This window comes from Vipera berus, assembly GCF_964194415.1.
Source record: "Vipera berus genome assembly, chromosome: 16".
NCBI lineage: Eukaryota > Metazoa > Chordata > Lepidosauria > Squamata > Viperidae > Vipera > Vipera berus.
The window spans coordinates 1,408,225-1,464,136 of NC_138219.1; the positions used below are offsets into that span (position 1 = coordinate 1,408,225).

A 55,912-nucleotide genomic window follows, 5' to 3' on the forward strand; every position below is an offset into this window, starting at 1 on the left:
CCTCTGATTCTTCCAGGATTCCGTTTCATTGGGTGACCTTTGCTTCTGGCCTTTTGGGAAGGGGAGAATAGCTCCTCCGCGTCCCCTTGGTCTACATCAGGGATAATTTTATACACCTGAATCGTGTCCCCCTCCTTCCTCACCTTTCTGGAATAAAAAGCCCCAAAGCCACAGACTTTGCACTCAGGAAACTGCTGCAGCCTCTGGATCGTCTTAGTGAGTGCAAGGAAAGGGACTTTTGCCTGGAGTGGCGGTTCTCTGCCCTGAAACGCTGGCCTTGGGGCGCCCCTCTCCCCCCCCCCCGCCCCCGGAGGCTCTCATTAGCTCTCATGGCCAGTCGGAAGCGCAGCAGTGGCCTTGGCGCACCAGAGGCCAGACTGGTCTAATCCAGAATCCTCCTTGCAACCAGGTCTAGCCGGATGCTGTGATCTGGATGCTCCCCTGAAAGATGAGATCCCCTGGCCAATAGCGTCTTGCAGAGTCTTCTCGTCCACAGTTTCAAAGCTATCTTGTAGTAGGGAGTTCCATAGGTTCGACACAGAGAAGAATGGACTTTTCTTAGTCCAGGGGCCTTTCATCAAGGACAGCTTTGTAATTATCCCGGATCCTTCGCCTTCAGCATGGCCCGATCCCTTTGTAGACCAAGAAAGTTGATCAACTGATTGACAAGAAGGAGGAGGGCTCCCCCCTCCACCCACGGCAGTTGGCACCTTGGCACTTAATGCACACGATGAATCCCGATTCACTGAATCTGAACCCAGGCCCCGGGGCGGTTCTGAATGCCCAGATGCTGCCATCAAAGGTGGAGGGTTGCAAAGGCCTCATTCTGCAATACAGTTTGACCAGTTGCTTAGCAACCATCCAAAGTCATGACGGATCTCCTCCAGGTGCTTATGGCCTGAAGTTCTGACAGCCTTCCCCCGGGGTCACGTGATCACATGCTGGGCCCTCAGCAGCTGCCCCACGGTCAGGGCTGTTTGCAGTGTCCCGTGTTCGTGGGACTGCGTTCTGTGGTTTTTGCCAAAAAACAGCGTTTACCTCTGGTTTCCAGCAAAACCAGCCCAAAGCGAGCAATGGTGTTCGCTTTATGACTGCTGAGAAACGGTTGTAAAATCTTTTGTAACCCGCTTTAGAACAGTCACATCTTATGACTGTAATGGGTAGGCTCCATTACGGTCGTAAGTCCAGGACTCCCTGTATCACCACCCAGTTCCCGGCACGGCTTCTTCCGAATCCTTGTGCCCAAAGCAGAAGGATTAGCTGAGGTCTGCAGGGAACAGAAATGCACTTTTGGCAAGGTCAGGTTGAGACAGGCTGGCCAGTTGCATTGTGCCCCTCTGGATGCCACAGGTGGGAAAGATGGGCAGAAACAAGGCCAGGAGCCTCTGGCCCTGGGTTCAAAGCAAAAACAGGCCCAGGGCGAAAGAGATTGAGAGAGAGAGATTGACGAAGGGAGCGCTTGTTTGCATTCAGCTGTTGCGTCCCCCAAATTGGGGAGGGGTTGGGAGAAAAGTGCTGCTCCAGGTGCTGCTCACCTGAGGTTGGGGAGGAAGAGAGCCAGAGGTGAACCAAGGTGCAGAAATTAGAGGTAGGGGGAGAGTCTCGTCTCAGAGAAGTGGAGCCCCCGGGATGTTGGACCAGCCCATTGTCTTCCACTGGGAAGAATTAGATGGTTTGCAGAAATTCTGGGGCCAAAGCGAATCCACCTCTGGGAAGGGAGAGCTGTGGGGGAAGTTGCAAAATGTGGAGCAGAGACATCTGGGCTTAGGCTCTCGCCTGGCCCGGGTTCTTGTTGGCAGCAGCCGGGTTTTCCCTCCTCCCGCTCCTTCCCCCACAACGCCCCATCTCCACATCTGCTCCCCTCTGCCCCTCCCCCCTCTTCTCCTCCAATGAGACTTCCAAGCTGGCGGCCTCCACAGAAGGAAGGCAGAGGACAGGCCCACCTAGGGTTCCTGCACCCCAAGGGGGTCCTGAAGGATTGGGGGGGGGAGACTAGCCTTCCCTTCTTGGGCTTTCCAGGAAATGGCACTTGGCAAGAAGTGACAGATTTACAGTGTTTCCCCCTAAGCTTCCCCCTGTTAGACTTCAGGGATGAGCAGGAAGTAAGCATTATTTTTTTATTTTTTTATTTTAATTCCATTTATATGGAATAGACTCAGGGCGGCTTACAAGCTTAGCAGTAGCCTTCATTCTATGTATATGCCTGCTTATTAGGGCTTTCACACACCCCCAAGCGGCATTATTACAAAGTCAACTTATTGCCCCCAACAATCTGGGTCCTCATTTTACCTACCTCGGAAGGATGGAAGGCTGAGTCAACCTTGAGCCTGGTGGGATGAGGAAACAAATAGTGGGAAGAGGAAACAAATAGTTCAGAACTGGGGGGGGGGGAGTTTCCTGGGGTTGCATCTTGCCTGCTGATTTATTTGACATAATATGCACAATGAATAATCAGAAATGCTGGACTGGAAGAAGAAGTAGGAGTTGGAATTAAAATTGCTAGGAAATCCATCAACCATCTCAGATGGGAGAATGGTCCCATTTTGAGGGCTGGAAGTGAAGAATTACAGAATAATGGAGCTGGAAGGGACCTTGGAGGTCTTCTAGTCCAACCGCCTGCTCAGGCAGGAGACCCTACACCATTTCAGACAAATGGTTGTCCAATCTCTTATTAAAAACTTGCAGTGTTGGAGCATTCACATCTTCTGGAGGAAAAGCGTTCCGCTCATTTTAATTGTTCTGTCAGGAAATTTCTCCTTCGTTTTAGATTGCTTCTCTCTTTATTTTCCATCTGTTGCTACTTCTCCTGCCCTCAGGTGCACGTAAGAAAGACTTAAGTAAACTGGTTAGAGGTGAAAGAACTCAGACAGACAGAGCGAGCGAGCAACAGGAGAAGTTGAAGCAGTTTCAGCCCAGAGATGCAACCGAAGGGAACCACATCTGCTCCTTGGCAGAAGACCTAAACCAGGGGTAGGCAACCTTGGCTCTTTTATGACTCGTGGACTTCAGCTCCCAGAATTCCTGAGCCAGCTGGCTCAGGAATTCTGGGAGCTGAAGTCCACGAGTCATAAAAGAGCCAAGGTTGCCTACCCCTGACCTAAACTGACTGACTGACTGGCAGAGCAGAGACCTCGCTCTGCTCTGGTGATCCGTCTCCTCCAGACCCTGTAAGCTTTCCATTTGCAATTTGTGAGCTGAAAGATGGGCTGTGGGAAAGGCAGAAGGAATGGAGGCTTCCGAATTGGGGTGCCAAAGAACTTGGTGGAGAATTGCCTGGAGCTCTGAAACAGGAACTCCTCCAAGGGCAGAAGTCCAAGAAGGAAGCCCGGGTTTGGGGGTTCTGGGGAGGGATGCCGAGGCTGGAGAGGAGCAAGGAGGGCAGACGGAGGGCAAGGTGGCCGGTTCCTCACCCAGGACTTGCCAGAACTTAGGCAGTGCGACTGAGAGACCATCCAGGAAGGGATCCCCTCCGACAGGTCACAAAGACTTTGAAATCACCGAATTTGTTTCCCATGTGGAATTAATTTGCTTGCGTAAGAGAATTAATCCATCGCAGGAACCTTGCCATGCAGCCCAAAGTGGTGTAACTGAGACGCAGGCTGCTGTTCTCCGGAATCAGCCGGGCCTAAGAATCGACAGCCCCTTTCTTTGGGATCTCCTCTTTCCAGCTCAGATTCTTCTTTCCTGCATTTGCTCCCCAACTTTTCTGGAGGGAAATGAAGCAGGCAGCGAGATGGGGGTCGAGAGGAAAGTGGGAGGCTGGGCTGAACTGGATGGTTGCCAGGCTGAGAGACTCCTGGTGAAGAAGAAGCGGGGGGGGGGGGGCTTAGGGAGGAAAATCGCCCCTGCGCCATTCTTGGGGAGGGGTGGGTGGGGAACATCCTCCTTCCTTCCAGATGCCCCTGAAGAAAAAAACCCGTCTTTGTGCATAGGAGCCAGCCAGGAGGGGGAGGGGGGTGCAGCATGGCCTCATCCCGGAGAAAGACTTTGATTTTTCTTTGCAAAGAATCTTTTGGAAGCTTTTCTTTCCTCGCCCAAGAAGGGGGCGAGAAGGAGGAAGGGATTTCTTGTTTTCCTGCAGTTGGCGTCTGCCTCTGGATGGGAAAGAGAAGCAAGTAATCAACAGATCACTTGCAGTGGGATTCCTGCTTAACCCAAGCAGTTGATGTGGCCGTGCAGCTTCCCTCTTTGTGCATCGCCTGAAAAGCACAAATGTTATGCGGCTGGTGTGACATGTTGCTGAGTGAATATTTTTGGGTCCACTTGCAGGTGCTCTGCAGGTTGAAGCGATGCCCCCCCCCCCGCGGTTGGGGGGAAACTGACCCATCATGACTGAATTGAAAGGATTTGGCTCCTTGCTTGCTCTGGGTTGTGCTTGTGGGTATTTTCCTATCTGCCTTGTGAATTCAGGCCTCACAGTTTACTATTTGGCTTTCATCTGGCTACAACCAAGGCCACATTTACATAGATAATTAGGTTAATTATCCTTGCCCTGAAGGTTTCTGCTTTTCTCCATAATTCGCAGTTTGCTAATGAATCTCTCGAGTTGTGCTGTTGACGGAGGAGGAGACTTTTTCCTTGTGAAAATTAGGAAATGTTCGCACTATTTCCTTTTCTTTGTTTTTGATCTTGGGCCTGTGTTTTCTTTGCATTTTTGTTTTGCGCTCCTTCAGTGAAGGTTGCTTCATCAAAAAAAAAGGGAAGAATATAGTGAAGATAAACAGCCCACAGGAGGTTGTGGTGCCTGGAGGCGCTCCCAGGCTGAACGAAAGGTTGTGCACAATGGGGACAGGCATATTTGTATGTGCACTAAACACCTCAGTGGCTTTTTCACTAGGGGCCACCCGTGAAAATATCTCTGAAATTCTCTTCTCTTTGGAAAGCCGCTTAGAAAGTTTTCAAAATTAATTTTTAGAATTGGTTTTCAAAACTAGACTGGACAACCTTTTGACCAGGATGGTGTAAGGTCTCTTGCCTTGAGCAGGGGTTGGACTAGAAGACCTCAGGGTCCCTTCTAGCCATAGGATCCTGTGTTCCAAAGTGTTCACTTTTGTCCGACTGAAAGAAAATTTCTTCGGGGTGCTGAAGAACTTGCTGCTGGCTGTAGGACCCCCACCCCCACCAGAATGGCAGACCCCAAAAAACTACATAAGCAAAGACAGAAATAATATGCAAACAAATACATTGGGGGGAGGTATCTGACAGAAAACGGTTAGGAACAAAAAATGGGATTTTTTTTTCTTGTGGCACATAATTCTGTGAAATAATCACCAATTAGAGCTAGCCAGCACTCCATACTGTACTGCCAAGGATCACAGATTGGGATGTGATTAGGGCAGTGTTTGTCAATCTTGGCTAATTGGACTTCTGGGAGTGTGGACTTCAACTCCCAGAATTCCCCAGCCTGCATAGCCTGCCCCCATTCCCCAGGCTGGCTGGGGAATTCTGGGAGTTGAAGTCCACACAATGCAAAGTGGCTGGGATTGAGAAACACCATGTTAGGGTTTACCTAACCGTGGTTAATTGTGATTAGCTAAGAGCAGAGGCTTCCTGACCTCCCTGCTCTGCTCATTGGCCAGACAGGCCACTGTAGGAGGGCTGCTGTGACTAATCAGAGTTTGGGAGGTGTCCTCTGCTGCTCCCTTCATTCTGCGGGGGCCTCTCTTTCTCTTCATCTCTTTTTCTTGGAAGACTGAAGAGGCAAAAACCTGTTTGTCCCATGCAGTTAAGTGGATCCATTTTAACTATTTTAGCCAGTTATGGGTTGCACGTAATCCTTGTTCTCGTGACATATGAACGTCTTCGTTGCCCCAAGCTTCTTGCTTGGACTCCGAGCCAGTAAAGGGCTTCCTGACACTTCTCCAGTGGGTATTGGGTATTGTAGTCCAGATTGTCTGTCCAGAGTCTCATTGCAGTAATCAAAACGTACAGGTAATTCTTAGCATACAACCATTTGTTTAGTGACCATTTGTAGTTATGTCACTGAAGCAAGTGGTTTACCACCAGTCTTTGCACTTATGACCGTCACAATCACGGCCAAAATCTAGGCGTTTGGCAACCAGCAAGATTATTTATTTATTTATAACAGTTGCCGCATCCCCGAGACCCTTGATGGCCTTCCGACAAGCAAAGTCAGTGGGGGAAGCTGGATTTGCTTAATGACCATGTGATTCGTTTGGCGGCTGCAGTAATTTGCTTAGCAACCACGGTATCAAAGGCCATGAAATCAGGCACAACTCGTTTAGCAACCACCTTGCTTAGCAAATGGAAATTTTAGTCCCGATTGTGGTCGTAAGCCGAGGACTCCTGTACCAGGCTTGCATTACTCTGTTCTGTGAAGAACCAGGCAGCCATTTTCACCCCAAACCCAGCAGAATATTAGCAGCTGGGAGGGAAGCCGAGATCCGCCCTGAGACAGTTTTCTTTGCCCTGGGCTGCCCAGAGTCGGGTGGATGCCACGAGGGGGGGACGGGGCCTTCGAGGTGCATAGAATTCAGGGGACATCGATCTGGGTAGCTAGTAAACTAGCATGCATTTATCCAGGATTTATAGAAGAAACCATCGTGGCTGGATCGGGGTGTGTTCGGTTCTGCTGGGCCTGCAATTTCTCTCCGTGGCTGGTCAGTCCCTGATCTGAGTGACGTTTCTTTTACCCTCATTTTGATATTACTGATTTTTAAAAGGGACCTGAAATATATTGCCAAGAGGTGAAATGGGTAATTGGAATGATGGCTGTACGCATAGAATTTGAGGGTCCCCGTGTCTCCCCTCCAGATGCAAACGGTCTGTTTTGGGGGGTCCTGAGTGCTCTCTGAGCTGGGTTGTTTTCTTGCGGATGTTTCATTACCTAAAGTAGGTAACATCATTAGTGCAAAACAACCCAGCTCATTGGGCACCAAGAACCCCTCATTTCTACCTTGAGCTGTGAATATTCTCCCTTATTGGCCTTTGCTCATGCCCGGCCCAGCGCAGTGGGGGCCGGAGTTTCCTCTGGGAGACGCTGCCTGGAAGAACATCTGGCTGCCAGCCGACGTGGCGTGGGGCGGGTGAAGAATTAATGAGGTGCGTGCCGTGTCTTCCTAGGGGCGAGGAGGCCCCTCGTGGGAGGAGGACGGCACCTCCCTGTCGTCCTGCCGGATGCCACATCTGGGCAGGAGCCAGGTGATCCCCAGCCCGGATCCCCGGGATGATCTGGAAGGCAGAGGCTGGACCACTGCTGGAGGTAAAGCGTCGCCATGGCAACCCCCGGATGTTCCCTCGGCATAACTAGCAGGGATGGGCTCCTCGGACAACGGAGGGAGTTTCCTTTGCAGGGCTGTCAGAGCCGGCTGGCTTCCCCCGCGTCCCCGGGAGACGGCGGTGGCCACCGGCCAGAAACCCCTGCCGCCCCTGCCGTCTCATCCCCCCCACCCTATCAGCCCGGATCCGCATCCCACCCAGCTGCCAGGTACAGGTTCTCTCTCTGCTTTTTAAGTAGTTGTAATGAACAATGAAAGGAATTTGGCTGGTTGTGTTTTAAGACATGCGCCAGAGGCAGACAGAATTTTATTTTGTTGTTGTTGTTTTGAAGGGGTTTCTCAGCCATGAAGTGTATCTTTGAGAGCACAAATGCGGGCTTTTTTCTTTTGGGGGGGCATATCTGGAGCTTTAGAAATGAGTTACAATAGCCCGATGAGCAGGAATTCAAATGCACGTGTTTCTTTCCCACACCAGGGAGTTCCCCCACACATTAGTTTGGTTGTTAATTAAGACTGAGGCTCGTGTGTCTTTTTGGGATCGATCCTAGGTGAGATAGCCAGAGCTGAATCTGGAATTGGGGGATAAAGGAAGATGAGGAGCCACTGAATTTGGTAAAAATTCAGGGAGTGGGGTGGGATTGTGTGTGTGTGTGTGTGTGTGTTGGAGGACAGAGACGGTTAATGAAATGCAGTGATGCAACAGGGCGCCTCTCCCCAAATTCGGAGACAGGTATGTGGTCTTTTGCTTGATCCCAGCAGCCTCCTCCTCGCTAAGAGCCGGAGGGTAGAGGGGGAATTGTGGGGAAGGGGCAGTCCTGGCTGAGCCAGAGGCTTTGTCCAGTTGGGAATGGAGGAGTCCAGCTGTTGCGCGGGGGGGGGGAGGCAGGGAAAGGCTGCTGCCTTAATGTATTGAGAAGCCACTGTGCTTAGGTTGGGGGAGGGGGCAAGGAGGCAGAGGAGGGGGGCTGGCCTAGAGGCAGTCCGAAGTGGGCAGGGGCCATTAATAGGGGCCTGGGGTCAAGGGGTCAAGTGGTCTTGAGCCCAAGTAGTCAGATGATCAAGGGAGGGAGGGAAGAAGAAAGGAGAAATGGAAGGAAGGAAGCAAGGAAGGAAGGAAGGAAGGAAGGAAGGAAGGTAGGTGGGGGTCCATGGGGTCAGTGGTCAGTCCCTAGAGTTGCATCCACCCTTGATGCAGCTGCTGCCGCTCAGCCTTTGGCTGCCTCTGGTTAGGGACTGTCTGGTGCTGCTTCTGGGATTCAGAGGGGAGGGCTGGAGAAATGAGGTCTGTCAGCAGTTTCAGGCGCCCCCCCCCGCCCCAAGGCTTCCCCCTTCCTCTACTGTCATGTGTGCCAGAAGAGGCAGCCTTTGCTTCCTCAATTTCATTTTTCAGCTTTGACAGTTTGAATTCTCATCTGTCCCTTGTGCCAGTTCTCTCTCTACATGCGTTGATCAGGAGATTTCCTTCTCACCATGATGGCCATATATTGTACACAACTTAGGTATGATACAAAGAGCACATGTGTCAAAATGTCAGATACACAAAGCAGTCCCCAGCCAGGCACTTCCTAGAAGGGCCGGACTACAAATCCCGTCATAGAATGTCAGCAATTGTGAGTCTGTTAAACCTCACCCGGTGCATTGGTATTTTCCCTGCAATACTCAGGTTTTTGAAATAACGTTTGCAGATTTACCTTAAATGCCAGGCATATTTATTCGTGTTTCGCACAATTTTATCCTTTACTCTCTTTTTTAAGCCAGTTTTTCTAGCATCAGTCTCTCTAGTTAAAGCGTCTCTCTCCATTTTCAGACTGCAGAAAACTGTTCAAAGTTACGACAGCACTGGAAAAAGTCCTCAGACTTACAACTGCTGCAGCATCCCCAGAGTCACGTGATCACCACTTGTGACCTTCCCACCCGGGAATGTTGCAATGTTGGAATCTGGTATCGCTTAATAACCGCAGTGATTCACTTAACAACTATGGCAGTACTCCTAAAATGAAGCCTGACTCACTTAACAACTGCTTTACTTAGCAACGGAAATTCTGTCCCAGCTTCATCACTTCTTCAGGATGGCTTCAGGGGCCGAGAGGAGGCGCGGCAGTGGCCACTTCCTGGTCTGCACAGCATGCAGTGCGCTGATAAAACGGCTTTGGGTTATTTGAGGTCTTACACCTTAAGACCCCGAGTCAGAAAAGGTGGGGGGTCTTGGCAGGCAGCATGGAATGGGAATGCAACCGTCGTGTTTCACTAACCCAGGTTTGGGGGTTTTAATGTGAGGACACCTACAGGTAGACCTTGACTTACAGCCACAAAATTTCAGTTGCTAAGCAAGACAGGTGTTAAGTCAGTTTTGCCCCATTTTACGACCTTTCTTGCTGCAGTTGTTGAGCAAATCACGCAGTTGTTTAGTTAGTCACACGGTTGTTAAGTGAATCCGGCTTCCCCATTGACTTTGCTTGTCAGAAGGCTGCAAAAGGAGATCGCGTGACCCCTGGGAACACTGCAACCGTCATAAATGTGAGCCAGTTGCCTCTGAATTTGGATCACATGATCACGGGGATGCTGCAAGGGTCGTAAGTGTGAGAAACGGTCACAAGTCACTCTTCCCAGTACTATTGTAACTTCGAACGGTCACTAAATGAACTGTTGTAAATTGAGGGCTGCCCGTACTGTTTCAGTAAACCCAGGTTTTGGAGACTAGCATGTTGTGTGAACCCAGGTCCCATCGGCCTAGTTGTCTAGAGGGCTGGTATTTGCAAAAACATCTCCAGGATCCTGAAGTCAGAAGGCCGAAGCTGTGAAGGGATGGTCTTCCTTAGCCAGAGAGGTGACCGGGGGGGGGGGAAGGGGGGGCTTAATTCCGTTGTGGCAAAGTTCCAAGAGGCAACAATGGCTGCCTTTGTGCAGACACCGTTTCTCAGCCAACGGCAAACAGCAGACTGTGAAATCTGCCTGGGATAACCTACTTTCCTGCACCGCCACAAGGAACATTCTGTCTGTTCTGGGGCTCCTCAAAGCCCCCCCCTGCCCCCCCCCAGCCTGGTGTTCCCTCTTGGGACAAGGCGCTCAGCCAGGCAGATCCGTGTGGAGGAAAGCCGAGAGGGGCCGAGCGGATGGATCCACTCCAGAGCAGAATATCTGCTGTCTTTCTTTTCCCTTTTCCCTTATTTCTCCCCCCCGCGCCCCCACTTTTCCCTGGATGACCAGAATCTTTCCTGTAACTTTTATTTAAAGACTTTTTCCCCCCGAAGGAAGATTAAAAACTATGACAAACTAATGCAAAATAAGAAAAAGAAAAGCAAAGAAATCAAAAGAGGAAGCTAAAAATGCAACAAAGGAAAAACCACAAAGATCTTCTTCACAGCAGTTATAATTACAATTACACATTTACCACTTACTCTGTAGTTATAACATACCTCTTTTCTAATTTAGCCTGTCTAATCACCAGAACCATAAATTATAATTTCATTTTTTCCTGTTTCTCGCTAAAATTCTGTAAGTGGTTGCCAGTCAGCAATAAACGTAGATAATGTCTTTTCTCTGATCAAATAAGTCAATTTAGTCACCTCAGCAGGTCCCGTTTTCTTCTTTAGCCATCCCTCCATTGTGGATCAATGCCGAATCTTTCTATTTTTGTGCATACAATAATCTTGCTGCAGTAACCATGTACAGAAACAATCTTTCACAAATCTTCTCAAGCTGACTATCCATAACTCCCAAGAACAACAAAAATCCAGGGATTGGAAATTGGAATAGAGACAGTCCTCAATTTATGATCATGCATTTAACAACAGTTTGGAGTTTAATAATAATAATAATAATAATAATAATAATAATAATAATAATAATAATAAGTTGGAAGGGACCTTGGAGGTCATCTAGTCCAACCCCCTGCTCAGGCAAGAAACCCTATACCATTTCAGACAAATGGCTGTCCAGTCTCTTCTTAAAAACTTCCAGTGTTGGACCATTCACCACCTCTGGAGGCAGGTTGTTCCACTGATTAATTGTTCTCACTGTCAGGAAGTTTCTCCTTAGTTCTAGGTTGCTTCTCTCCTTGACTAGTTTCCATCCGTTGCTTCTTGTCCTGCTTTCAGGTGCTTTGGAGAATAGCTTGACTCCCTCTTCTTTGGGGCAGCCCCTGAGATATTGGAAGGCTGCTATCCTGTCTCCCCTCATCCTTCTCTTCATTAAACTAGACAGACCCAATTCCTGCAACCATTCTTCATATGTTTTAGGCGCCAGTCCCCCGATCATCTTTGTTGCCCTTCTCTGCACTCTTTCCAGAGTCTCAACATCTTTTTTACATCGTGGTGACCAAAACTGGATGCAGTATTCCAGGTGTGGCCTTACCAAAGCATTGTAAAGTGGTATTAGTACTTCACGTGATACTGATGACCTATTGTGGTATCATTTCCTTGGTCACTCAGTTTGGAAGCCTGAGAGTTAATTTGCCTAAGACTTTGATACTGGAATTTGTGCCCCAAATAAGAACAAAATATTGCTTTATAAATGTCTTATGGCGGGTTTAATAGGTTTTGCTCAAGAAAATTCGTGTTTGATGATGGATTGGAATGGAGTGATCTCCCCACAACTGAACAGAACTTCTGAGAAAAATATTAAAATCACCCAAGGCAAATTTAAAAAATGTCTTTGATTTGGTGGGCAATTTAGGACCAGTTGATACATGAAGACAAAAAAATGGCAATTCAGAAGAGCATACCTGCTTTTCTGAAAGACAGAGATCCCTTTCAAGAACAGACCTGATTTGAATTTCAAAGACCTTGGCTACTAGGCTTTCTAAGGTAGACATATTATAGATATAGTATGTTTAGGTGTGTGTCATGTACGTGTTTCACTTTGAGAGCGGGCAACTAAATTTCATTTTTGATGTGTGCCATTGTGCCCACAGTAAAAACAGACAATAAAGGTTATGTTATTACCCAAGGTGTTTTTAGATCGTAGTCCCGTAAGTTTGATTCATAAAAGGAAGCCTAATTCTTTTAGATGGAAACTAAAGGGAAAGTTGCTAGAAAAAGAAGCAATAGTGGAGGATTGTAAAAAGAAAAGAATTTTCTGAAGATAAATGTAAAGACACTGATTTAAAGATGGTTTGGGATGCAAGTAACGCTTTTATTAGAGATTATTATACAACACAATAGTGAACTTAAAAAGAAGAGTCAAGAAAAGACACAAGCAATCTTGAGAAATTGAAAAAAGAAAAAAAATTAAAGATGTTTCCAGAGAAGATAAATATTCCTCAACAAATTTTTAAGAGAAATGAAAATAACCATTTATGTAAAGCAAAAAATGTTTGATTTTGTAAATAAACTAGGAAAGTGGCTAGCATATAAATTGCAAAAAGAGAAAGAAAAGAAAATATTGAAATTACAAGAGGGAGATAGTATATTAATGGATAATTGACAAGCATAAACAACCAGATCCTCATATCTAGATATCAAACTAGCTACTTTATTGTTCTATGCCTATTTCACAGGAATCTTCTCAGACTGGCGGTTTGAATCTGGGCCAGATTCGATAAGATGCAAGATCCTCAGAGAGGGTTGGACCTTGCTCTCTTGTGCCTATGTAATGATTCCAGGCTAATTCCCCACTTGACGCCTTCCCCTGGCTTAACCAGTCTCTCTCCAACAAAATGCAGCCGTAGAAAAAGCATTTCATTGATATTACAATTTGTATAAAGAAAGTGACATCTGTATAGAGAAAAACAGATAACTATAAGAAAACAAAAATTGTTGAAAATTACAGAGGAGCTGAGATAGTTTATGGGGTTTGGAAAATCCTGTGTTGGCTGGGGAAATCTGGGAGTTGAAGTCCACACATCTTCAAGTGGCCAAGGCTGGGATACACTGCTTTGAAGGGAATTGAAAGATTAGTGGGGAAATCAGAAGAACAGCAGGTTTCAAGATTAATAAACAGCAGACAAAGGTGTTAACAAAAAATATAAAATTAGAAGATCCAACAGGAAGACCGGACTCTAATGCTCTGAACCTTCCTCCTGAAATTATTGTCATGTGGATTTCCCCTTGCATTTTAGCAGCTTTTGCTCTTTCTGCTGCAGTTTTTTCCTTCCGTGCAAAGGAATGGAAAGTGGCAGCAAAGCACTCTTGCCTTTAAATCTGGAATTAATTTGAGAAACCTTCCAAGTCGGATCAAAATCCTGGAATGTGGAGGGGGAGGAACAGTTGGGAAATCTGGCTGACCCCCAAGCCACCACCACATTTGTTCCTCTCTCCCATCCTCTTTTATGTGCACAGCGTGGCTAAGAATTGCAAGTAAACAATACCGTAATTTACTAAAAGCCTGCGCACACACCAACGGGTATTTTCAGATGGTGCATTTGGCAGGGGAAGGTCCAAATCGTGCATGGACCTTCCTGAGGATCATCTCCAGTGCCAGCAGGTTGGAAAGAAATGACCTCCTCGCTTCCTGGAACTCTGTGTCTTTACTTCCTGACCTTCATTTGCAGTTTATTCCTTATTAGGCCTTTTTATTAGCACTTTGGACCCTTTCTATAGAAAATGGAAATAGAACATGCAGTTAAATTAATGGATTGCCCCTTGATTCCCAGGGGTCTTGGGTCTGTGGTTCCTGGGTAGGCAAGAAACTACAATTAACTGGTCTTCTGCTCCAACCCTCTGATCAATCTGGAGAACCCATTCCAGTCTTTTCTTGAAAGCCTCCAGTGATGGAGCACCCACAACATCTGAAGGCAGAAGGAGAAAGAGGAGGAGGAGGAGGAGGGGGGTCCTCGGTGGTCTTTGAGCTTGGTTTTCGTGCAGCTGTTTCATGACCCAACTAGGTAACATCATCAGTGCTAGAAGGGTGTGGGGTTTGCTGTCATTTAGATACTACTGGCTTGCCCTGTTTGTTGGTGGGAATATTCCTGGTGGTTCATAGAATCCTAAGGCTGGAAGGGACCTTGGAGGTCTTCTAGACCAACCCCATCTCCAATCAGGAATTGTTATTGTTATTTTTATTTATTTATTTTATTACATTTATATACCGCCCTTTCCTGAAGGACTCAGGGCGGTTTACAGGGTGATTAAAAACAAAAATACAAAAGTTAAAAACAATTTAAAAAATTATATCCGTCCCTGAACAAATAAAACCCGTTAAAATTAAAATTATAATTATACTGGCTGCATTGGTTGATTGTTCTCACTGTCAAAAGATTTCTCTCTTTTGAACCTCTCCTTGATCAGTTTCCATCTGTTGTTCCTTGTCTGGCCTGACCCCCTCTTCTCCGTGGCAGCCTCTGAGCAGAGGGGTGGATAGCAGTAAACTCTTCCTGGGCCTGGAGAAGCAGGGAGGGGGGTGGGGGCTCCCATGCAGCTGGAGGCCAGCGGCTGCTACAGGTTTGGGCAATGGAGAAAAGGGCCTGGAAGCTCTCCTTGCGCCTCCCTCCTCTTTTTCTTCCTTTCCAGCCGTTTTCATGCAATTTGCTTATCCGCCGGGCACAAACAAAGAGCGGCTTGCAGCGCCAGCGGGCTCAGAAACTCCCCATTGTTTGCAAAGGGAGGGGAGCTTAAGAACCAGGAGAGGCAGAAAGGAAAGTCGCGTGACAAAAAGAATTCCAACTTTGACAAATCCCAAGACATCGGCAAGGGGTGCCAAAGCTGGATTGCCCCAGTGGGTGGAGGGCGTGAAATGCCCTGGCTGAGTTTCAGGCATTTTTTTTATGCTCTCTTTTATTTCCAGAAAAAGGCCTCTGGGTCCCGCCCCACCCCCCATTTCTGGAAAAGTTTTTTGTGCCCCCTCCCCCAAAAGACAAGAAGACGCTGAAAGGGTCAGTGGCCCCACAGGGAAGCAGTTTCACCCGGTGTGTGTGTGTGTGTGTGTGTGTGTGTGTGTGTGTCCTGAATGGTGACTGGATACCCCACCAGGGCAGCTAATCTGGAAATGGCAAGGCTGCCCACTGTGCATGATGGGCAGAGGAACGAACTGCCTGGTGACATGTAAGTTTGACAGGTAGGCAGGCTGGTTGGTAGGCAGGTAGAGGGATAAATAAGTAGAGATGGACAGACAGCTAGACAGACACAGACAGACGGGAGAATATTTGTAGCTCTAGATTGAAATAAGGGGTCCTCAGTGCTCTCTGAGCTTGGTTGTTTTCTTGCAGACATTTCATGGCCCAATTAGGTGACATCATCCGTGCTAGATGATGTCCTAGCACTAATGATGTTATCTGTTTGGATAACGAAAGGTCTGCAAGAAAACAACCAAGCTCAGAGAGGAACAGATAGATAACTAGGGGCTGGATCAGTAAATACAGGTGGGAGATGGGTGGATGAGTAAAAAGATAAATGAAAGATAGATGGATGGACAGATAGATGAGTATGGATAGGTAGATAGATGGAAGATGGATGGATAAAAGATACATGAAAGATAGATGGATGGACGGACAGATGGATAGATATACAGATGCAGGAAAATCCAGGATGCCAAAGGAGCTTGGAATCCGTTGGGTGACCTCCTATTGCAGTTGACCACCAGGGTATCTGAGGACGGAGTGGACCTTTAGATCGTAGGCTCCCTAAGACTTGAGCCAGGGGAAGGGACCGAGAAGCAGATGCACATGCAGCCACTTGAAGAAGTCATGAGGTTGGGCTGGGCCGCTCCTGTCCTGGCCAAATCCTAGGAGATGACCAGGCTGGGTCTGAGGGAGGGAGGGAGGGAAAGGTCAAGTGTGTCATCAGCCATGAGTCCCTTCGCACCCACAAGAGATCTAAATCCAACCCACCTCGAGGTCCGTTGACTCTTACCTGCCACCAGTTTGCGTTGACCAGATTCTGGTAGAGAGCTTTATTTCATTTGAACGGACAGGCTGCTTTCGATCCCAGGCAGCTGAACGTGGCTTTAAGCTGCTGACCTGCATCTTGGGCATGAGAAGAAAGCAGCACCCCAGGAGGGCTCCTTTGGGGCACAGCTTGGGGGGGGGAGTCCTTCCTGAAAACCAGGCTCCCATCTCTGGCTGCTGCTGCTGTTGGGTGCTGATGTCACAGATGCGGGGGCTTAGTCACCTGGGCAGAGCTGGGGGGGCATCTAGCTCTTGACAGGGCAGGGAAAGAGGTGGCCTGAGCTGGGGCTACAGAGAAGGGAGGGGCCCCATCAAGAGGGGCTCAGGAGGGGGTCCTTCAGCCCAAAACAGGGTAGCTTCTGCCTTTGGGACTGGCCTGACCCCAACCCAGCTCCCTCCAGCTGTGGGGGAACTGCATGTCCCCAGCCTGCCTGAGTAGAAGAATTGGGAAGACCCTCCGGCCATCGGGCTTTGTGCTTTGAAAATATTTGCCTCTGCATCTGCTCCCAGATGTGCGTGGTTGATTGGGTTGAAAGTGCCCAAGATCGACTTTGGGTAGCCTTCCCTCTGGGAGCATGGGGAAGGGGCTTGTAAACTGATCGGATGGTGTGGGGAGGGGGTCTCCCTGCCCCTTTCTTGGACACTGCCCCAAGCCCCGGCCTTCCCCAAAGGGGAGGGAGAAAGGGCAGCGGGTTTTCCCTCAGGACAAGGGAAACTCCTAGGCAGATGCTGATTTCTTGATTTCTTTTATTTATTTATTTTTATTTTTATTTTAATCCCATTTATATCCCGCCCTTTTCCGAAGACTCAGGGCGACTTACAATTTATTTCTTTATCAAATTTATTTGCTGTCCATCCCATTTCAAAGCGACTCTCTTACTTCTTGTTATAGGTGGTCCTTGACTTACAACCCCAGTGGGGATCAGAATTTCTGTTGCCAAGCAAAGCAGTCGTCGTGTGAATTTTATGACCCAAATATATGACCTTTTTTGTGAAGCCCCTTCCCCCATGGTGATCACGTGACCCCAGGATGCTGCTGCTGCCCCCGCCCCCAATACATGCCCCAATTCTGATCACGTGACCATGGGGGAAATGCTACGACGGTTGTAACTGTGAGGACCAGTCATAAATCGCCCTTTTTCAGTGCAGTTGTAACTTTGAACAGTCACTAAATGAACGGTTGTAAATCGGGGACTGTAATTCATTTCTGTTTTTCTAACCTAAGGGATCAAAATCAAATGAAAAACTTAACAATGGAGATGACAAAGAAGCATCTTTCTCTCTCGCAGGTCCCACTGAGGCCTTTGGGGCTGTTTTGCCTGACCGCGTCTCCCGGGGTCCCCACTGGATCGCTGACCTGGATGAACTGACCCTAAGAGGTAAATAAAACCGGGGGGGGGGGGAGGAAAGGGAGAGGTTGCATTGAGGGGGGGTCCTTGTCTTCTGAAGGATAATGAGCACTTCCATTTTCACTTCTAATGGTGGGGGGGGGTAAAGGACACAGTAGTTTTCGTACAAGTAGTTTTCGACTTGTGATCAAAATTGAGCCCAAAATTTCTGTTGCTAAGCAAGACAGTTGTTAAGTGAGTTTGGCTGCGTTTTGCGACCTTTGTTCCTTTGCCGGAGTTGCTAAGTGGAATCACTGCAGTTGTGAAATTAGTCACAGGGTGGTTAAGCGAATCTGGCTTCCCCATTGAGTTGGCTAGTCAGAAGGTCACCAAAGGGAATCACCTGACCCAGGGCACGGCGACCGTCATAAGTATGAATTAGGTGCCATGTGTCTGATCACATGACCAAGGGGATGCTGCAATGGTGGTCACTGGGAAAAATGGCCATAAGTCACTTTGAAAAATGGCCATAAGTCACTTTTTCAGAGCTGCTGTAACTTTGGTCACTAAACAAATGATTTTAAGTTGAGGCCTACCTATATATACAATTAGTGTGTGTGTGTGTGTCTGTGTGTCTGTGTAAAAAAATACGTTGGACAAATCTGCCCTGGCGAAGCGGATGTGAAGCCCAATGCTTGTGTGAGCCAGGATTACTCAGCCCTTCAAGGATGAAATGAGCTCCCTCCATTGGATCTGTTATCCCCCCTTTGCTCGCCCACCCCAGACCTTAGATGGGGGGCTTCAGTCTGCCTGGCAGGGCCCAGGACAACCCACGGAGACCCAGGAGGTCTGGGTGGGCTTCTCCTCCCATGAGGCTGCAGGGAAGGGGGGCCTGGGAGAGGCGTGGGGCTGCCCGGCCCCCCCTCCCTGTGGGGTGCGGACCCGAGAGAGTCTGCTGGAGACAGCCTGGATGTGTCTGTACTCGCCGCCTGCCTCCCTTCACCAGGGCGGCCAGGAAGCTGGGTGGACTTTCAGGTTTGCTGAAAGCAGCCTGCTCTCTTCGGCAGGGCCTCTGCCAACCCAGAGCCAGGGGGGTCTGTCTGCCGTGGGGCTGCGGGGCTGGGGGGCCTCGGCTCCCTCCCCCCCACCAGGAGCCCTTCCTGCTCCTCAGAAAGATGCCCCGGAGGCCAGACAGGTAAGGCTTCCTCTTGCGGCCACCCACCGGATGGGGAGCGGGGTGGGGGGGAAGGGTGGCACACTCCTGGTGGATGCTGTGGGACAGTGGGGGTGCTTTTGACCTTTGGAGTGGGGGCTTCAAGCAAGGAAAGGAAAATACCGCCCCTGGGACCTGATCTGGGGCTCAAGGGGGGAGTCTGTGTCCTCCCTCTCCTTGTCTCACTTTTCCGAGTCTTTCAAGCTCACCGCATGATTATTTTTGCACGGAAGCTGGGTGTATTTTTGTACCAGCCGCTTTATGTGACTTTGAGTAACCTGGGTAGGTTCTGCGGAGTGTCTCCCCCGACGGGGGTTGCTTGGATGCCTTTTTGAGTACCATTTTCCTCTTGGCGTGTGTTATTTATGATGGTGAACTACGTGAAAACAACTGGACACCTGCAGAGGAAGGGAGGGAGGTTGAGGGGGCGGCCAAAGGGACGGGATGTTGTCTGAACTGATGACTGGAAGCCCTCGTGGACTCCTTGCAGGGAACACGGTGCTCTGTGATTGGACTAGAACAGGGGTAGGCAACCTCGGCTCTTTTATGACTCATGGACTTCAACTCCCAGAATTCCTCAGCCAGCATGGGGGAACTATGGCCTCTTCATGACTTGGGACTTCAACTCCCAGAATTCCTCAGCCAGGATGGCTCAGCTTGGAAACCTCTCCCTTTCCCCTCAGCACAGCTGACTCAGGAATTCTGGGAGTTGAAGTCCACGAGTCATAAAAGAGCCGAGGTTGCCTACCCCTAGACTAGAATAACAGATTATAAAGAAAATGTAAACAATATTGTAACCGTAAAGTGTTTATTTTATATTTATACTTACAACTGCTATAAAAGGACATAGAAAGTTGCTTCTTTATTATCTTTGCTCCTTCCCTCCCTTTTTTCTTTTTCTTTTCTTCTTTTCTTTCTCCTTTCTAATCAGTACAATAGTAGAATTTAGATCACGTCATCGCAGGGATCCCGTGATGGTCATAAGCGCAAGGACTGATCAATGAGTCACTTTTTTCACTGCTTTGAATGTAACTTTGAACAGTCAGTAAATGAATGGTTGTAAGTCGAGGACTACCTCCAATGCTTTCTACTTTGTCCCTCCCTCCAGCCTTGTGAGATTGTTTTGATTCACTCCAGTCGACTGACTCTCTCCTTTGAGTCTCCTGCAGGTTTGATAAGCATTTCCCTAAACTCTGCGTCCAAAGCCTGGATAAAAATATTGCCGGGTCCAGGACGGAACTGCTGGTGGTCAGGCTCCGGGCCTCTGATCCTGCCCAGCGTGGCACCATTGATTGACACCCCTTTGAGCCCAGTTTTTAAGGCAGCTATGCATTGACCTGATTATTAATGAAGCCCACGCTGAAATAGAACGTGAGGGGATATTTTGCTGAAATCACTTCTCTAACGAAACAGAAAGCAAGATAGGTCTGAGGCACTTCCGCTATCGATAAGGGAAATTACCCAAGGTCCAGGCTGACTTCTGGTCACGACTGCATCACTTTCAAGTTATGCTTAGTTCCAAAATTTCCTCGGGTCTCCGGAGCAGACCGAGTGGTTTGCAAACAAGGGCACCTGCAAATTGGATTACCGCTTGTCTGAAATGGTATAGGGCAGGGCTAGGCAACCTCGGCTCTTTTATGACTCGTGGACTTCAACTCCCAGAATTCCAGAGCCAGCCTGGCTCAGCTGGGAAACCTATCCCTTTCCCCTCAGCGTGGTTGGCTCAGGAATTCTGGGAGTTGAAGTCCACGAGTCATCAAAGAGCCCAGGTTGCCTACCCCTGGTATAGGGCTTCCTGCTTGAGCAGGAGGTTGGACTAGAAGACCTCCAAGGTCCCTTCCAACTCTGTTCTTCTGTTCTGCTCTGCAGGGTTCTGAGGAGATCTGGTAGTACCACCCCAGGGCACCTCAGAGAGGTTTTCCACGCAGCCCACTGAAGCCAGTATTGACATGGCTGCCCATACGGCATTCTTGCCCTTTGTCTTGGAGAGCAATTGATTGGGAGAATGCAGGAAGACGGGAGAAACGGCTGAATGGAACCAGGGCGAGAGGAGAGGAGGGAAAAATCATGAAATTCACTGCTTCCCCATGTAGGCATCCGTGGGACCTCCGCCTGCCTCCCTGGGTGGGATGGGGGTCCCCACCTCAGCTAATGAAAGGCGAGAGCAGGTGGACCATCCCATCTCCATTTCAGAGATTAAAAAAGTCAACACCAAGCCACTCCCCAAACTATAAATAATCGCCCACCCCCTGAAGACATCCAGCACCTGGGCGTGAAGTCTTCTTGAATGGGGAGAGTAAAAAACAAAAGTGGGGGGCTGCTTTCTCCTCTGGGAACAAGCGAATAAGGACTAGACTAAGTGGTCTTCATGTCCTCACAGTGGAGTCCTTCTCTCCTGTAGATTTAAATTCATTTCTTGACCGTGTTGCTCTCGATCATAAACTTCTGTTAGGACCTCTATAAAACTTTCTACTATCTTCTGGTGGAATTATTTTTGTTGGAGATGCTCAACCCTTAATTAATTAATTATATTATATTATATTCTCTTAATTCTATTTCTCTGTTCCACACCAGCATTAGAATAAAATAATAGAATAGAATAGAATAGAATAGAATAGAATAGAATAGAATAGAATAGAATAGAATAGAATAGAATAGAATAGAATAGAGCTGGAAGGGACCTTGGAGGTCTTCTAGTCCAGCCCCCTGCTCTAGCAGAAGAACCTATACCATCTCAGACAAGTGACTGTCCAGTCTCTTCTTTAAAATTTCCAGTGATGGAGCGCCCACGATTTCTGGAGGCAAACTGTTCCACTGGTTGATTGTCCTCAGTGCCAGGAAGTTTCTCCTTAATTCCAGGTTGCTTCTCTCTTTGGTCAGTTTCCAACCATTGTTTCTTGTCCTATCCTCTGGTGCTTTGGTGAATAAGGTGACCCCCTCTTCTTTGTGGCAGCCCCTCAAATACTGGAAGACTGCTATCATGTCACCCCTAGTTCTTCTTTTCTTCAGACTGGCCAAACCCAAGTTCCGCAGCCGTTCTTCATACGTTTTAGTCTCCAGGCCTTTGATCATCTTAGTAGCTCTTCTCTGAATTTTTTCCAAACTCTCAACATCTTTTTTTGTCATATGGTGACCAAAATTGGCTGCAATATTCTAGGTGTGGTCTTACAAGGGTTTTATAAAGCAGTACTAATACTTCATGTGATCTTGATTCTATGCCTCTGCTTATACAGCCAAGGATTGTATTAGCATTTTTGGCTGCTGCCGCACACGGCTGGCTCAGGGTCAAGTGATCGTCCACTGGGACTCCAAGGTCCCTCTCACAGTTCCTGTTTTTGAGCCAGGTCTCACCCAGTCTGTACTTGTACCTTTGATTTTTCCTGCCTAAATGTAAGACTTTGCTTTTCTCCACATTGAAACACATTTTGATGGATAGGGCCCATTATTTGAGTTTGTCGAGATGTTTTTGGATCCCGAGTTTGTCTTCTGGGGTGTTGGCTACTCCTGACAGTTTGCCGCCTTCTCTGACCGGCCAGAATGCCTGTTCTCTTCCTTTTGAGCAGAGATCAGAAGAGATCCTCTCGGTATACCCGGGTGGCCTCATCCCTTCTGCAGCTCCATCCGACCTTGGCCCTTCTCCCGGCCTCTGTTTTTTCTCCCTTGTCTGCTGCTCCATTTTTAGCAGGTCCTTATTTGTCAACTCCCCTCAATCTTGAATTCCTTTCACTTTTCCTGCCATGGGATCCCTCCTTACTGCTGCTGCTCCCAGCTGAGTAAACCTGTTTTGTTGAAAATCCAGGATAGGCCCTTGACACGGTTGGGTTTCAGTTTCTCTTAAAATCAAGACCTGCTGCATGCCAGGACCATCTCTTTCCTCTCCCGTTCTTGTCTTTATCCACCTCTTCTGTTTAATCGGAGTAATTGAAGTCACTCTGTGGCTTCAAGCTTCACTGGAAGGTCTGCAGTTTGCAAGAGGACCTTAGGAAGACACCCGGGCTGGGCAGGTGAGAAAAGACACTGTGGTGTCCCTCCATTTATTTTAATCCAGATGTTGTCCATCACACGGCCAAACTCCTTCATTTTGGATTTCTGGACAAAAACGAGTATTTTTACCAGAGATTTCAGCTCCCCTCTTTCTGATGGCCTCCAAGGCCCTTTCCAACGCGTGCTCTCCTGCTTCTGTTCCATCTTTGGTGGTTCTGTTCCCACCCAGGGAGTGATCCCACCAGACCCCCCTTTTCACCTCTGAGGTCCTACTAGCCTTTTCCTGCAAAGAGTGGCACTCCTGTGATTTACTTCCCTACGCTGAGCGTGGCTATAAGACAATGATGTCAGTAACACGACTTAAATTTCCAGTTCTAGGTTTAACCATTTTTTTCTGTCTCTCACGTAACCAGAAGGATTGATAATTTGAGATGTTAGGACTATCCCCAAAACTTTTCGGGGTGTTGTTTCTCCTCCTTAGAGGCCAAAGCACCCAGATCCCATTCGGTCCCCTTCGCCAGCCCTTGGCAGACCCTTTATAAACCTGGCTGGCTCCTTTTAACCACCGGCTTGGCATGGTGGGCCACGCAGTGGTCGAAGGCAGCCTTCTGCGCCCCCCCTCCCCAAAGTAGTCCTTTGATGGCTTGAAGTAGGGCTTGGATGGTCCTCGGCTTACAACCACAACTGAGGCCAGAACTTCTGTTGCTCAGCAAGGTGGTCAGTAAGTGAGTTGCGCTCAATTTTATGACTTTTTTTTGCAACAGTCATGAAGCAAATCACTACGGCTGTTAAGTGAATCACACAGTCACTAAGTAAATCCAGCTTCGCCCATTAACTCGGCTCACCAGGAGCCCCCTGGGAAGGCCACAGTTGTCGATTGTGTGAGCCCGGGATGTTGCGGTTATCCTAAATAGCTGCCATGGTCCCCCAGTGCAGGAACCAGGAAACCACCAGGATGCGGCGATGGTCAGAAGCGGGAGCGGCCGTAAGTCCCTTTTTTCAGCATCTTGAAACAGTTGCTAAAAGAAGGGTCATAAGTCGAGGATTGGTTGTATTGATAATCTGTAATAAAAAGGAGATCTTTCGGTGAAGTAGATGCAATCCTTAACTTCCCTAACCTCTTGCCTTTTCCGTTCCTTTCTGCACAGAGCAGGCAGGGGTGGATTCTGGAGCCGTAATAAGCAATTCTGAAATGAACTTCTTCAGAAACGGGCTTTGTTGTGATCCCTGAGATTTCCAGGCCAGCAAAAAGAGTTGCAGTCAGGCCAGGTTTCCCCCCCCCCTTTTCTGAAGAACATTTTGCCTGGAACATAGACCTGGAACGTTTAACTGATCCCAGATTCCTGGGAAATGCAGGTGTGATTTTTTACATCAGAGATCTGTTTCTTTGACTTCTCTTCCTAACCATCTGCCAGACACAGGCCCAGTTTGGATGCCTCCCCCCCCACCTTCCTACACGCCTTTTCCCCGATTCTACCATTGCGGTCCATCTGTGTGGTGGTTTTGTGATTGCTAAACAGATGGCGGGAAAATATGGATAGGTTGGCTTCCACTTCTCTCCGGGCACAGCTCTCACCGTGTGGATGCTTGAGAGATGCCAAATCAGACAGAAACACACACCTGCTGTTCTGCCTGTTCCTGGAAAGGGCGGTGGGGATTTTGTACATCGGAGGGGGTTTCCTTCAAATAAAGATTTGGGGAACCTTAAAACCTCAGTTTTGTCCCTGTTGCTATTCTTCAGTGTCTTTAAACAGACATCCTGATGCCTTTAAAGCAATGCTTCTCTTAAAGCAATTTTGGCCATTTTCAGACGTGTGGACTTCAACTCCCAGAATTCCCCAGCCATCTGAAGTTGAAGTCCACATCTGAAAATGGCTGAAATTGAGAAGCAATGCTCTGAAAACCACAGATGCCAACTACCAAAAGCCCTGGCCACCGTGGAAGTGTGGCTCAGGCATCGTGGGAGTTGCAATAGCAAGCTCCAGAAAGCACCGGTTTTTTCCTGACTGAAATCGCTTAGAGCACCTTTTCCCCTTTCTTCCTCCTGACTGCTGTTCTCTTTTCTGCTTATTGCCTCTGCCTGTTCTGGATCCGCTGCCGGGCTGAACTTTGAGCTGCAATAAAGTTGTGATCACAAGATGAATTTCTGAGCGGGCAGAAGCAGCTGGGCTTACCTCCCATGCTCTCTCTGCAAAGAACCTTCTTTCTTTGCTAATGTGGAGGATTTTGAGCAGGATCACGAGGGCGGAGGCCAAGGAAACATGCCCGAGAAAGGAATCAGCCAGGGAGGGGCTGGGGAGACTCATTCTGGCTCACGGACAGGTACGCTGTTCCCTGCAAGGGAGGCCAGAGTGATTCCTTTTTCGGTCAACTCTTTGCTGATTCACTGGCTTGGAACTCAGCAGGGCAGCCCAAAGTGACTTTGGGAATGATGAAGTCTCCGGGTCAGGCAGACTCTGCTAAAGTGCTGGTGGTGGGGAGAGAAGGACCACCAGGAATAAGCAGAATAGATAGCGTTTGAGTAGATAATGTGGAATAACGGAGTTGGAAGGGATCATGGAGGTCTTCTAGGTCATGAAGGAGACCCTATACCATTCTGGACAAATGCCAGTCCAGTCTCTTCTTTTCAAAGCCTCCAGTGATGCAGCATCCACAACTTCTGGAGGGAAGCCGTTCCACTGATTAATTATTCTCACTGTCAGGAAATTTCTCCTTAATTCCAAGTCGCTTCTCTCCTTGATGAGTTTCCATCCATTTTTTCCCGTCTTGTCTTCTGGTGCTTTGGAGAATAGGCAAACTCCCTCTTTTTTGTGGCACCCCTTAGATCAGGCATGTCAAACCAGTGACGTCATGTGTTGTCCCGCGACTTTTCCCCCATTGTCGGCAATGGGGTGGGTGCGGTTTCGGCATGATGCATCTGGCCCATAGGCCGGCAGTTTGACATGCCTGCCTTAGATATTGGAAGACTGCTATCACGTCACCCCCAGTCCTTCTCCTTGCTAGACTGGACATACCCAGTTCCTGCCGCTGTTCATCGTACCCTTTAGCCTCCAGACCCCTTTGTTTGAAATGGGTTTGGTGCCTGGAGACCCTCCGAGGGGTCCCTCAACCTTGGCTGCTTTAAAATGCATGGACTTAAACTCCCAGATTTCCCCAGCCACTTTGGACAGTCACTATACAAAGGGCTGTAAGTCGAGGACCACCTGTCACTGAATTCACTAAATGCAGAACAGCAACAGCACTTGCACTTATTTGCCGCTTCACACTGCTTTACAGCCCTCTCTAAGCTCTTTACAGAGTCAGCATATTGCATCCCTCCCCCCAGCAATCTGGGCCCTCACTTTACCAACCTTGTAAGGATGGGAGGCTGGGTCAACCTGGAGCCGGTCAGGATCGAACTGCCCAATTGCTGGCAGTCAGCAGAATTTGCCTGCAGTCCTGCATTCTAAGCACGGTGCCCCCAGGGCTCCCGTCTGCAGACTCGGAAGCCATAGAATTTTCTGCTCTGCAACTTTTAAATTCTCTTCCAACTTGACAGTTGATGACGGTCACAAAAGACGTGTGGACGTTGCCAGCCCGTTGTGAAATGCTTTGCACGTGAGGGCAAACCTTGGCAAGAGAAAGCGGCGTGTAGTGAGTGTCCTTGCAAACACTTGTGCCTCTTTGGAAACCATCCCGAGCAATTAGGGCCCACCTCAGTCTGGAGGGGGCTCAAGGCCCAGCTGCCAACTTTTCAGTGGGGTTGCTGTGGTGGCTTCCACCCCAGAAGGGTCAGCCAGGCCAGGAAGCAGAGGTGGCCGCCTTATCGCCCCTCATGTGCTCCGTGCGCCTGCGGTCAGTGTTAGCAGCAGCCAAAGCGCTGGAAAAGAGGCCGGTGTGTGATGCTTAGGACAACTTGGCACAGGTTTCTGGAGCTTGGTTTGTGGTGTGTCTTTCCTGTTCCGAGGCAGGGAGAAAAGAATTAAAGCAAACGCAGGACAAAGAGGAAACGATCGGAGCCTGCTCTTTTTATGCCCATAAATTTCAGATAGGCAGCAGACGGAGACCACGCTGTGTGCATCTCCTGATGATAGGCAGCTGGCTTTATAAAAGAGCAATAAATAGCAATTAGGGCAGTGTTGGTCCATGGGGGTGGGGTGGGGAAATCCAAAATTCATAAGTCATTTCTTTAGAGTGAGGGTGGACACCTATGGCAATTTTAACAACTTTATCAATTTAATTTAAGGACAAACCATTTCCACAACAGCAAACTATATTAATCAGCAAAACCCCAAATCAAGAATCTTCTTTTTCCTCTCTCAAGCACAAAGTTCAGAAGCGATTTCCAAGTAGAAACAAAACGGAATATATTGCTTTCTCTAAGTATAAAACGGTCGGTGTGGCTGTCTAGCTCCATCTCTTTTCCCATCCAGTCTTCCATGGTGGGGGTTGACGTATCTTTCCATTTCTGTCCATGCTCAAGAGAGATCTGTGGGGGTTCGTGTAGCGGCTGAGAAGAATCTCTGGAGGGACCGTCCACCCCGCCTCGCTCCCTCTTGTCAGGAAGGAGGCTTGGTCAACCTTATCAAAGTGCAAGTTCACGACCTTCACCACATTCCTTCACCTGGCAAATCTAATCCCTTTGTCAAAGGAAGCAAGGAGGTTAATGTGGCAGGTGTTATTTTTAACAGCCCCGTGTCACCTGCCTTTCTAAGTGCTTCCACGCCCGACTGATTGAGGATTTCCCCAGGCACTGGTGTCACTTGTGCCAATCTGAAGTTTCCTGGGTCCCCTTTGGAAAGACAGGAAGGAAGTTGCTTGTCTCCAGTCTTCTGTGACTTCCCTTGAACTTCAGGAATTCTCCAAAATTACAGCTGCTGGCTCGGAGGACGCATCTGCTGGATTCTTTATTTCTCTATGGGATGTGACCTTTTTTGGCCAGGTTGACTTTAATTAATGCAGTGCAGCTGGATGGATGCCGCTCAGCCTTCTCCTGCCTGGTGCCACCATTTTCTGCTAGTAGACTGGTGTTTCCTTGATTTGCCTTTTCTTCGGCCTGCGCTGTCCCCACCAAACCTTATTTGCTATTGTTTGTGTTTGTTACAAGCCACGACTCAAGTGAAGCCTTACCCTTCCTGGTCCCATCCTGGGCTGTTTCTGCTTTTTGTTTCTCGTTTTCTCAGAAAGCTCTTTATGCAACCAGCTCCCAGTTTGTCAGCCTCCCATTCCTGAACACCTTAGCTGCCTCGTTTGTGACGGTTTCATCCATAGCTTTCGCTTGGTCAGGGGACCTGTGGTGGGCATTCAAAACAGTGTCATTATTGGGGGGTTTTTCCCCCCCTTAATTTCCACAGTGTTGAGGGATGACCTTGGTGGGCGTGAATCATTTTCCACATAGAATCCTAGAGCTGGACGGGACCTTGGAGGTCATCTAGTCCAACCCCCTGCTCAAGACAAGGGATCTTATTATGCCACGCCCCTTTCCTTTCCTTAGTTACAGATTATATCCTTCTAGTATTTTACTCCAGGGTGAGTTCCATCAGTTATTGTCAGTAATAGCAGTGTCATATTTGCCTGCCTACAGTGAGACTTCGAGATTGTTTGTTCCTCATCTGTGGTTTCCTATTGGCTTTTTAGCTCTGGGGGGCCTCTTGCTGTGTTCTTGAGCACTTCTTCCTTTTTACAACTTCCTTGTAAGGTTTGCTGCTTTGTTCCTTTCTAAGCGTTTGCCAACTCTGGTCAGTGAATTAGCAGGTGGCCCTGCGGAATCTCGCAGACTGCCAGGCTTTCAGTGTTCTGTAAGTCAGCCTGTGAAATTACTCTTACGTTGGGTGTGTGTGTGTGTTCTGTGTCTGTGGCAGATATCAGAGCAGGACCGTTGGGTCAGACGCTCACAATGGGACGTTGACGTGAGTTCTGCACTGGGGTGGATCTTGGAATGAGTGTAAAGAGGAGACAGCCAGGTGGAAGATCAGCTCAGATGATGGAGCCAACTCAAGCAGCATTTCTCAAACTTGGAAATTTTAAGATGGCTTAAAAACCAAACTGATGCTTTCAAGGGATTGCAGGCAGGAATGACCAAGCTCCTTTAAAAAAAAAACCCGAAGCAGTTTGCAATCCTCACCTTGTTTTGCACTGTTGCTTCAAAAAGACCTCACTTCCCCGTTTTTTTCTGGTGTAAAAAAAAATCAGTCAGTTGCGTAAAGTTTTGTTCCAAAGATGTTCAGAGGCTTGAGAAAGAGAGACAGGTGTCACGAGCAATTTGGCTAACGGTGGAGTTACACACCGTTGAAACAACAATGCAGTGATTCTTGTACAGATGTTTTCCATCTGGAGAGGCAGAAAAGGGTTTGCAAAGCTCCTTGGACTACGCAGCCATAGCCCCCTCCCCGAATGCTCCTCAGGAAGAGCTTGCAACTCTCTGGGGCTGGCCCAGAGCCCTCCCACCCCCTTGCAGGCTGGCTTCAGAGTGCGGAGGTGCCTTCCAGCAGAGGTGGGCCCATGCCAGCTTCTCAAGCCTCTGCCCTCAACTTGAACCAGTAGCTTCTCCTTCCTCATTTCTCCAAAGCATCTCACGAGAAGCCACAAGGAAGGACCAACGGCTCAAACCTGTCGTCTCAGCCACTTCTGCTCCAGACAAGAGGGCAGCCCTGGATTGCCAAAGCAGGCCCTTCTAAACATCCGTTTTCTCCTCCTCTCCCTCTTCCTCCATTTCGTAACAGCTGCGCAGTCGGGACCAGGCCCTCTCCAGCTCCTTCAGCCTTCTTGGTGACGGCCTGCTGTGAACAGCCATGAAACCAGGCAGGTTCCCCTGCCTCCTGGGATGCCTTCTGATGGCTGCGGCCAGCATGGGCAGCAACGTGGTGCCTAGAATGACCTTTCAGAGAGGTAAGGAGCCACAGCGCAGGACGGTGCCCGGGGGGGACATCCCTTGGAGGCCCCCGGGCAGGCTGACACGGGGGCTGAGAGTGGCACTTCCCACCCCCAGGTTGCACCTTCGCGATTCAAAGTACGTTTCACCGCGTCCCATTAAAGGCGACACAGCTATTCGCACAATGGGTGTGGTGCAGCGGCCACGCTGTTTGTTTGTTTTATTATTCATTAAGTTTATATGCCGCCCGTTTCATTTGTCAGGCGACTCTGCCTGGTTTTCAGAAAGAAGAATGCGTTAAAAGTTTATAAAAATGAACAGAGATTGAACAGTTATATTTAATTATAACAATTAAATAAGGACCGGAATTGGGATCCAGGCTTCCCTGGCTAAGTAAGGCGATTGCAGAACGTTTGTCACGGTTGTTAGGCAAACCCCTGCAGTTCTTAAGTGAATCATGTAGTCATTAAACGAATCTGGGTCCCCCCATTGACTTTGCTTGTCAGAGGTTGGGAGGGATGGCGATCACGGGACCCTGCAGCCGTTGTAAACAGTGCCCAAACTTCGACTGTCTTACTGTAGGTTATGCTGCAGTGGCCATAAATGCTTCAAGGGTTGGTCATAAATAACTTTTCCCTAAGTTTGAAAAGCCACCAAACAAAATGGTTATAAGTCAAAGACGTACCATTTGCCCAGCTAGGAAAAGGAGGGGAAGTGAGGCCAGAACGTCTACATCTTGGACCCTCTTCCTTCCTCCTTAGAACTGGCTCTGCTGAGGGTGAAGCTCTTCCAAAGTGCCTTTGGCTGGGCCCGTTCTCTCCTCCGTAAATCATTTCACGTTGAATTGCTTCCGCTGGCTTGCTAGGATTTTGTTTTCTTTATTTTTCATTACCACTCTTGTAATTTACCCTTTGTGTATTGTGGCTTTGATTAGCTGTGGGTTGTTTTTATTTATCTATGTTCATCCACCTCTTAACGGATGTGAATGTTTGTTGCTGCTGTTGTTCTGTAAACTGTAGTGAGCCTCTGTGAATTCAGGCGCATCTAACTGGAGTGAATCAATAAAGAATACACCAAAAATCAGCTATACTCGACGAAAGGCACCTGGTTAGCACTTGCTGCCTCTCTCGCCCTCAGGAAAACTGGAGCCATATTTAAGGCTAATAGGATATTTAGACCCCTTTTCAAGTGTGTGAGAACTCCTTAGCGGCATTTCCTGCAGCATGTTAGAGCATGTTTGATTGTAAAATGACGAATCTTCTGGTAGAAATCTTTGCTTTTCTGAAAGTGAGAGGAGATGCACTGGAAAAAAAATCACACAGAAGTGATTGAGGTTGGAGTGCAAAGCCGACACTCAAGCAGGAGAACCTTTGCCATCTCAAAGACAAGTGACTGTCCAGTCTCTTCTTAAAAATCTCCAGTGATGGAGCACCCACGATTTCTGGAGGCCAGCTGTTCCACTGGTTGATTGTCCTCACTGTCAGAAAGTTTCTCCTTAATTCCAGGTTGCTTCTTTCTTTGGTCAGTTTCCAACCATTATTTCTTGTCCTTCCCTCTGGCGCTTTGGAGAATAACGTGAGCCCCTCTTCTTTGTGGCAGCCCCTCAAATACTGGAACACTGCTATCATGTCACCCCTGTTTCTTCTTTTCTTTGGACTAGCCAAACCCAAGTCCTACAGCAGTTCTTTGTATATTTTATCTCCAGGCCTTGGATCATCTTAGCTGCTCTTCTCTGAATTTTTTCCAAGCTCTCAACATCTTTTTTGTGATATGGTGACCAAAAGTGGCTGCAGTATTCCAAGTGTGATCTTACTAGGGTTTTATAAAGCGGTACTAATACTTTGCGTGATCTTGATTCTATGCCTCTGCTTATTCGGCCCAGGATTGTGTTAGCTTTTTTAGCTGCTGCCGCACACGGCTGGCTGATGGTCAAGTGATCGTCCACTAGGACTCCAAGGTCCCTCTCACAGTTGCTGTTTTTAAGCCAGTAATAATGACGATGCTATCTTTTCAGTCGAGTCCGACTCTTGTCGATTCTCTGGGCCGGGGTTTGTGTGTGTCTCTCCATCTCTTCCGATCTTTCCCGGCTTCCATGAAATGTTTTCTCTGCTCTGGCTGGGGTCGGCCTTGAGGGCATCTGGCCACCATCGGCCTAGTTTCCTTTTGCCTCTGAGTCTTCCCAACAGAATTGCTTTCTGCAGGGAATTCCCCCGCGTGACATGGCCAAGGAAAGGGAGACGCAGTTTTGTGACTTTAAAATAATAATTATAGCAATAGCAATAATAGGCGCTTGGGTGCAATCCCAACACAACTGGAGCACCCCTTGAGCACCATCGGCATGGATAAAATCCCCATCAGTCAATGGCAAAGGGCTTCTTTGCTTGGAGTAGCTTCCATCCTGTGACAATGAGAGCTTTAACACTACCCAACGTCAACATCAAAGATTGACATTTGGCTGGAATAGCAGAGGGTCTCCTGCCTGAGGAGGGGGTCAGACTAGATCCCTTCCAGCTCTCTTTGGTGTTCTGTATCTGCCTGTCCCAAGTCCTTGAGAAAGACTGGATAAAAATACCACAACCAGCCGGAACCAAATCCAGCTGGCTGGCTGGCTGATGAGCGATAATCCTAGGGGTCTCGGCTGAGAGTTCAACCCACCCTGGGCCCTGATTGTTTTCTTTACTGGTGGAAGAAGAACGGTTTTTCTTCAGCCCCGTGCTTGTTTAGACATGGTTTGTATATTGATTTGACCAACCAGGTTTGTTTGTTACATTTTATTTGGCACCCATATTTGCCCTGGGACTACTTTGGGCGGCAGGGCTGACTGGGGGATTCTGGGAGTTTGAAGTCCACAAGTCATTACGTTGAAACAAGGCTTTGGTCAACAGCACCAGTTGGGGAATTCTGGGAATTTTAGCCATCTTAAAGTGGCCTTAAGAGATGCTCAGAAACCCAGGAAACACCCCTCTTTGTTATGCTGGTTGGGGGACCTCTCTGGAGCAAGCGCTTGGTTGTGTCTTACACGCACACGGTTTTAGCCTTTGTTTGGGGTTCATTTGCTTCGTTCCCCTCTTTTGCCTGCCTGGGAGCGAGGCCCGGTTTTCCACCTTCAGAGCCTCTGGGCTGCCACCCATTCACGGCCGGCTGAAAGGCCTGATGTTTTCCCCCTAAAGCTGCTGGCAAATTTGGCAGCTGTTTAACTTCCGGCCGAGCAAGACACCAGCTGCCACACGAAGGTGGGGTGGCTGCTCTAGAATGGGGGGAACCAGGCACCCCAGATTTTGCAAGAGAAGAAACGGGTGCCCAAGGCTTACAACGAGTTACAATGAACCTGCACAGTTGCGCAAAGCAGGCTACTTCCTGGGGAGGGGGGGTTGATGCCCCCCATTTGCCCACCCCCGCTCCAAGCCTGCCTTCTTTTCTCCTCCAGGTGACCCCAGTCGCGAGGTCGGCACCTTCAGCCAGGAGGGGGTCCTCAACTATGACACCTTCCTGCTGAGTGCCGACGGCGCAACTCTCTACGTGGGAGGGAGGGACGCCATCCTCGCCCTCAGCATCAGAAGCGCCCCCATCAGCCTGAAGGGGAAGGTGAGTGGAAGAGGGGGGGCTTGAGGGGTGGAGCCAGGAGGCTGGGGGGGCATGCAAGCTGGGGGGAGACTCCATGTTCTGCCCGGAGTCCATTTCCTCTTTGGAGGGGGGAGAGCGGATCCTGGCCTGGCGGTTAAGCCAATGGACCAGAAAGCAGGAGAGCGGAAGATCTAGTCCCACTTTAGCCACGAAAGCCGGCTGGGTGACCTTGGGCCAGTCCCTCTCTCTCTCTCTCAGCCCAGCCCACCTCACTGGGTTGTTGTTGTGGAGAAAATAGGAGGGAAGAGTATTAGATACGTTTGCCACTGAGTTATTTATCAAAAAAATAAAGGTGGGATCCAAATACACCAATAAATATGCCTGTGTTTCTCCTTAATTCCTCCCTTCCCCTGACTGTGGGTTCAAAGACCAAACGGAGGTCTTTCAGGAGCTGCTGATCCAACATCTGGATGGAGAAAGACAAGTCTTTGACAATCCTATCTACTATTTATTTATTAGATTTATTGGCCGCCCATCTTACCATGGGGTAACTCTAGGTAAAGGTTCCCCCGCACATGCGTGCTAGTCGTTTCCGACTCTAGGGGCCGGTGCTCATCTCCGTTTCAAAGCCGAAGAGCCGGCACTTGTCCGAGGACGTCTCCGTGGTCATGTGGCCGGCATGACTAGACTCCAAAGGCGCATGGAACGCTGTTACCTTCCCACCGGAGTGGTCCCTACTTGCATTTTTATGTGCTTTCGAACTGCTAGGTTGGCAGAAGCTGGGATGAGTAACAGGCGCTCACTGTGTTACACGGCACTCGGGATTTGACCCGCCAAACTGCCGATCTTCTGATCAACAAGCTCAGCGTCCTAACCCGCTGAGCCACCGCGTCCCTGGGGTAACTCTGGGCAGTATTAAAATCCTATAAGGGGCAGAATTAGTGACTGGCACTGAGCAGGCAGGAAGTCCTGGGGTCCCTGCCTCCCCTCCGTCTCCAGGAACTTCGCCTCAACGTTTCTGAACCGGCCCATGTCTGGTTTTCTTTCCTTCTTTTAGAAACGGAAATGTGAGTTCTGCCACTTTGGGGTTTTTCTTTGCTTCAAAGTGGAGCTGCTAAGGCTGGCTGACATCCTGTTTTGGAAAGTGGCAAAGAGACCCAGCTGCCAAGTTTGCAAATATAATTTGGTAGAGAAAAGTTTGCTTGAAAATGTGTGGATTTCAAGTGCCAGAATTCCCCAGCCAGCTTAGGCTGACTGGGGGATCCTGGGAATTGAAGTCCAGCTATCTTAAAGTTGCAGAGGTGGAGAAACAATGGTGCCAATGGACTTTCTTTTTTCAGAAAAACTTTTAACAGAATAACAGAATAAAAGAATAACAGTTGGAAGGGACCTTGGAGGTCTTCTAGTCTAACCCCTGCTTGAGCAGCAGACCCTATACCAGGGGTAGGCAACCTTGGCTCTTTTATGACTCGTGGACTTCAACTCCCAGAATTCCTGAGCCAGCCATGCTGGCTCATGAATTCTGGGAGTTGAAGTCCACAAGTCATAAAAGAGCCAAGGTTGCCTACCCCTGCCCTATACCATTCCAGACAAATGGATGTCCAGTTTCTTCTTTAAAACCTCCAGTGATGGTGCAGCCACAACTTCAGAAGGCAAGCTGAAGTTGTGGGTGTTCCAAACCCTCTGGGCAGATCAGGGAAGAGGGAACCACGAACACCACCCATTCTGTGTCTCTTTTCCAGCCACTTTCTCTGGAAAATCGTCCCATTTTTCCTGCAGCAGGTGGTACCTCTTTGAGGTTAAAGGAGGATCTTTGCTGTCTTCTGTGTCGGTTCCACTGATGATATAATCATGGCATCCCTTCTGAAGGAAAGGGGCAGGGGGTGGACTAGAACAGGGCTCCCCAACTCCCCGTCCATAGACTGGCACCGGTCCACGGCATGCCAGAAACCGGGCCATGCAAAGAAGCGAAGCCCCATTTGCGGGATGCAGGCAGCACACAAAACCAGCCCCCCCCCCCCGGTCTGCAGAAAAACCTCTCTCCACGGAACCGATTCCTGGTACCCCAAAGGTCGGAGACCGCTGGGCTAGAAGACCTCCAAGAATAACTCGGTTCTTCCATTAAATGCTTTCAGTCTTGCAAGATTCTGCTTATGTGACCTGATATAAAGGCAGACCTAGTGTCCGTTACTGTGCTTCTTCTCTGGGCTAACACTCAGCACCCCCTCTCCCACCCCCACCCCGACTGGTGTTCATCCCCCACATCCAGCCCCCTCCAAGACCGAACTCTCTCGTTTATTTATTTACCATATGGCATATATTGTGCAAGGAATGCGGTGGCTCAGTGAGTTTGTCGATCAGAAGGTCGGCAGTTTGGCGGGTCGAATCCCGAGTGCCGCATAACAGAGTGAGTGCCTGTTACTCATCCCAGCTTCTGCCAACCTAGCAGTTCGAAAGCACGTAAAAATGCAAGTAGAAAAATAGGGACCACTACGGTGGGAAGGTCACAGCGTTCCGTGTGCCTTTGGCGTCTAGTCATGCCGGCCACGTGACCACGGAGACGTCCTCGGACAAGCGCTGGCTCTTCGGCTTTGAAACGGAGACGAGCACCGGCCCCTAGAGTCGGAAACGACTAGCACGCACGTGCGGGGGAACCTTTACCTTTATATATTGTACATGGACTTGCAATATATGTTAATATTTCATCTAAATTTAAAAAAAAAACACCACCCAATAAAATACGAAAACAATCTATGTTCAAATACCAGTGTCTCTAGGCCATTTAACCATTAAAGTGCAGCATCATTTATGTTTTAAAAAAAGAAAGTAATCGGACCGGTATAAGCCCTGGGCTTATAACTTCCTCATAACTCAGCCGGTTGCTGACGAGGAAGGCCGGCACGGCGGGCTTTTGCTTTCTGCTTCCTCCCCTCTGCCTCACGCTCTGCTGCTTCTCCTTTCCCAGATCCCCTGGAGCCCCAGCCCGGGAAAGAAGAGGGAGTGCGTCTTCAAGAAGAGAAGCAACGAGGTGAGCGCGGCTGGCCTTCGTCCCTTTCCGGAAGTAGCTTCGTGGGTGCCTTCCCCTGGCGGATTGAGTTGTAAACTTACAAGCCCAGGCAGTCTTCAAGTTACGACTCTGCCCATTACAGTCGTAGGTCATAAGTACAGGTCGTCCTCGACACAGGACCATAGTAGAGCCCCAAATTCCCGTTGCTAAGCAAGACAGTTGTTTTGCCCCGTTTTATAAGCTTTCTTGCTGCAGTTCTTAAGTAGCCCGGTTGTTAAGCAGATCCGGCTTCTTCCCCACTGACTTTGCTTGTCAGAAGGTCTCCAAAGGGGATCACGTGACCCTCAGTTGCCCGGGGTTCGAATTTTGATCACCTATCCATCGGGAGGCTGCAACCGTCACAAATGGGGAAAGCGGATCCTAAGTCGCTTTTTCAGTGCCGTTGTAACTTCAGATGGTCACTAAATGAATTGTTCTTAGTCGAGGACTGTCTGTACTTTACAACTTTTTTTGCGGCAGTCATTAAGCGAATGTGACAGTTGTAAATGTGAAATGCCACACTTGAACCTGTACCCCTGTTGCTCACTATGGCTGGAAGTGCCAATTTTCAGCTAAACCGCTGTAAAATGTGTGACGGTTGGGGGCCCGGCCATCAAGGATTTTAGTAAGTCCCCTTTTAGGGTAGGTCGTAATTTTGAACAGTTGCTAAGCAACCGGTTGTAAGTCAAGGACTAATCGTAGGCTGGTTTGAAAACCTCTTCCCCTTAAAAAAACATTTAGCGTATTACAAACCAAGTTTAATGTTAGTCCCAGGTCTTCAGTTCACCTGAATGTGTGTTGTAGATCAGGGGTCTCCAACCTTGGCAACTCCCAGGAGTTGAAGTCCACAAGTCTTAAAGTTGCCAAGGTTGAGGACCCCTGTTGTAGATCATCTTTTCACGATCAGGCGTCCCTGGAGGTGTCTGGACTTCATTCCCCACAATTCCAAAACCCACATTGTCTTTCTTGAGCATTCTGGGAATTCCTGAGCATTCCGGCCCATCTCTGGGTCCTTTGATAACACGGAGATTCTGCTTTCCAGGCTAGTCCAGTATTTCTCAAGCCTGAAGATGTGTGGACTTCAACTCCCAGAATTCCCCAGCCAGCCTTGTGTTGAAGCCCCCACACATCTCTGAGTTGCTGAGATTGAGAAACTCTGGTTTATGTGAAGGTTGTGATTAAAGATCTTATTAATCTAGGGTGTAGCCTGCACCTTTGCCTCAAGGAGCACTAAATTTAGATTCTGAAAAATCACCTTTTGTTTATGATACTTGATCCTTTCCTGCTCCTCCTCCTTCCTCCTCCCCATTACTATAGAAGATTGAGGATTTTGGATTCTAAAAAAGCGGCTTTCATGTGCTCAGGAAAGATAAATTCAGGAAATGATAGAAGTGAAAAGCTAAATGGAAGATCTGGGGGATTTTTTGCATATTTCCTGTTCTCTGGATCAGTTCTGCTTCTTAAATACCGGTTCTCATGTGTTTGTGGGGATGCTGAGCAAAATTTAAATGGGAACTGACTCCCCCCCCCTTCTCCTTCTGCAGACGGAATGCTTCAACTTCATCCGCATCCTCGTTCAGCTGAACGAGACCCACCTTTACACCTGTGGGACCTACGCCTTCAGCCCCACCTGCGCCTACATCGTGAGTTTCCGGAAAGCAGATTAATGAATCGATTAACTTGCAAAGGCAGCCCCCTGCAAAGCATTTTATTATTTTTTCCCCCCACAAATAAGGGCATAACAGATCCAGAGTGGAAGGCCGAGGGATTGTTTTTCTGGAGAAGGGTTTTCTGTCTTACCCCACAGATGGTTTCCCCAAACGGGACATCCTTGAAATGCAAAAAATGTTTTTGTTGCTTGGCCTTGCATTCCCTCCAGTATTACTAATTATGAGCACAAATCTGTTGCATTCCTCGGCAGAGGGCAAAGTTTGAAAGCAGGGTTATGTCAGGCCAGGAATGTGCACTTCTGTGGCGTCATTCTGTCCTTTTATTTATTTTTATTTATTAGATTTTTATACTGCCTTTATTACTTTATAAAGGCAGCAAGCATACCTAATATTCCTTCTTCCTCCTATTTTCTCGACAACAACAACCCTGTGAGGTGGGTTGGGCTGAGAGAGGGACCGGCCCAAAGTCAGCCAGCTGGCTTTCACGTCTAAAGCGGGACTAGAACTCACCGGTGCCTGGTTTCTAGGCCAGCATCTTCACTCCACAGTCAACTGGCACGCCAGGGGCTTTGTTCCGGGGCCAAGGAGCGGGTTTCGGCCCTTGGCTGCTCTTGGGACACTTCGTCTTCTTAAGAACACCAAGTCCACGAGGCTGATCATTGGATCATTAGGAGATCCGAGTTTCAAGACGTTGCCAGTGTGTGATTGTGAGGGGGGGCCGCCCCCACCCCCGCCCCCGCGTTTAGGCTGTTTTGCAGGTTAATTGTGAAAAAAGTATAATAATAAACTGAAACACAGAGGGTCCTTGACTTATGACCACAACGGAGCCCAACATTTCCGTTGCTAAGCCAGATAGTTGATAATTGAATTTTGCACCGTGCCATGACCTTTTCCGCCACAGTTGTTAAATGAATCACTGCGGTTGTTAAGTGAATGATGCCCTCATTAAGCCCGTGTGGCTTCCCTGTGGACTTTGCTGGTCAGAGGGTCGCCAGAGGGGGTTTTTGTGACCTTGGGGACCCTGTGACCGTCATAAATAGGAGCGTTGCCGAGGCTTCGGATTTTGATCACGTGAGCGTCATGAAGTGTGAAAACTGGCCAGAAGTCACTTTTTTCAGTGCTGTTACAACTTTGAATGGCCACGATGATGGTTAAGTCGAGGACTCTCTGTGGGCCCGGGGGGGGGGCTCTGTGGAAGGCAGGCTGGGTCTCCCCTCCCTGTTTGGGGGGGCAGTTTTCCTTCACTGCCTCGTCTTCTTCTCTTGCCTGGCCAGGATGTGGAGAACTTCACCCTGGTGGCCGATGCCAGAGGGCAGCCCCTCCTGCAGGAAGGCAAAGGGCTCTGCCCCTTCGACCCGCGGCACCAGAACACGGCGCTCATTGTGGGTGAGCAGAGCTGGGGGTTCTGGCGGGAGCCGGGGGGGGGAGATCCACTTCTCACAGCTCCGCCTAGGACAGTCATGGCGAGCCTTTTAGAGAGCGAGTGCCCAAACTGCAAAGCAAAACCGACTTATGTATCGTCGAGTGCTGGGTGGGCGTGGCCCATTGGGTGGGCGTGGCCCACTGGGTGGGCGTGGCTGCGGTGGTAACGGCAGACTGGGCGGGACTAAAAAGTTCAATCAATTCCAACTTTGCGAGATCTTTTTTTTTCCCCATGAGAAGTTGAAATTGATTGAACCTTTTTTTTGCACATGGCAGAGTCCTAAAGTACAAAGGTTTTATAAAACCCAGCTGAAGGCCTAGGACTGGGGCGAAGGCGTGCGTGCCCTGCAGCGTAGGGGATTCTGGGGGGTGTAGTCCAGTCAGTAGGATGGGCAGGCTGTCATGGTAGAAACTGACCTGGATTTGTGGCCTCCGCAGGGGCGACTATGCCGTAGATCAGAGGCCTGCTCTTCGCCTGGCCTGTTCTTGTGGGGAGGGCAGATCTCGGGTTTCTGGACCCAGCAGGTCCTTATTGCAAGCCACAGCAGGCAGAGGCTAGTTAGTTAGTTAGTTAGTTGACTTTATTTCTTAAAAAAGATATTGACCACCCATCTTACCAGAGGGTAACTCTGGGTGCCTTGCAATACTAAAAGGATAGCACTGTTTGCAGGCTTTGGAGTCAACTGTGAGCCATCAGTGAGACGGGTGGGGGGCAGAGGCAGAGAGGAGACGAAGACAAAGATGGCGATCCCGCCATCAGGTTCAGAGTCCTAAGATGGAGCCTTGGATTGGGGACCCTCTATTCATGCCCCACATGTTTACAGAATAATTGAATAACAGAGTTGGAAGGGACCTTGGAGGTTTTCTAGTCCAACCCCTGCTCAAGTAGGAGACCTTATTGGATCCTGGATAAATGGCTGTCCAGTCTCTTCTTAGAAACCTCCAGTGTTAGAGCACCCACAATTTTTGAAGGCAGGCTGCTCCACTGGTTGATTGTTCTCACTGTCCCAGGTTGCTTCTCTGCTTGATTAGTTTCCATCCGTTGCTTCTTGTCCTGCCTTGAGGTGCTTTGGAAAATAGGTGGACCCCCCCTCTTCTTGTGGCAGCCCCTCAAATACTGGAATACGGCTGTGGTGACACCCCTAGTCCTTCTCCTCATTAGACTAGACATTCCTAGTTCCCGCAACTGTTCTTCGTATGTTTTAGCCTCCAGTCCCCTAATCCCCCGTTTGAATAGTTTCTTTTACCAGCTGCTACTACTGTGTTTCGTTTTTTCTTACTGTTATTTATAATCCTTTATTGTCAAGTTTAATAGGCTTCTACTTAACTCTTTCTCTCAGTAACCTAATTATGGGTTTCATTTGCAAGTTTTGTCATTTTATTTATTCATTTATTAAATTTATATGCCCCGCCACCTCACTTTCCAGCGGCTCTTGGGAGTTTATCCTTTAAAAAAAAAGGCTTCGGGTTTTGAAAGCCGCCCTGTTTGCATTCAGATGAGGTTTGGCGGTGACGAACAGCAGGCGAAGGGCTTGCTGGGGGGCCCACCTCACGTTCTGCTTCCCCCTCACCCAGACGGAGAGCTCTACACAGGCACCATGAACAACTTCCAGGGCAATGAGCCGGTCATCTCTCGAACCCTGGGCAGCCGGACGGTTCTGAAGACTGACGGCTTCCTCTCCTGGCTGCAGGGTGAGGGCAGAGGCGGGGGTGGGGGTGGGGGGGGAAGAGGGGGAGGGGGAGGGGGGCTTAGCTCCTCCCACGGTTGCCTCCATCCTTTGGGGACTGGCCGTTGTCTTGGCAACCAAGACCTGGTGGGTACCAGTAGAAATGCGTCTCCTAAGCAACGTACGTGTGTGTGTGTGTGTGTGTGTGTGTGTGTGTGTGTGTGTGTGTGTAGATACTCAATCATCTAAGTTGTGGTTGTCCCAAAGGTGCTTTTTCCAAAAAAGGCAACTGGGCTTTCTTGGTGTGTTTTTTTTCCTTGAAAACATTTCGCTTTTCATCCAAGAAACTTCTTCATTTTTGAAGAACTGGAAAAACAAGAAAAACGGCGAAAGTCCAGTTGCCTTTCGGAAAAGCACCTTTGGGATGCTTGTGTGTGTGTGTCTGTGTGTGTGTGTGAGATGGGATGTGATGGAGGAGAAGCTGACTCCCGTCTTTTGCACAGACGACGCTGTGTTCGTGGCCTCGTTCCACGTCCCGGGACCCCCAGATGACGAAAAGATCTATTTCTTCTTTGAAGAGACGGCGAAGGAGTTCGATTTCTTTGAGAAGCTGACCGTGTCCCGCGTTGCCCGGGTCTGCAAGGTGAGAGGCTTCCGCCATCCCAGCAGAGGAGGCTGAGGCTTGAGATCGAGGTTTGATAGGCACCACCCGAAAAAGCGAAAGCATCTTTAGGCTAAACATGGCAGCCGGGGGAATTCTGGGAGTCGGGCCTCTCCCGCCTTCAAGTGGCCAAGTTTGAGAAACTGTAGTAGGAACAGAATCATCTTGTGGACTTACGTCTGGCCTTGATGTCGTATCTCCTGCTCAAACCGATCAAGTCTAGTTTAGGCCTAAGAGGATGGCTTAATCCCCACAGACCACTAAGAGAGGACCACGAGTCCCACCACACCTCGAACCCCAAACAGACCGTTTTGTTTCTGCCACGCGGTATGAATCCAGCCAAGGCCAGCTGGGGCGCTGGTCCCTGAGTGGGTCTTTTCTGCTCCCTCTTTCTCTGCAGAACGACGTCGGAGGAGACAAGGTCCTCCAGAAGAAGTGGACCACCTTCCTCAAGGCTCAGCTCTCTTGCAGCCAGCCGGGGCTCTTCCCCCACACCGTCCTCCAGCACGTCTTCGCTCTCCCGCAGCCGAACGGCGGAACCCTCTTTTATGGGGTCTTTGCTTCTCAGTGGTAAGAGGTGGAGTGGTTTGCACGGGGGGGGGGCAGAGATGGCTCTCGGCACCCAGCCCGGACTCTGCAGCCTCCAACCTCGGCAACTTTGCAACACGCTGGCTGAGGAATTCTGGGAGTTGCTGGGGTTGGAGACCCCGGCGATAAAGAGCCGGAGCGTGCGCAGAGGGCTGTGGATGGCTGAGCTGCAGCTGGCCTGTCCATTCCCCACAGGCAGACCGGGAGCTCCGGCAGCTCCGCCGTCTGCGCCTTCAGCCTGGACGCCATCCAGAAGGCCTTTGATGGGAAGTACAAGGAGCTGAACAAGGACTGCTCCCGCTGGATGACCTACAGTGGCCCCGCCACGGAGCCCCGGCCTGGCAGCGTGAGTGTGCCACCCCCTGCCCCCTTTTTGCAACGCTGCTGGCAAACGCAGACTCGGCAAAGGTTTTGGAGCATCTCTGGGGGAGAGGGATGGTGTGGCATGTGGTGACCTGCTCCAGACCTTCCAGAACCTTCCAGCAAAATTGAGGCATGGGTGCCCCTCCTGATTGTTTTTCACACGTGGTCTTTCCTTCAGTGTTCTGTGGGGCCCTCTTCCGATAAAGCCCTGACCTTCATGAAGGACCACTTCTTGATGGATGAGAAGGTGGCCCCTATCCACAACCAGCCTCTGCTGGTGAAGGAGGATGTGAAGTACACCCGCATCGCAGTGCACCAAGCGCAGAAGGCCTGCGGGGCTGCCTGCACTGTTCTGTTCCTGGGTACAGGTAGGGCTCCCCCCACCCAGAATAGCAGAATAACAGTTGGAAGGGACCTTGGAGGTCTTCCAGACCAACCCCCTGCTCAAGCAGGGCACCCTTTGTAATGTCTAGTCCCGTGGTGGAGAACCTATGGCACGCATGCCATAGGTGGCATGCGGAGCCCTCTCTGGGCACGCACGCCGTTGCCCCAGTCCTAGGCCTTCAGCTGGGTTTTATAAAACTTTTTCGCTTTAGGTTTCTGCTGCCATGTGCAAAAAAAAAAAAGGTTCAATCAATCAATTTCAACTTCTTGCAGGAAAAAAAAGATCTCACAAAGTTGGAATTGATTGATTGAACATTTTAGTCCCACCCAGTCTGCCATGACCACTGAAGCCACGCCCACCCAATGGGCCATGCCACCCAATGGGCCACACCCATCCAATGGGCCACGCCTACCTGACACCCATCGATACATAAGTGGGTTTTGGGTTGCAGTTTGCACCCTCGGTCTCTGAAAGGTTCGCCATCCCTGGTCTAGTCTCTTCTTGAAATTTTCCAGTGATGGAGCGCCCACGATTTCTGGGGCTAAGCTGTTCCACTGGTTAACTGTCAGGAAGTTTCTCCTTAATTCCAGGTGGCTTTTCTCCTTGATTAATTTCCACCCATTGCTTCTTGTCTTGCCTTCTGATGCTTTGGAAAATAGCAATAACACTTAGACTTATATACCGCTTCACAGTGCTTTTACAGCCCTCTCTAAGCGGTTTACAGAGTCAGCACATTGCTGGCTCCTCATTTTACCGACCTCGGAAGGATGGAAGAGCTGCTGAGCTGGTGAGACTCGAACTGCCAAACTGCTGGCAGCCGGCAGAAGTAGCTGCAGTCCTGCATTCTAACCACTGCGCCACCACGGCTCATAGGTTGATTCCCTCTTCTGTGGGGCAGCCCCCCAGATGTTGGAAGGCTGTAGCCGTATCATACCCTGGTCTAATGCTGAAGCATGGTTTGAGCCATCCCCCCCTCTTGGGGGGCAAGAGTTCAGGGTAGGGGGGTTTTGCAACTTTTATATAAAAAAATCAACTAAAAATTAAAAACAAGAAAATTATTATAAGGGTAGGGAAAAGATAGCTAAAATAAGAAACAGCTACGTCTGCCATGGGTAGGGGGTTGGGCTAGGTCAGGGTTAGGCGACCTTGGCTCTTTTATGACTTGTGGCTGGCTGAGGAATTCTGGGCGTTGAAGTCCACGAGTCATAAAAGAGCCAAGGTTGCCTACCCCTGGGCTAGGTTGTAAAATGGGGCAAAACTCACTTAACAGCTATCTTGGTTAGCAGCAGAAATTTTGGGGTCAGTTGTGGTTTTAAGCCAGGGACTACCTCAATTATTCTCCCAACTATTGTTTGGAAATCTCTCGTTGGAAAATCTGTTGGTTAACTCTTCTTTGCTCGGGATTCAGCCTTGGGTTGGTTGTGGGGAGGCTGAGTAGGACCCCCCCCCGGCCCCCTCCTCTGGCGGGCGGCCCCCAATCTCTGCTTGTCCCCTGCAGACAGCGGCTCTCTGCACAAAGCGGTGGTGGTCGGCAACGAAGCCCACATTGTGGAGGAGATGCAGCTCTTGGAGAAGCCGGAACCCATCCAGAACCTCCTGCTTGTGCCCGAGAAGGTGGGCCTTCATGGGGGGCACGTTATCAGCGGGGGAGGGTGGTGTTTTCAATTTGGGGGGGAGGGAGCTCTGCTGGGACCCCCTTTTCTGGCCCAACTCTCCCTCCGAGGGTCTCGGTCAGAGCAGTTGGCTGGGGGGTAAGCCTAAACCAGAATCTGAGATAAATGGGGGCCAGTTGATAATCCTGACTGAGGTTGTGGGAACGTCCCACAAACTCTACATCACGTTGTGCCAGAAGGCCCCCTCGAAAGGTTCCCCTGGACCCCTGCAGGAAATGCATCATCTTAGTCCAGCGGCTAAGTGATCTCGGTATCCGGCTGTGGGGTTGGTCACTCCAGTAACTGGTCCTGTGCGATTCAAGCCCGTACATAATTTTATTCCTCACTCATGCGGTGTGTTTTTAAAATAATTCAGTGCTCCGACGTTCTGTATTTTGATACACATCTTATATGCTGTTTTTGTGAATTGTTTATGCATTAATGCTGCATTCTGTTATATACATAGCATGTGAGATGGCACTGCCAACAGCTGTGTGTGCACAAACACACACACACTTACTACACGGCCAAATTTGGGTGCTCGTCAACCGGCCCGCAATTGCAGCTGTTTGCAGCATCCTGCAATCACGTGAACCTGATTTACAATGGTTTTTTTTGCTGGAAACCAGATTTAATTTCTGATTTCTGGCCCAAAAAAAGCCCATCGTGTACAATGACTTCGCTTAATGGCCCTGGTGTTTGCTTCGTGGCAGTGTCTGCTTAATAATTGTGGCACAAAAAAGGTTATAAAATTGGGAACAGTCACATGACGACCTGCTTCACAGTCAGCACCACCTACGGCAGTAATTCCAGGCCCAGTTATGGTTATAAGTCATGGACTGCCTGTATTTCCTCTGGAATGCCACATCTGGAACGGCTGAAATGGCCTCCGGTTTGGGAGGATCAATTTGCAGGAGCTCTGGAACTGCCCCAGCCCAGCAGGATCCAAAGGAGGGACGGAATATTTTGATTCCTCTGCATGACTCTGTCGCCCGGGCCAAAGGTGTCTAAAGGGGGACTCGTGGCAACTGGACCAATCTTTGCTAATCCGAGACGTTTAACTGCCCGTCCAAGCAACTTCACCAGTCAGAGCGAAATTAGTTAGGCAGAGAGTCGTGGGAATGGACCAACTTTTGCCCCATCAACTTCAGGGGCTTCTCCCCAAAAGGGGTTGCGATATGTGCATGAAGACGTCCAATTTCGCTCTGACTGATGAAACGTCCCAGATTAACAAAGATTGGTCCAGTTGCCACGAATCCACCTTTAGGCACATTTCTCTGCCAAGTTTTCCCAAACGAGTCTCTGCTCTCCTGCTTCCACCTCCTTCCATTCGTGCTGCTCTTTGCTTTTCCGCCTCGGCCACAACCAGAAGAGAGGATTTCCTACTTTTTCGGCTGCCCCCTGGCCCTTGGAGATCTCGGCTGCGCTTGGAGACTCCGGCTTCCTTTGCTCATTCCGAGCTCTCGCTTTCTCCACGCTGGCGTTGCTGGTGGGGATTGTTTCTTCGGCTTCCGAGGGGAAACTGCAGGAAATCTGCCCACCAAAATTTCAGCCCCAAGAGGGCTGGGCTGGCTTGGAGGTTTCCCAGCTGCCCCCCCAGCTCAGGCGGAGCCATGCCAGGGGGGCAGCCCACACAGGCAGCCTCCCAGCAGTCGTTGACTTGAAACTCCTCCGTGCTGAAGCAGTCTGGAAACAGAGCCACTGACCGCCACCAGCAACACCGGGCAAAATGGTGCTTTTTCCCAGAAAAGGGACAGTTAAAAATAGCTAGTGTATCCTAGCCGCTCTCTTTCATTTTGTTCTCTCGTTTATTTCTTATTTCTTTATTCTTTATTTCTTCTATCCAAGAAGCCTTCAGACCGAGGTTTGCACAATACAGGCAGTCTTCTTTTTTTTTATTATTGAAAAGTTTTAACATACAATTTTTCCCTTAGAAAATCCCCCCTCCCCCACCCTTCTCCCTCCCCCCCTTCCTCCCCCCTCCCCCCCTCCCCCCCCGACTTCCCAGAGCTAAATACAAGGTATGTATAAAAAAAAACAATCATAAACAACCATATATTAACAACCATAAACTCTAAAATCTATCACTCTCTAGCTTATATAGGATAAAACAAACCTTAGTAATATTAAATATATATATAAAAAAAAACTAATATAGAAAAAGAAACAAAGAAAAAAGCCTTATTCAAATATAAAACTTCTTAACCCTATACTTATTCTGGATAAACTCAAACCATTCTCTCCCTTCCATAATATAGCGTTCCTGCAAGTAATCTTGCAAATAGGCCGAAATCTTCGCCATTTCAACCAAGTCGGAAACCTCTAAAGCCCACTCTTCTATGGTCGGCAGTTCCTCTTTCCAGTACTAACCTATCAAAAGTCTTGCTGCCGTAATTAAATTCAACATCAACTTAGTATGTTCCACCAAACTTTTATCCAAAAAGCCTTAACCTTTTTACAAGTCCACCATATATAAAAATATATTACGTCTTCATCACCGCACCTCCAACATTTAGGCTAATGATTCAGATACATACTTAGCTTTTTAAAATCTAAATACCATCTATAAAACATTTTGTAAAAATTCTCTCTTAGATTTCAAACTTGTTTAAATTTTACATTCCTCACCCAAATCTTTTCCCACCTCCCACTACTTGGCTGTAAGTACGTTGTGAAAGTTCCATAGACTTCTGCTGTTCTTGTTCTTTTATCTTTTTTGATCGTTTTAAAGCAGCACGCGTCACCCTCTGTTCTCTAGGATCATCCAAAAGTGTTATAACTTGATCTCCTCCAGCACCATTCTCCTCTGTCTGTCCATCTTCAGCCTCTTGATGTTCTCCTTCTCCAGATCCCTTTGCAGCTTCCAGAAGTGTTAATGGGGTTGCTTTTAAAACATTATTGTAAAAATCACGCGCTTGCATCACAGTAACCAGACGGTACCTTTTACCTTCATGCATCACCATCAACCCAGCTGGGATCTCCCATCTGAACCTTATATCTCGTTGCTTGAGCTCTTGCACAAGAAATGTAAAATCCTTCCTTCTCCTTAAAATCTTTGGAGGAATTTCTTTTAGAACCAGAACTTCTTGATCAGCAATCACGACTTTAGTATCATAGGCAGCTTGTATAACTTCATCTCTAATTTCCCTTTTTGCAAAATAAACCACCACATCTCTAGGCAACTTTCTCTGTCTAGCAATCCATGAATTCACACGAAACACTTTATCCATGCCTCCTTTTATTTCGGATGCTGGCTGATTCAATACCACTTCAAGAGCCTCAGAAACCAGCTGCTTTAGATCTTCCTTAATATTCTCCTTTAAACCTCTGATTCTAATGGCAAACTGCATCTGGAAATATTGAGCAAGACTCAATTCTCTATCCATTTTGTCTCTTAAATCTTCATTCTCCAATACTTTTGCTTCTAATATGGCATTTTTTTGAGTCAAATCTTCCACTTTTTCATCCAAATCTTCCACACATTCAGCCACTTTATACACTGAAGACAAAATGTCTACCTTCATCACCCTGAACTTCTGTTCCATCCTCTCCTCCATTCTCTCCTCCAACTTCTTCAATTTCTCCTCCATCTGTGCAAATTTATCACCAATTGATTGATTAATTGATTCCAAAAGTACCTGGGCATGTTTATCCAAAGCATCTCGTAAATCCTTCAGTGTCAATACATCAGGAGGGTGCAACGCCTGTAATGATGATTGTTGCACCGGAGAAGATCCACCACTCCGAAGAGTTTTAGGGGGAGGTTTAGCCGCCATCTTTAACTTTCAATTGTGACGCACTTTCACTTAAAGTTTAAAAAAGTCCATCAAGCTCGAGAGTAAAATAAAATAATCCTCTTCACCTTTTCCTCTTGTACCGCTCTGCCTGCTCCTTTTAATCCATAGTCCTTCCTTCAGGCAGGGGTGGTCGCAGACGCCTGGCTCTGCTCCATGAAATCAGGAGCAGAGGCGCTGGCCAGCTGGGAGCGACCCAGGCTACGGGGGAGTTCGATCCTTCAGCCGCCCAAGCTGCAAGCTCAGGCGGCCCCGGAGAACTCGACCCCTACCTGGGGCCTCACCCCCTCCTCTTCTCCCGAGGAGGGGGCTTCAAATTCGCCCGAACAGCTGATCGGCGCTGTTTCGGGCGAAAAAACACTCAGCTGAGCCGCGGGCAGCCCGGGAAGGCTGTCTCCGTCGCCGCGGAGCCACCGGAAATCAATACAGGCAGTCTTCAACTTACAACAGAACATTTAGTGGCCATTCAAAGTTACAACGGCATGAAAAAAGTGATTCAGAACCGTTTTTCACACAACCGTTACAGCAAAATGATCAAATTTCAGACATTTGGCAACTGACTCACATTTACGACGGTTGCCTTGTCCCGGGGCCACGTGGTCCCCTTCTGCAAAGTCAATGGGGGAAGCCAGAGTCACTTAGCAACCTTGTTACTAACCTAACTGCAGTGATTCACTTAACAACTGTGGCAAGAAAGGTCGTAAAATGGGGCAAAACCCATGTAACAACTGTCTCAGTTAACAACAGAAATTTTGGGCTCCGTTGTCATCGTAAGTCGAGGACTACCTGTGTGCAGGTTCATTAAACGTACCTGAATTCATGAGATAAAATGGTGAGATAATCGTAATTCAAAGAATTGAAATTAAGTTACCGATTCCCTGAAGGAAGGAAGATTCCATTTTTGCCAGAATGGATTTTCCTTTTCCTGAAAAACCCAGTGCCCAACCCCTCTTCCTCCTTCCCTAGGGCACCCTGTACGTGGGCTATTCCAAAGGGATTTTAGAAGTCCCGGTGGCCAACTGCAGTGTCTACGCCACCTGTGCCAGCTGCCTGTTGGCACGCGATCCCTACTGTGCCTGGGACGGGCACGTGTGCCGAGCGGTTTGGGAGGACACCAGCAACAGGTGAGCAACGGCGGGAGGGAAGCACCCCTACGAGAGGAGAGAAGAGGAGTGTGTGTGTGTGTGTGTGTGTGTGTGTGTGTGTGTGTGTTCTACATCAGGGGTCTCCAACCTTGGCAAGTTTACCATTTGGTGGGCTTCAGCTCAAAGAAGTTGAAGTCCACAAGGCTGCTGGCTGGCTGAGGAATTCTGGGAGTTGAAGTCCACAGCTCATAAAGCTGCCACAGTTGGTGAGCCCTGTTGTACAAGATTCCCAAGGTTTGTGTTGATTTGGATCCACTTGATTTCCCTGTCCTTGAAATTACTGGGCAGCGGATATCATCACTGGAGAATGTCCATTTTTCTCTTTTTAGGATTTTGCCATGGTGGTCTTCCTTCTGAAGCATCTATTTACTTATATACCTAGTTAGAAAGGGACGCGGTGGCTCAGTGGGTTAGGACGCTGAGCTTGTCGATCAGAAGGTTGGCAGTTTGGCGGGTCGAATCCCGAGTGCCGCATAACGGAGTGAGCGCCTGTTACTCGTCCCAGCTTCTGCCTACCTAGCAGTTCGAAAGCACGTAAAAAATGCAAGTAGAAAAATAGGGACCACTACGGTGGGAAGGTAACAGCATTCCATGCGCCTTTGGCGTCTAGTCATGCTGGCCACATGACCACGGAGACGTCCTCGGACAAGCGCTGGCTCTTCGGCTTTGAAACGGAGATGAGCACCGGCCCCTAGAGTCGGAAACGACTAGCACGCATGTGCAGGGGAACCTTTACCTTTTACCTTTATCTAGTTAAAAAGTGCCCATCTGCCTTGTAGAGAGACTCTGGGTGGTGTTCAAATGCAGGCTAGCTGCTAAGCACCCAAAAGGCAATTAAACAACCGATTAGGCATTGACAAGTCACGTGACCGCAATTTACAGTGTTTTGTCCTGGAAACTGGCATCTGCTTCCAGTTTCAGACAAAAGACCCATTGCAGACAATGGATTCCAGAAAAAGTAAAAAAAAATGGGTGCAGTCATGTAGTGACCTGCTTAATGATTGGCATGACGCATGACTGTAATTCTGGGCTCAGTTACAGTTATATAAGTCGAGGACTTGCCTCCAGAAGTTGTGGGTGCTCCAACATTGGAGATTTTCAAGAAGAGACCGGACAGCCATTTGTCTGAAACGGTTTAGGGTTTCCTGCTTGAGCAGGGGGTTGGATTAGATGACCTCCAAGGTCCCTTCCAACTCTGTCATTCTCTATTCAATATTCCATGCTACTGTGCTTTGTGGGGATAACAGACAGGCTTTGATGGGCACAACCTGAAAATGGCTTGGAGGGGGCCTCCGTGTCTGGATATGGGGCAAACTATAGGGCAGGCTGTCCATTGAGGCTCATTGTGTGACTGCCCAAGTGTTGCCTGCTCACAGCTAGTGGTTGTGCAGAGGAGGCCTTGCTGTGACTCAGGTTCTCTCCCCTCCCTCCCTCCCTCCCTCCCTTCCTTCTTTTCTTCCAGGACTGGCTGGCTGCAGGACGTTGAGCACGGGAGAGCTGAGGCTGCATGCCAGCGCCAAAGTGGGAAGGGGCGAGCCATGCCAAGGTCGAGGAACGACTCTGATGGAGTCTCGCTGAAAGGTTGAGTTCCGGCAGCAGCAGCAGCAGCAGCTATGGCTTTTCGCTCAGGCAGGCCCAGTCGGCCTTGTGGGTCAAGGCTGCCCCAGTGGTTGCGCCTGCCCTGGGTCCTCGTGGGAGGGGCAAGGGAGGGAGGGCTGGGCCAGGGAAGAGGGTTTGGCCCCAAGGTCAAAGGGGCTGTTAGGCCCTAGCTCTCTTGTACTCTCAAGACAAAAGAGTTTGTCTCACTCTGTGCCAGTTGTTTTTGCATCTCACAGTTGTGCCGGTCAGGTGTCCAGCAGCGGGGAAGGGAGTTGGGGCCCTCTTTTTCCCCTTTGGCTGAACCTGTGATTTGAGTGTCAGTCTCTTAGGGTGCGGAGACACAGAGTTTTTTTTTAAGTTGTGAGCTTTCACACCACCCACCGAAAGGGCTCCACGGAGCAAGGAGCTAGTTTTCTCCCCTCGGCAAGCAGAATGACACCTCCATTCCTACTTTCCTTCCTTGCAGTGTTGACCGGGCCATTCAACTCCATTGTGCGGCTGCCCTGCCCGCAGGTCTCTGCCCTGGCCAACTACTCCTGGACCTACCCGGAGGGCAGCTTCTCATCACAGGAGGGGCTGATAATCCGGGAGCACGCTGGCCTGCTTGTGTTCGTGCGCAGCCACACGCTGGGTGAGTACGCCTGCTGGGCCAGTGAGAATGGCTACCGGCACCGAGTGGCCTGGTACGACGTTCATAGTGACCTCCCCATGGACGGTGTCAGCAGCCCCAAGGGCAGCCCGGAGCACCAGGCAGTGCCCGTTGGGGAATTGCGTTCTTACTGGTTCCAGTTTGTGACGGTGACAGTCCTGCTCTCCATGACTTTGGCGGTGGCCATGGCGCTGGGCTTCTTCTCATACCACGACAAGCTGAAGGCTAAAACGAAAGTGCAGGGTTGCAGCATTCCCGAGTCCAGCCGGACTCCGGGGCAGGACAAGGCCCCCCTCAACAGCAGCCAGAGCCCCCCAGGAGACAGGGACTACCAGGCCGCCGAGGGGACCAAATCCTGCTGCGTTCAGGTGGAAGGGGGCAGCCGAGACGTCGACACAGAGAACAACCGCCTGAACTGCCCCTTGATGGACGGGGAGGAGGCCCGAGTCACGGCAGCCCTGGAGGCCATTTAGCTCGGGTTTTGCCGGGAGAACTTGGCGGACTCTCGAACGAGCACAAAACACCTCGCACGGTTGTAGTGCAGTTCCCAAACACCGCTAGAAGACAGCTGGTCGCCTTGTGGGGCCCATTTTTAAATGATGTTCTTGGTTGTGTTCTGTACGACTCCACACCACCTGCAAAAGTGATAACAGGGGATCTGAGGGGGTTCCTTCCTCTCCCACCTCCTTTGTTCCTGTCCTCTACTCCATCTGCAACTCCATCTGCTTCCCTGCAGCCCAATCTGCAAATATTTGCAGGTATCTGGAGGAAAAACATGGCTGCTCTTCGGAGTGTTCTCGTTTGGAGATGCGGGCAGCCATGCCCCTCGGCCTCGGGTGGCGACCTCCCCCTCCAGATGTGCTGGGCTTTGGGGAGCTTCAGGGGGACGGGGGTGGGTTTCTGGGTGGGTTTCTTTTCAGAGAGAGAATTGGATGCTCAGGTGGGTGACAGGTGCTGCATCTGTTTTCCTGAGCAATGTGGCTCAAATTTGGCAACTTGAAGATGGGTGGAATTCTGGGAGTTGAAGTCCACCCATCTTCAATTTGCTGAGGCTGAGAAACACTGCCCCGGGGTAATCTTAGCCACTCCGTGCATTGTGAGAATCACTAGAAGTTTATTTTGACTGCAGCAACAGTTTTATTTTTGTCCTCCTCCGCTGTCATGTTCTGCCTTTTGTTTAGTGGTTCTGTTTTGGGGCCAAAGGTCCTAAGTGAGTCCATCCCATTCATCCCCCCCCCCAGTTCCCCTTGCCCTAGAAGCGCCTCGTGGCCCCCTTTGGCCTCTCACTCTGCATTCACACATAACCTTGGCAGCCGCCAAGCTCAGAGCCTTGATGTTTCCAAGATGAAAGCTAGTTTGCCCGAAGGCAAAGTGCTTTGCTTCTCTGTTCCTCTTGGACCCTTCCTAGTATTTTTAAGTTTTGAGAATTTGGATTTTAAATGGTTTCCTTTGCACCGGTTATGCCATTCCCAGATTAGGCTTTCCTCCAGCTTGGCAGTGGTGGTTTCCTGCCGCATTTTAATCTGTGCCTTGCCCAGTGGTTTTGAGTGGTGGGCATCAGAGGATGGGCAGAAGCCATTGGCTGCAAGAAAATCTCAATTTTGTACCAAAGGGGCTTTAGTGGATCTATCCAGCCTCACTTACAAGAGGTTGCTTGCGGCCCCCATATTTCCCCCCACACACACCTTCTTTTCATTGTGCAGCTTCTCCAGAATACTTGCTGGGCCTGGGGGTCGGGGGAGAGATGGCACAGCTACATGGGACATTTTTTAAGGCATTACTCTGGGAGCTAGGATTAATCTGTGCCTAGATCAGTGCTTTTCAATCTCTGTGACTTTCAGATGGGTGGACTTCAATTCCCAGAATTCCCCAGCTAGGTGGCTGAGGAATTCTGAGAGTTGAAGTCCACCCATCTTAAAGTCACAGAGCTGGAGAAACACCAATTGCTATTTCAAATGCTTGCAGCTGCTGCCCTCTGGTGAATAAAATGACAATTGCACCCCACCAGTTCTTTGGTCCCTGCCCCGCACTAGAGAATTTTACTGCTTGGTCCCCACCGAGGGCACACAGAATGTATTATTTCTAGTGTTTACAATCCATAACATTTATTGTTGGTTTCAGTTAAGTGTTATTTGAGTGGAAGATTCTTGGGAACCCCTTCAAGGTTGTAGAATGGGTGGGAGGGAAGGGGCCTTCACCCTTGAAAGGTGTTTCAGAAAATATTCTGCGAGGACAATTGCAAAAAACACAAAACTGGTTTGTATCTCATCTACTTAAAGAGTTACCCTTAAAAATGTGAGGTGTGAAGAGGACCCGGGTTGCAAAAGCAAAAAGGCCAGGTAGATCGGCTGCCCCGGGTCCGTATTAAACACTTGGTGTGTGCATGTCTGTGTGTGTGTGTTTCTCCTCTCTCGGTGAGCAAGAGAGGTGTTGTCTTTAATTGTGGTATTGGAGCAGCATGTCTCTTCCGAACAACAAAGTTGGTAATCCGTTTCAGTTAAAGAAATTATCGGTATTTTCACTGGCCTGTTTGCCACCCATTTTGGGAAGGGGAAAGAGCATATGGAAGGAAAGGGGCTTTTAAGAAGGGGTCAGATGGTACAAAGAAGGGAAGGGATCTAAAGAAATGGGCGAGAGCTTCTCCTTTACCCCAGTCAGCGAAGGAAGGGCAGCCTGGGAACAATTGCAAAATGAGAAGGGAGTCGTCTGGTGGCAGAGAGATGCTGGGTTTCAGCCGGCAGATTTAAAACTACCTGCTGCTAATCAAAAATGTTTAAAACGAAGGTGGCTGGTTCTCCTGCCTCTCAAACGTTTGGGTGCAAGAAGTCGGAAGATCTTGTCCCTTTGTGGGCTGGAGAAGGAAAAGGATGTTGCAAGGAGCTGAAAATAGTTTGCACAGTGCACAAATATGTTTTATTCCACGATGGTTTCTGATCAAAGAGGCTGGAAGATATTTGATGTACAAACACCTCCCTGACACTTGTGGTCAGAGAAGGAAGGAAGAGTAGTTGCACTGTGGCAGAGCTCCTTCATCAAATGCAGGGTTTTTAAAAAGTGCCAATTTTCAGCTCAATTCCATAGGAAAAAAGTGCACATTCATTCATGACTGGCTGTTCGTTGCAATGTTGTTCCTAACCTTTTTCTTCTCTTTTCCTAAAAGAAAAAAAAGATGTAAATCATTGTGTTTATACAAACTATTTTTATTAAAAAGTGTTATGTGGTTGTCTGATGGCTACTTGTGGACTGATGGTCTCTGAAGCGTTGCTACCTTGGGGCCCAGCAGGCACAAAATGTTCCCCGCAAAAGAGGCAGAAGACGTTTTCCTGAGGAATTGCCAGTTAAAATCCAGAATGGCCTCCCAAAGAGGTGCTAAATAGTGGATGGGGAGAAAATTCAACATTTCCAAAGAGAAACATTTCTTATTAATTAAATCTATATGGTGCCCAACTCACTGTTACAGTAAATGGTTCACAGTATAATAAAAAGATAATACAAAACAATTAAAAATTAAGAAAGACTAATAAGCTAGAAATTGGCGACACATCACCCTGATGTCAGTGCTCAACAAGCCCCACCCCTGGAACTCAGTGGGCAGGACTTCCGCAATTGAGGGAGGGGTGTTTCACAGGCTTCAGGTGCCGACATTGCCCATTGCCCTTGTGTGGTCTTCTTTTCTGCCCAAGCACCAGGGAAGGATGTTGGTTTCTTAGAAGGATGCCAATTGTCCACTCCTTCCATGAAATATTTCTCCAACTTACAATTGAGCCCAAAATTTGTTGCTAAGTGAGACAGTTGTTAAGTGAAATTTGCCCCATTTTATGGTGTTTCTTGCAGTTGTTAAGTGAATCACTGTACTTGTTACTAAGATGGTTGTTAAATGAATCTGGCTTCCCCATTGACTTTGTTAGGTCACAAAAGGGGATCCTATGACCCTGAGACGCTGCTACCGTCACGTGGCCGACCATCTTTTGAGTTTTGATCATGTGACCGTGGGGTGTGTGTGTGATGTGCTGCAACAGTCATAAATGACCATGTCACTTTTTTCCACTGTCCTCGTAAGTCGAGGACCACCTATCACGCTTTTGGCTGAACTGAAAGCAACGCTCTTCTTCCTCCATCAGCCCCTGGAAGTGAGCTGGGCTGAGAGACGGGCCCGGAGGCGCTCAGCCGCCTCCCTCGCCCCATTGGGAAATCTATTTCTCGGGGCTGGAGGGTTTCACGGGCGCCCCTTAGCCGGGCTGCCCGTGGGCTTCCGTATGCGCGTGCGCGGCGG

At 49.0% G+C, this 55,912-nt stretch overlaps 1 protein-coding gene across 1 annotated transcript; it reads left to right on the plus strand.

Annotated features, from left to right (window-relative positions):
* The first annotated feature begins 17,311 nt into the window (after positions 1-17,311).
* Positions 17,312-52,501, plus strand: SEMA4A (semaphorin 4A). The gene is made up of 15 exons (XM_081340124.1): positions 17,312-17,438; positions 29,286-29,451; positions 32,862-33,019; positions 35,964-36,026; positions 37,589-37,687; positions 38,989-39,100; positions 40,712-40,828; positions 41,307-41,446; positions 41,865-42,034; positions 42,248-42,398; positions 42,594-42,783; positions 44,299-44,414; positions 49,213-49,370; positions 50,854-50,972; positions 51,457-52,501. Exons 2-15 carry the CDS (start codon positions 29,355-29,357, stop codon positions 52,110-52,112), a joined length of 2,346 nt encoding a protein of 781 aa, XP_081196250.1. The 5' UTR covers positions 17,312-17,438; positions 29,286-29,354; the 3' UTR covers positions 52,113-52,501.
* Positions 52,502-55,912: the final 3,411 nt, after the last annotated feature.

Bases quoted from the DNA above. Each gene is read 5' to 3' on its own strand.
- SEMA4A (XM_081340124.1), top strand. From the start codon at position 29,355: ATGAAACCAGGCAGGTTCCCCTGCCTCCTGGGATGCCTTCTGATGGCT. The intron at 36,027-37,588 runs GTGAGCGCGGCT...CTCCTTCTGCAG, and splicing joins TCAAGAAGAGAAGCAACGAG to ACGGAATGCTTCAACTTCAT. The intron at 50,973-51,456 runs GTTGAGTTCCGG...CCTTCCTTGCAG, and splicing joins TGATGGAGTCTCGCTGAAAG to TGTTGACCGGGCCATTCAAC.